This window comes from Ochotona curzoniae, unplaced genomic scaffold (assembly GCF_017591425.1).
Source record: "Ochotona curzoniae isolate NIBS_2020 unplaced genomic scaffold, NIBS_Ocur_1.0 scaffold_1852, whole genome shotgun sequence".
In the NCBI taxonomy this organism is placed as follows: domain Eukaryota; kingdom Metazoa; phylum Chordata; class Mammalia; order Lagomorpha; family Ochotonidae; genus Ochotona; species Ochotona curzoniae.
Genome location: NW_024467087.1, coordinates 36,058,004 through 36,130,092, shown reverse-complemented (window position 1 = coordinate 36,130,092; position 72,089 = coordinate 36,058,004). Strand labels below are relative to the sequence as shown.

The 72,089-nt window shown below is 39.3% G+C and overlaps 2 protein-coding genes across 2 annotated transcripts in view; both read right to left on the bottom strand.

The window, feature by feature from the left end:
• Nucleotides 1-18,484, bottom strand: part of NXF5 (nuclear RNA export factor 5) — an 18,512-nt gene extending 28 nt beyond the window's left edge. Inside the window, exons 1-22 of the mRNA XM_040999550.1 lie at nt 18,450-18,484; nt 16,272-16,366; nt 10,852-11,026; nt 10,481-10,634; nt 9,840-9,923; nt 9,638-9,742; nt 9,455-9,535; nt 9,267-9,336; nt 9,037-9,125; nt 8,820-8,927; nt 8,565-8,674; nt 6,968-7,004; nt 6,536-6,589; nt 6,395-6,450; nt 6,149-6,256; nt 5,982-6,040; nt 5,762-5,877; nt 5,624-5,666; nt 4,978-5,047; nt 4,272-4,451; nt 135-192; nt 1-17 (exon numbers count right to left, since the gene is read on the bottom strand). The exon at nt 1-17 is cut by the window's left edge and continues 28 nt beyond it. Coding sequence (XP_040855484.1) covers nt 1-17; nt 135-192; nt 4,272-4,451; nt 4,978-5,047; nt 5,624-5,666; nt 5,762-5,877; nt 5,982-6,040; nt 6,149-6,256; nt 6,395-6,450; nt 6,536-6,589; nt 6,968-7,004; nt 8,565-8,674; nt 8,820-8,927; nt 9,037-9,125; nt 9,267-9,336; nt 9,455-9,535; nt 9,638-9,742; nt 9,840-9,923; nt 10,481-10,634; nt 10,852-11,026; nt 16,272-16,366; nt 18,450-18,484 — 1,904 coding nt within the window. The remainder of the gene's footprint in view (nt 18-134; nt 193-4,271; nt 4,452-4,977; nt 5,048-5,623; nt 5,667-5,761; nt 5,878-5,981; nt 6,041-6,148; nt 6,257-6,394; nt 6,451-6,535; nt 6,590-6,967; nt 7,005-8,564; nt 8,675-8,819; nt 8,928-9,036; nt 9,126-9,266; nt 9,337-9,454; nt 9,536-9,637; nt 9,743-9,839; nt 9,924-10,480; nt 10,635-10,851; nt 11,027-16,271; nt 16,367-18,449) is intronic.
• Nucleotides 18,485-26,259: 7,775 nt separating this feature from the next.
• Nucleotides 26,260-45,513, bottom strand: ZMAT1 (zinc finger matrin-type 1). The gene is made up of 3 exons (XM_040999965.1): nt 45,489-45,513; nt 29,042-29,141; nt 26,260-27,574 (listed from the first exon to the last, which is right to left on the bottom strand). The coding sequence occupies exons 2-3, from the start codon at nt 29,131-29,133 to the stop codon at nt 26,260-26,262; spliced, it is 1,407 nt and encodes a 468-aa protein (XP_040855899.1). The 5' UTR covers nt 29,134-29,141; nt 45,489-45,513.
• Nucleotides 45,514-72,089: the final 26,576 nt, after the last annotated feature.

Genomic DNA, 72,089 nt, shown 5'->3' with positions numbered 1-72,089 from the left:
GGGTTGTCACTCTGGGCCTGGAGGAAAGGAGTAAGGATGTTAGAAGAGTCAGACGACTTGTGGTCCATCCTGACCTCCACCTTTCTAAACACCAGAGACATCCATCTTTTACCCACATGCTTCCCAGACCTCACCTGGAGGGTAATGGTTTGCCTGGCTCTGGTGTAGTTCCACCCGCTGTCCTCGAGACACCTGGGACGAGAGAATAGATGATCTCTGTCAGCATCAAAGAACACACATGCCAATCACAAGATGCCATCACTTCACCCATGCAATTCTGTTATTGGGACACATGTGCCAGAATAAACACTGCTTAACAACGAGGGAAACCTTGTGAAATACTACATTGTCTGTCACTAACATGCATGCCAGTGAAATTGAGAGAAGAAAAACAGAGGTATTCAGAACAAGAAGTTCAAGTCATTTGGTGCAGTTCTGCTTTGGATGATCCAGCAGCAGAATGCTTGGGATGGAATTCACCTTTTTTTTTTTTTTTTTGTCTGATCCAGCTTTCCATTAATGCACATCCTAGAAGGTAATAGAAGATGGCTCAAGAGATCAAGATCAAGTTCTTGGCTCCCGGTTTCAGTCTGACCCACCAATGGCTATTGTGAACATTCAGAGAATGTACAAACGTGTGGGAACTCTGTGTCTCCACACTTCAAACAAATTTAAAAATTGCTTTGCTTCTTTGCTAACTTAAAACAGTAGCAACAATAATAAAAGAGAGAGAGGCTGAATAGACAAGATCTGAGTCTGCCTCAATCAGAAAACAGTTTCAAGACTATGAAGGAGGAACTACATTTGCAGAAGATTGTCTGAGACAGAACCTCGGAAAAGCAGTGACAGGAACTACCAAGGCCTGCTACTTCTACCCTAGTTCCATGGCTGGTAGTCACACATCTCAGGAAAAAGGGATTTACATATTAAGTATTAGAAGTGAGAAGATTCACTGAGGGAAAAACTTCAGTCATTAAGTGATGAGATCTGAGAATAGCACGGAGTCTCTAACAACCAACACAAAGGAACAAAGAACTCTACCCACTATCCTCTGCCTGCTGCCATTTGCCCATCTTTCTTTCCACTACTGCCTGTGACATAGTGTGCCATCTTGCTGGGACAGTGCAGAAAAGCATACCCCGAGGAAGGTGGGAACGAGTCTACCTGCATGCAACCACTTCAGATCCACATTTGCCAGTCACACTAGGGGACTGGGAAAAGCTCCACTTAACATCATCCAGTGCTGAAACTTGAGCAATTGTTGCTGTAAGTCTAGCAGCAGTCATACTCACAGAAGGGCCTGGGGAAGATTTTATTCACATCACACAGTCCGAAGACTGTAGCTACCACAGCCCCAGCATCACTTAGGCTTGCCTAGGAGGACAAGGGGAAAGCCCTCCCTGTGTCTCACAACAAAAGTGTGGATAAACCTATCCCAAACACTAGAGTGAATAAACAACATACCATTGAATGACCAATGGACCACTGAGGTTAGAAAGGAAAGTAAAATATCTGTAAAACAATTAAAACAAGACATAGCAAAACTCATGCGATATAGCAAAAGCAGTATCCTGAGGCGAATTTATACTAATAACCAAATAGAAAGATCCCAGATAAATACCTAATATTGTATCTCAAAGACTTAGAAAGACTAAATCAAACCAAATCCCAAATTATCAGGAGGCAAGAAAATACTTAAAGTAGAAATAACTGGAACCAAAAAATCAATACAAAAGACCAAGAAATGAACCCCCCACTTTGCTTCTAGCTCCCTGCTTGTGGCCTGGGAAAGCAGTTGAGGTTGGCCCAAACCTTGGGACCCCCTGACCCATCCGGGAGACCTGGAAGAAGCTACTTACTGGATCCTGGCTTCGGATTGGCTTTGGACACTGTGGCCTCTTGGGGAGTGAACCAGTGGATAGATCTTTGCCTCAAAATACATTTTTTAAAGTTATAGTAAATTAAAACAACATGGTGCTGGCATAAAAAAAACTGGCATATAGATCGATTTAGCAGAACAGCAAGAGGAGGAATGAAGCTAACTGGTTTTGGACAAACGTGTGAAGAAGATATATCAGAGAAAAGCTAGTCTTTTCAAGAAATGAAGCTGGTAAAATTGGATGCAATTAGATCCATATATCTCAACATATAGGAAAATGAACTCTTGGTATGTGTACTTGAGAGTGGGGTTTCTGAGTCACATGCTAATTCCATGTTTAGCATTCTGAGGAACTGTCAAACATTTCCACAGTGACTATTCCATTTTAAATTCCCAGTAGTAATACAAGATTCCCCAATTTTCCCACATTTTCACCAACATGTTATCTTTCATTTTATTAATAAATATCATCCTGTGCTAAAGTCCTTGGGTGCTTACACTCACGTCAGAGACCCAGGGAAGTTCCTGGCTCCTCGTACTAGATCAGCTCAGCTTTGGTCATTGTAATCATTTGGGGAGTGAACCAGTGTTTGAACGGTCTCTCTCTCCTCTCTTTCCCTCTGTCTTTCTCTTTGCAACTTCTGTTTTCAAATGAAAATAAAATAAACCTTTTTAAAAAATCCATCCTGAGTATGAGGTGATAACTCATAGCTTTTATTTTCTCTTCCCTAATGACTAATGATGCTAAGATTCTCATGTGTTTGTTGAACATTTGTATAACTCTGAAGAATATTTGAATTCTTCCCCTATTTAAAAAATTAGATTGTTTTTATTGTTGAATCGTAAGGGTTCTTCACGTATTCTTTTCAGATACATAATTTGTAAATATTTTCTCTTATGTTGTCAGATTTTAACTGTATCAATAGTATCCACTGGTGGCACAATATTTCTTAATCTTGGTTAAATCCATTTAACCTATTTTTGCTTTGCTTGTTTGCGCTTTTGCAACCACATATAAGAAATAATTGCCTAGAAGCCAACAGAGTGACTTAACATGCTAATCCTTCACCTGCCAGCATGGGCATCCCATATGAGTAACTGTTAATTGCAAGCGTAGCTTGAATTATGGGATGTAGGGGGACCATTTAACTTAATTACTGCCAGTTTCGAAATGTCTAAGAGTACGAATGGCAAGCAATATGGAAGGCTAGAAGATGGGGCCATATTTATTTGTGTTCCTATGGAAACTATTTGAGTATTTGTTTTATATGGATTTTTATTCACTTTTCAAACATGCTAGTAAAGAGCATCCCTCAGCTGTTGGGCAAGCATTTGTAGCTTGTCCGATGCCACATGGGCCAGAGGCTCAATGTTGGGACCTGTTTGGAAAAAATAAACTATCTTGAAATTAAATATATATATTTAATATAAATATATAAATATATAAATATATATATAATATATATTATTATATATTATATATAATATATAATATAAATATATAAATATATATAAATATATATATTAAGTATATATATATATATGTGTGTATATATATATTTAATTTTATATATATATATATCCCGGCTGCACCACTTTTTGATTCAGATCCCTGCGTGTGGCCTGGGAAAGCAGTGAAGGATAGCCCAAAGCCTTAGGACCCAGCATTCATGTGGGAGACCCAGAGGAAGTTCCTGGCTCCCAACTTTGGTCTGGTTCAGCCCTAGCCATTGCAGTCATCTGGAGTGAACCAGCTGATTCAAGAACTCTTTCTACCTCTCCCTTTCTCTATAAATATGCCTTTCAATAAAAAGGATTTTTAAAAAGAATTGTCCAATTCAAGGTCACAAAGACTTATACCCATATTTTCTTCCAAGAGTTTTGTATTTCTAACTCTTACTTTAAAATCTGGCCCACTTTCAGTCAATTCTTGAATACAGTTAGTTAGGGGTCAAAATGAACATTGTTTTGCAAGATTTGTGCTTCTTTCTTTCATTTACTCTTAACTATTTGATGCTTTCTGATGCTATTATAAAAGGATTCATCTTATCTTCAGTTTGGATTGTTCACTGAAGGTAGAAACAGAAGTAATTTTTGCCTGTTGACCTTGTATCCTGCAACCCTGCTGAAGTTACTTATTCATTCAGAAGCCTGTTGTGGTGAATTATTTCACATTTTCTATACAAAAGGTAATGTCACTTAAGTGACATATTATCTTTAAAAGTTGCTTACTTATACCAGTATGAAAGCATATTATCTTTCATAGGTCTAATATTTTCATATGGAAACAAAATATTCATGTAGCTCTTTTTTCCAAATCACATGCAAGTGTCCATTTTTGCACCGCTGCTGAACCAACTCCCCCCTACTCCCAGGTACACCCAGTACTCACTTTTCAGACCACTCCGCGTGCATGCCAGACTGCAGGGAGAATGTTTTTATCATCTTAAGCTGTAGCTTGGTAAGGTTGGACTTTTTGCCAGAGTTGGAATTGGGACTTGGAATACAGAAGTCACTCAGGATATCAGGGATGGCATCTCTCACAAACAGCTGGTCATTCAGGATGCAAAGACTAGAGGAAAAGTAATTTCTCAAACAATTTCACAGTTAGTCCACTCCACACTCCTAAGAACAGGAACCTGTACAACCACTGCCACTCAGCATCCTGATTCCTCCCATATTCCTACTGTACCTTTCTCCCAGATTCTATGGCTAGTGCCCTACAGGCTTTCCTCAGAGCCTATCATAAGACAGCTTACTACCTTAACTTGATTTGTAGAATTAATTCCAATGCATCTGTCCAGCACAACAGCACAAGATAATGGATACGCTAATTTTCACAAAAAAGGCACGGAATCAAAGAGTCTAAGAATTTTATCAAATTCACATAGAAAATGAGTGTTGGGTTCAGAAAAAGAACAAATAACGTTGTCATTCTCACTCAAGAGCCCACACTATTGTCCCACTAGATCAGATTGTGGCTTTAATCTACTGTTGAAGCTTCCCAATATTGAGAAATACCGTGAAGACCATCACATTCTAACAATACTGACCCAGGCATGAATACTGAGTATTCCCACCAGAAACACAGCACTTACCTAGAACTGTTTTTGGGGGTCATAATGAAGTTCTGGGTAAAGACAAATAGATAATCCTGAGAATTACTTTCTATTTGAAGGGTGGAATAAACAAGAAATATTCCGTTAGATTTGCACACACTTTGCATACTCACACAGCATTCCTGATCATGGTATTACAATAAAATGGTTCAGACTGAGACAATGGCTCACTTGGAGTCGGGAGAGCATAGTAGGGATGGAAAAGGCAAAAATTGTAAGAATCTGCTCCAGGTGATTGGATTCCTGTCACACGCTGGGCTTTGAGCAAGCCACCTCACAACTTCACATAATTCCTGTTTCTCAGATGTCTAAGAATTAGATGGTACATTTTGTAAATGAGGGAACTAAGAAATGGGGTATTTGGCTCAAGGTCACAGAGTAAGGGTCTGAGATGGTGTCATCAAAACTACACACAACATGTTTCCTGTGTGCCTGAGCTTATAGGGTAGACAGACATAGGTCTAGGGTAGCCAAGAATGGTTTGTGGCATAGTGGAGGCAACAGACCATTGAACAAAGAACAGGCAGAAAGGGAACAGATTCTGGAAAGTCTGTAGAGTTATGAGAGGCAGCCTAGTCAGAGGGAGAAGTGGTGACCCGAAAGAGATGATTCTACAGGAACTTACCTCCCTTGAACACCCCGTTGACAGAAAAGCCAACTGTAGTATTCTGAAAAGAAAGAATGCAGGCATTCAGGGTCCTTTTTTACCGTCCACCCAACTCCAGCTTCTTGAGGCCTCCCAAGAGAGGAAACAGGTTCTCACCGTCTGAAACCACAGGTTCAGTGAAAAGGAGTCCAAGTTATGTTGAGTTCTGGGCAACATGCTGAGTGTTTCCACAATATCATGGCTTGTGTGCTGTAGCATCTGAATCCGTAAACCTGCAAAAGAAGAAAGATTTGTGCTAACACAATCTGACTCTTGACCCCTACAACCATCACCTTCAAACTCTTACTCCGTTTAGCCTTCCCCATCATACACTTACCGGGGTCCTGGATGTATTTCATATTCCTGCTGTCCTTAAAATATTCGCATAAGCCAATCCTAGAAGATAATGAGGGTACAGATAGCCCAGGCAGTCAACTTGTTGGCAGGAGCTTACCTGTGTCTCTCTGGAAGATAAACAGTCACAGACTGAGTTACAGTACTCACGGGGCAGGTTCCATGGGTTCAAAAGGAATGGTGAGGGAGAAGTAGGCCTTCCTGTGGTAACTATCAAGGAGACACCGGCGATCTCCATAGTCATAGATAAAATAATACCTGTTGGGGAGCAATGAGGACAGGCTATCTTTGTGGTTCAGGCCCCTATGAGACTTGAAAACTCCTCTGAGCTGACCTGCTTTGGGTGGGCAGCCTGTTCCATGCCAATCCTTTTTAGTAGTTCCAAAGGATACTTACTCCTGCAGGAACTGCAAGATCAGCTTCCTCAACATTTCAGTTCCTTTCGGGAGTTCCTGCAATAAAAGGTAATTTTAGATTGCATGGCTTATAAACCCGTCCTTGCAACATTTAAAATCTTTCTTAGTCTTTTCTCCTCACTTGGAAGGTGAATGGCTCATCAATGACATTTGGCAAAAGTAACTCTTGGCCATCCTGGGAAGAGAAGAGGAAGTTAGCAATGGAAGAGGTGGCATTGGATCACCCAGGAAATGAACAGACCCAGAAGGAAGCATGGGTCAGGGAACAGGTGAGGAACAGCCCCACGAATTGCATGAGAAACATTACTGGGGACATCTACGTTGTGTGGTCCTGAAGATCTCTATTATATATAACTTTTGCATTTGCATTTATATGTTTATGGATATATTTTCCAGAGACAGTACCCATGGCTTTCTTGGGAATCCATTTTCTCTAAAACAGATAACTATTATGCAAAGATGTAATCTGTATAGGACCTAAAGGGCTGGGGGGCAGGTGTGGAGTCAGTTTATATACAAAGAGAAGATGGTGATGACATTAGAAGATACTTACCAGGCGTAATAATGTGGGAAAGCACTCACGAACAGCACTATTCAACAGCACAAAGAGAATAAAGTTATTAATAGGTAAGAGTTGCATAACCTCTCCATGTCTACCTCTTCCTCTTCCCATCCTTCCCTTGGGTATCTCCCACCCACACTGCCCTAAACACCCTCTCCAGGACCACAGTTAGCACCACTGGGAACCCAAGCTTCCTGCTTTCTTACTTTTCTCCAAGTCCCTTCAGAAGGCTCTACAAAAAGTAGGGAATGGGATGGGAACCCCGGATTTGCTACTTTTCTGAATGTTCAGCATTCTGCCTGGCCTGAACATGACCAGCTCCTCCCCCAGGGAAGGCCCAGGAGAATGGGTCAGGGAGTGGAGTGAGGCAGGGCTCTGGTGCAGGGAGAGAGAGGCATGGTGATGATGAGAGACAGGGTGTAAAGACAGACCAGGGAGAAGTAGGGGAGTCAAGGAGAGTAGAGCAAAGAAGGAGAGGAAATAAAAGGAAGGGGAAGAGACTGGGCCATGGTGGTGAGAATCATGGTGGGAGAGCAAGAAGTGATTCCCCTGCTGCAGCCCTTTCCTTCAGGAGTCCTTGGCTGGGTCTGAGGCCCAAGGTAGGCAGGAAACAGCTACTATTGCGCTGGAGCACCTGGAGACAGAATGAGCCTTTGTCACCTGTTTGAGCTCAGTCTTGTTGAGCATGGCCACTGGAGCAGCCTCAGGGGCAGGAGACTTTCCTCACGATAAGGGAGGGGTCAGGCATCAGCTCAACATGAGGTTGAGTGTCTGGGACCCCTTTTAGGATCACCACATTCTCTCTTCAGAATCTCCCTGCAGCTGTGTCTATGAGTCATTAGTGTCTTACCTGAGGAATCAGACACATCACAGGCTCCCAGGGATCCTCTGAGAGATGTGGTGAAGAGGAAAGAACATGTGCTTCCCTTTACAGGACTGCCCCTCAATATCTTCAAGCTCTTCCACCATTGACCTTCCACTCTGCCTGGACAAGCCCTCTCTCACTGCAGGTAGCCAGCCCCTGACCCCTTGCCTCAGGGAACCTGGGTTTCTCCTGAAGGATGGCCTTCTTCCCAGCATTGTGGCTGAACAGACAGCATCATGGCAGCCACCCAGGGCCTCGGCCCTCAGTGTCAGGAAGGAAAGCTCCCATGTTGTCCCGAGACTGGTAGGGGGCTCTTTCAGGTGCAATGGAAAGGGGCCCCTCTCAGAACAGGGACAGGAAAAAACCCTGGGCTGGAAGACCCACTTCAGTCCTATCACCAGGAGCTGGGTCAAGACTGAACATTCTATCCCGGGTCAGAGCAGGGAGCCCTGCTTCCTGAAACACACCTATGGGAGGGTGTGCTGGAAGAGGCCAGTATAGGGAAGGAAAAAGCATATTTTCAAGCAGGTGGAAAAGGGAGAAGGTCAGAAGAAGGAAAAGAGACTTCTAAGTAGAGTTGAGGGGCAGAGAGAGGAGAGGGTGGGGTCATGCTTTTCCCAGAGGGCCAGGGCTGCTTCCTCCTGCAGGTGGCACTGTCAGGGGCAGCTCAGCCTCCCAGGAACAAGGAAGGTCCCTAAAAAGGTGACAGGGATTACCACTGACCTTACATAGGCAGCATGGTTAGGGAAAGTGACACACAAGGGGTTTCCTTGTAGCCACAATTCTTCGAGCATCAGCTCTTTTACCTTGTCCAGTTCCCATACTGACCTCAGCTGAAAAACATACAAAGAAAAATGAACAAGGAGTCCCAGGGAAAGAGATATCCTGTTCCCTTCCTCTCCCATAGGTACTTTTGTCTACACATTGTCACCTGATGTGCACCCTCAACCTCAATTTCTTGTAGCTCCCTCTTCTTACCTCATTTGTGGAAAGGTTCAGGATCTTGACATTAGGGGCCTTATCGACAATTTCACACAGGCCAGTCAGCTGGTACAGTTTGTTGCCACTCAAGTTCAAAGACAGCAGCTTTGGGAAAGGAAGATTTAGAATGGCAGGTGTTATTTAGGACCTGGGTAACAAATATACCCTCTATTCCTTCTCCTCTACCCTTTGAACTATTTGCCTAGGACCTCACCTCAGGGAAATCAGTTTGAATGACCTGTAGAGTAGCAGCCATGCAGTTTCTTCGATTCAGAATCATGTCAATATGATGGCCTACCAAATCTTCAAGAAACCAAGAGAAGGAAATCAGAAGTAGAAGGATCGGTAGTGCCAGCATCCTCCACTTTGTCTTATCCCTAAGACTCCCTCCAAGGCAGATCCTCTGCCTTCACCTGACTTTGGAATTATTGCTGTCAGGCATACCTGGGTCCAAACGGAGTCTCTGCAGGTCAAGAGATTGCTGGTCAGCATTATATCGTTTGTTTAGAGCCAGCTGCAGAGACAGAGAGCACAGAATGAGGCTATGGGATGTTGGAGACTGGGAAATTTGGGAGTACAAGAATAAGTGGAATTTCAGAGTGGACACATAGTGTGCTTTGAGTCTGTATTACCCTTAGTTTCTCTATTTTCTCTGGCTGGAACTGATTCTGCACAGAGTAGGGAACACCAGAGCGAAGGACAAAGACAGGTATCTGTGAAAGAAGGGGAGGAGCAAGCACCAGGACCTTTGATCTCAAGAATCACCACAAGCCCCTGGTCCTGGGAATCAGTATTGCAGTGTCCTCAGCACACACCGTTTGGTTCTCCTCATCATAAATTTTGTGGCTGACTTCTGACAATGCAACAGCAGTGGTAGCATTCAGGATGAAGAACCGGGCCTGATGTTTCACGTAGTGGAACTATGAGGAGTGAAGGTAAAAAGCAGTCTCAGTCCATTGAGTCAAGTCACACTTCCCTCCCTTTGCTCATTCATCTGGCTTCACCATCCTTTCTTACATCAACTGGAGTGAAGGGTACAGTGCACTGGCTCTGGATTGACTTCATCAGCCATATCTTGTTATAATTTCTTCCATATGGAATCTAAGTGTAAAAAGAAGGAATAAGGGTTGAGGCACCAAAGAGTTAAGGGTTAAGAAAGGCCTCAAGAAAGTATTATTTCCCAATCTTTTGCCTAGTTAATCATTTTATTTGAAAGAGAGACAACCGATTCACTTCCCAAATGCCTGCACCTGCTAGGGCTGGGCCAGGACAAAATGAGGAGCTCAAAACATCATCTGGGGCTCCCATGTTGCTGGAACAGACCCAAGCATTTCAATATTTATCTGCTATCATCATCAGAGTCCTCATTAGCATGAAACTAGAATGAAAATATAATACTTGCACCTCAAATTAGGCTCTCTATACTGAAATGTGGGCATTCCAAACAGGGACTTTACTGTGCTAATGGCTCATTCTTCTACTTATTTTTAAGTGACTGTTGACAAGATTTGCTGTGTGCCAAATCTGAGTTTCCCAGATCCTCCTTCTCCATCCAGAATCTCTCCTCCATCAGGTCAACTCAAGGTTTTAATGCAACCTTCCTTCTACAGAAGGTTTCACAATATTCTGTCTAATGCAAACATTGTTAAGACACTCACCAGGACCTTGAACCAGATATCAGTGGTTTCATTCTGTGCTTTCATATTTGTTGGTCCCTCTGGAGAATTTTTTTCTATCCACACAGTAACACAAATTTGATTATTATAGCTCCTTTTCACTGTTCTCTTTTCATGAGGCACACTATAAGGAGTGCTGGAAAAAGAAGAAAGGGGAGGGCTTCATAAGTGCTAAGACATTCTTCCATACCTACTCGTTACATTGATACTAGAGCTGCAGGAGGGATTGCTGAGCTATTATTCCACTTCTTCAGCCTTTCCATGAGAGAAAAAAAAATCAAGGCTACAGATAGTGACATAGTTGCATGGTCTCAGGGCCTGCTTCAGGCAAACCAGGCTGCTTGGTTACTTACCACCACTTTTGGAAATCTCTGAGCAAAGTCCGCATTGCTACATCCTGCTGGAGGTATGAAGGCAGAAGCTGGTATCCACTGTGTTGATAACGAATGCTTTCATTGCTGAAATTATCCTGATAAGTGCTCCCAACATTCCTATCTCCAACAGGAGAGCTAGTGTCTTCACTGTGTTCTGGAATTGGGAATAAAAAGTAAATTAAAGTCCAAAGATGTATCGATATTAATATGTCCAATATCAATATGTCCAATATCAAAAGTCCAAAGACATATCAATATGTCCAAAGACATACATCATGTCATAGGTAACAAATGGTAGATTAAGGAGCATGGAAAGTGGAACCTGCCCTTTGGGACCATTCGCATAAACCCCAGAAAGCAGACTCCTCTGCCTATTCATAAATTTCACAGGTGACATATAAAGAGAGAAATCTTGAAGGAGAAGCACCTGTGTTGAACCTTGTAGCCAATAAAGAAGAATTTATAAAGAACAGAAGTGTGTATACTCATGGATTAGATTGCACTAGCATGTCCTTCTCTGGCTTCTTTAATTTACAAATATACCAACACCTTGAAGGTAAACTTTGTCATACCTCCCCAATCCAACTGACTACGAAACTGATTCTGTGCAAGCTGAACTTTCTTTTCTAGCATAGTGAAAGTTTTAAGGACAGGCCAGACTGATGCAACAGCCTCATAACCTTTTCCTTGCTTATACCATTGCTCTGAGCAATTCTTGGATTGAAACATTCAGAGACAGCTTTCTTTGGGATAACCGTGAACTGCTTTCAGCTCAGGGGCTAACATTTCCTAAGTTTGACTCTTCTATAACAGGGTTTAAATGGCAAACTGGAATTCTATGCATCAACAGCAATTTCCAAATATTTGGAAACATCCCTGCTATCTTTCTATTGTTTAGATCTAGCTTGATCTAGTTCCGATCTATTATGATAAGAGAATACTATATATGATTTCAACGCTTTTAGACTTGTTGAGGTTTGTTTGATGGCTCAGGAGATGCATGTTGAAAGACACTATACTCTAGTAGTTAATTATTCCATGCTCTCTCAGGTCACAATTGGTTCAATGCTGACCACTTTACAATGCATGATTACAACCAGACATCAGATCAACTCCTCAGCAGGATGGGATAATCATTGCTTTCTATGTAACTTTTGGCCAGGACAATATTGCTACTCACAACCTTTAGGACATTCCCTGCGTGTCACTGAGAGTGAAATTGAATGTGAATGGACAATTTGACCAAAAAATTCCACTGGGTAGCTCCCAAAAACTTGGAAGTAGCCTAGAACATTCTTTCCTTCACACTGTACATCTCTTTTTTTCTTATTTTAATCTCTTTTATTTCAGTGCACACATTTCTTTATGTCACAAAAAGTAATTTTTTGTGCAAAAAGTAAAAAAATACTATATTCATTTAACATCTCTGCCAAGCTTCTTATTGTTGGGTCCTTGGAAAAATGGCTTCTATTTATTCCTATCCCAAGTTACACTTCTTTTTTTATTTTATTTTATGTCACAGTTTCATAGGCTCTGGGATTCCCCCAACTCCTCCAAAAAACCCTCCCCCCATATTGAATTCTTCCATATTGTTGCAGTAGTACAGTTCATATCCAGTCCTGATTCCTTCATTGAGGGCATGGACCATGTAGTAAGTCCAGTATCATATTGTCCAGATAAATTCAACAGTTTCATTGGGAGACCATCCCTGGTCTGAAAGTAGAGCTGGCAGAATATCATCCCTTCCAATTAAAAGCCACTACACAACTTCAACAATTTACAACATCATGAAGTTAATTGACTTGGTATTGAGTGACCAATATGGTAGAAAATGCAAGTTCTTAACCACATCCTGTGACTACTTCATTGACATTTCAATTTTAGTTTATACACAACCGGCTGCTACACACCTTAAAATAGTTATAGGGTACTTTTCAGCTGTCTTGTATCTATTTTAATTTTTATATTTAGCAGCATATAGTATTCAAGCATGATTTCTACTGAACTTCACAAATTTTAGGCTAGTCCAAACAGGCTTATAACTCAAACATGCCAAATATTAACAATTGAGGAGCAGAACACACACTGTACACCTATCAATTGAACTTTCATATCATATCTGGAGTCCATACATTTCTCACCCCATCTGTTGTTGCCACACTGACTAGGTCACTAACATCTACATCTTGGATTAACAGTATCTGTTAACTTTACCTCTGCTTTTATACTAACTCCCTAACTACCTACTTGCAACACAGCAGGCCAATAAAATTGTCACTCCCCTGTTGAAAATCCTATAAGAAGGGTTTGAAGCCCATGCAATATGTTAAAAAGCCATGAATTCATAATAAGAAAGAAGGAAAGAAAGAAAGAAGGAAGGAAAGAAAGAAAGAAGGAAGGAAGGAAGGAAGGAAGGAAGGAAGGAAGGAAGGAAAGAAAGAAACAAAGAAACAAAGAAAAAAGAAGTAGGGAGGGAGAGAGGAAAGGAGAGGAGAGGAAAGGAGGGGAAAAGAGAATAAAGGAAAAGAAAAAAGAAGCTTGCTGGTGACAACTGTCTACTTCTAGGAAACTAACTCACTGTTATGAAAATTCACAAAATTGATTGAGGGCACATGGTCAACCAGGGAATGGTGTACAGAAAGTCTTTTTTTTTTAAATATTTTTTTAAATTAGAAAGGCAGATATACAGAGAGAAGAGACAAAGAGGAAGATCTTCCATCCATGGTTCACTCCCCAAATGACCACAACAGCAGGAGCTGTGCCAATCTGATGCCAGGAGCCCAGAGCATCTTCCAGGTCTCCCATACAGGTGCAGGGTCCCAAGGCTTTGGACCATCCTTGACTGCCTTCCCAGGCCACAAGCAGGGAGCTGGATGGGAAGCCAGCCGCTGGGAATAGAATCAGCTGCCATATGGGATCTCAGCGCATTCAAGGTGAGGGCTCTAACCACTAGGCCACTGCACTGGGCCCAAGAATCATTTCTGAGAACTGAAAATTCCTTCAGAAATAATGTCATTGAGGGGAGATGTTAAAGTGAGCTACCGAACAGTTATAGCTACAACCTCAGGTGAGTCCTTGTATTGGAAATCACACAGGACAATACACAGGTGATACCAAACTACACAGGGAGCTAAGAGATGCTACAGAGAAAAGATGTACTTGGAGACTTGATCTAGTAATTCAAAATTCAAGAGCAGAAAAACATGTGTTTTAAAAACAACCGAACTAAACAAGACATTTCTCAATAGAAAAAAAAAAAGAAACAATGACTAACGGGTAAATAATAATAATAATAAAAGCCAAAAAATAATACTAATTCTCAGGGAAATACAAATCAAAATTACAGTGAGATATTACCTCCATAGTAGTATTGGCTATTATCAAAAAGACAAATAAGAAATGTGGAGAAAGGAATACCCCTGAAAATTGTTGCTGGGACTGTTAATTAGTATATTCATTGTGAAAAACAGTGTGGAAGGAGGTTTACACTCCCAGGTTTGCTGCAGCACTATTTACAGCAGGCAAGATAAGGAAACAAACTAATTGTTCCTCCACAGATGAATGTTACATACACACAATGCTGTATTAGTCATAACAAAAGGTAAACCATGCATAGAATGTGGGTTTTTATATTAAGTGAAATAAGTCAAGCACCAAAAGATAAATATTATGTGCATGATCCCATTTGCATGTGCGGTTTGCAAAAGTAATCTCACTGAAGTTAAAAATTCAGTGGCTATCAGATACTGGGGGAGGTAGTGGGGAAGGAAGGGGAAAAGAATGATTGATGAATAGTACATTATAGCTATATAGGAGTGTGTCCTTGAGTTCTATTGCACAGTACAGTGACTATATGTTACTATACCATATATTTCTCTACTAAAACCCAAATGGAAGCATTTTTGGTGCTTTCCCTATTAAAAAAAAAGTTAAATCTTGAAAGAATAAGAATGCTTATCCCTTACTGGATATTATTTATGTATTGTACATATGTAAGAAAACATCACAAAAAGACCATAAATATGTACCATTTTAATATCCAATGAGATTTTTAGAAAGTGTCAGTATAAAACTATATATCAGAATGACATTTGCAAGACAGCAACTTAGAAATTTAGAAGTATTATACTAGGAGCATTATACTACTAATAACACTCTAACAGAATATCTGTGAGAATTTAGAGACTCATTAAGAAGCTACAACATTTATACTGTGAGAAAACTAAGAAAGGATCCCAATAAAAAGAATAAGAAAGTTTGCCTTGAACATGCAAGGAGCCCTATGAGCCCTGGTTCTAATCATGGTGGCCCCGCTTCCCACCCAGCTCCCTGCTTGTGGCCTGGGAAAGCAGTCGAGGATGACCCAAAGCCTTGGGATCCTGCACCCACGTGGGAGACCTGGAAAATGCTCCTGGCTCCTGGCTTCAGATTGGCTCAGCTCCAGCCGTTGTGGCAACTTGGGGAGTGAATTAACAGACGGAAGATCTTCCTCTCTGTCTTTCCTCCTCTATGTATATCTGACTTTCCCCCCCCCCAAAAAAACACACATAAATATAAACTTCCTGAAAATATGTGCTGGGGGGACTTTCTAATAAAAACAAAAAGACTTTACTTGAGACCCCTACATTCACCACCCTATGAAGAATATACATTCCTCACGGCCATGTAGTGGGAATAAGAAATAAGCTACTTAGGTTTTGAGGTTGCCTATAACTCACAACATTTCCCAGCCTCTCCTAACATATCTTATTTGAAATTTAAAACCTCCCCCAGCATCTGATAGTCACTGTATTTTTAATTTATTTGAGGATTTCCTTCAGAGTTATATAACTTTCATGATGAGACAAATGATATTTAATATACAATAAGGTCCATAAAGAGGACAGCTATAATGATTAAATAACAAAATTATTTTGAGAAAGCATGAAAATTTACATAAAACAAGGATTGTATCTAGTTAGCTTGACAGGTAAGTTGTTTTTCATGCTCAAGGGTGAGGTCATATAGTCACTATAGATAACACTCTCAATGACTTCCACTTACAGACTTATTTCTTGCCATTACATTAGAAATATTCTTACACAAAGTGTAAGATTCAAGTAAGACATTAATGAAAGAAGAAAAATGAGTTAAAGAGAATAATAAACTGCTTAAAGACAGTAATGGATTATAATAATTAAAAAGGTAAATTCCATTGTTGTCAGTGAATGACAAAATCTGAAAGTGAGAGATAAAGTTTGAACGGGGCGATCTTAAATATTTTGTGAAAGACAAGTTTCTCAAATGCTCAGTGGAAAAATATTCCACCCTTGTGTAAACTGGAGAAACTATTCCTCGCTCTGGGTCTCAACATTCTATACTAGCAGATCATCTAAAAAAAATCTGCAACAAGGAATTACCTCTGCTTGCATGTGTCTCACATTCTATTGATGGTACAGCATGTTCCTCTTGTGGTTTCTCAGACTCACCGTCTTGCAGAACTAGCCTGGAACCACTGCGATGAGAAAAAAATAAAGTGACTGTTATTTAAACTACATATATGATAATATAATATGTAATTAATATGTAAATGTATACACATTGTTATGTGTGTTATATAATACATTCTAGTATAAAACATGATACATTTAAGGTTATTTCAAACAGTATTTAAATTATCCATAAATGTAAGCAGAATTCTCTGTTGAACTTCACCAGTTTGGACTTTTTACATTAATTTTGATAAATGAATTTGTAAAATTATATCACCTATAATTTTACTTAGAGTTTTCTCAAATAATTCCATTATTAATTTTTCCACACCAAGAAAATGAAGAAATTTTCAAGGAGCTTAACAAATAATACATTGAAATTCATGAGTGAAGGGTTATGGAAACAGTATATGATTAATTAGTTTAAGCTATTTAACCATATCAAACACAAGATTATGGCAATCGATTCCATATGTACTTTTGGAAAACAAATGACCTTCACAATAGATATAAGGGAAAAGTTATTTTTTAAAAGATTTATTTTTATTTTTTTTTATTGGAAAGGTGGATATACAGAGAGGAGAGACAGAGAGGAAGATCTTCCGTCCGATGGTTCACTCCCCAAGTGAGCCGCAACGGCCGATGCTATGCAATGCCGGTCCGAAGCCAGGATCCAGGAGCCTCTTCCGGGTCTCCCACACAGGTGCAGGGTCCCAAAGCTTTGGGCCGTCCTCGACTGCTTTCCCGGGACACAGGCAGTGAGCTGGATGGGAAGAGGGGGCCGCCGGGATTAGAACCGGCGCCCATATGGGATCCTGGGCATGCAAGGCGAGGACTTTAACCACTGCGCCATCGCGCTGGGCCCGGGAAAAGTTATTTTAAAAAAATATTCAGTGAGTGAAACTGCTGACTGCGGCACTAGCATGCCATATGAGCACTGGTTCATGTCCTGCCTGCTGCACTTCCAGTCCAGCTCCTTGCTTGTGACCTAGGAAGGTAGCAAGGGGATGGAAGAAGCTTCTGGTTCCTAGCTTTGGATCAGCTCATCTCTGGCCTTTGTAGTCATTTGGAGAGTGAATCAGTGGATGGAAGATCTCCATATCCCTCTAATTTTTTCAAATAAATATATATTTTTAAACTTATCCGATAGGCAGAGAGAGAAATAGGGGGAGTAGAGAAAGGGAAATAGGGAGAGAGGAAGGGAAGATGGGAGGAGGGGAGAGAGAACTCTTGAGCTGCTGGTTCACCTAGCATCTGGTGATATACTGCCCAAATGGCAATGACTGCAGGAGCTGTTGCCAAGCCAGGAGCCAAGAACTCCATCTGGTTTCCTACGTGAATGGCGGGGGCCTTAAGCACTTGCACCACTTTCTGTAGCTTTCCAGGTGCGTTTACAGCAAGCCGGGTGGGAATCGGAACAGCAGTAATTCAAGCCTTGTATACTCGTGTCAGAATCAGCAGCTTGAACTGTGCCACAACGCCCATGTCCCGAAACAAATTCTTAACTTTAACATTTTTGTAGATACATCAAATTCTTTGGAGCCGAGGAGGCCACCTCAGAGCACAGTGGAGAAGCCAGGTTAGGGCTTGTCTCAGAGGGCAGAGGTGGGCGGGTTCACCGCGCAGCCCTAAGGAATGACAGCCAAGTTCTGGTAATTTTGTGCCGTCCTCCCATGCCGGCTTCCCACTTCAGTCTCTAACCCCACCCACAGTTGCGACCATCCTCTGTCCCCCTCTCCTGCCCCAGTGCTTTGTCTCTTCCACTTCAGTCTCCAACAATGACTCCTGCAAGTCCAGGATCCAATCCAGCATCCCGCTGCCCCTCCCTCTACTGTTTCTTTGCTCCAGAACAAAACTTTGGCTACCTCAGAAAGCGCCTCCCCACTAACTCCACAAATACTTTTGGCGTTCTCCATGCTATTCTGAGGTGACTTGGTTGCCAATAAAGCCATACAATCTGACTAAACGCACCGACCAGTTTGTTTTCTACCAGAATTAAGTTAAAACTCGTCCCCAACTCTTCAGAATTTTAAATACGGCTTCACTACAATGTGTTGAAGCCATATTAATACAAAATCTTGACAACCAGCAGCGTGGGATCCTTACCTGGGTTCCAACTGCTTGTTCACACGCGGCGGCATAATTGCCCGACTACCGCAACAGCAAGGTTTGCGGCCTTTAATCCTCCCAAGATCACGTAATTGAGTCCCGCGAGATCACAGAGCAGCATGTGACCTATAGGAACCACAGCTATAGGATAGCTGTCCTGAAACCCTGCTCAGCTTCTTGTCTAGTCATGGTAGTTACTGCATTGCCATTTGTCAGCTTTTTAGACTTCGAGAATTGAGTCCTTGTGTGACTGAGAGAATTGACCTCCCCCCCCCCCCAGCAAAGCCGCTGGCGTGTAGCAACTACTTTTAACGGCAAATGCTGCACTTAATACGTGGTGGTCGCTACCATTTTACCATCATCTCACACATTTTTAGAGTTCAAGAATTTACAATCTTAACGGGACTGAGACCTGTGAATCTCATATGACCATACGGTTGACATATGACGATAGAAACCACTGATCACAAGATGGTAAAGGCTGGTTGCCATTTCAACACGTTTTTAAATTTTCAGAATTCATAATGTCATGAATAGAAGAGCTGAAGCTCACGAGAACAGTGCACAACACATCATGATAGCAGTCAGTGTTCACACACCCAGCCCTTGCCTTGCGATACTGGTGGCTATTTTGCTACAATTTCAGGCATTTTTCAGAGTTCAAGAATTCAGTCATGCTGGCTTTGTGGCATAGTGCTAATGTGGCCAACTTGTAATGCTGATATCCTATATGGGCACTGAGTTGTGTACTGGCTGTATCGCTTCAAACAGGAGTAAAAGCAGGAGGATAGCTGTGGTGCTTAAATGATAGCACTGTTGAATGATGGTGGTAACTACTTCACTCTGATTACATAGATGTACAGAGTTCAGTAACTCGATTTTTATAATTCATAATTATTTCATAATTCATTATTTTCAAGGAAAAAGTACAAAGAGTGCCTAGCATGATGGCTTAGCTAGCTAATCCTCTGTGCACGAGCACTAGCATCCCTTTCAGGCACTGTTTCATGTCCCAACTGCTGTACTTCCCATCCAGCTTCTGGCTTACCACCCAGGAAAGCAGTGGGGGATGACCCAAACCTTGGTATCCTGCATCCACGTGGGAGACACATAGGAAGCTTCTGGATCCTAGCTTCAGATCATATCAGCTCTGGTCACTGGGTCTATTTGGAGAGTGAACCCTTGGATGGAAGAGCTTCTCTCTCTCTCTCTCTTTCTCTCTGTCTTTCTAATTACAAAAATAATTAAATCTTTAAAGGGGGGAGAGGGAAGGAAAGAAATGAGCAGAGAGGGAGAGGTACAGGGTATCCACAGATCACTGTGGGAGAAGAGAACATTTCCTTTTTTCCCCCTAAGATTTATTTTATTTTTATTGGAAGGGCAGAGTTACAGAGAGAGGAGAGGCAGAGAGAGAGATGTTCCATCTTCTGGTTCACTCTTCAAATTACCACAATGACCAGAGCTGACCTGATTTGAAACCAGGAGCCAGAATCCTCTTTCAGGACTCCTATAAGGGTATAGATACCCAAGGACATCCACGGAAAAAGGAAGGTCTCTTCAATAAATGTTGTTGGGACAACTGGTTAACACTCTGCAGAAATAAGAAGCAAGAGCCACACATTTTACCATACACAAAGATCAAATCTAAATGGATAAAAAATCTAAACCTACACCCAGAAACCATCGAACTTTTGGAAGTACAAGTTGGATCTACTCTGCAAGATATAGGTGTAGGCACTGCCCCCTCCCATGCTCACCCACAAGCCTGGTTCTCACATGTGCTGGTGGGTGCTACAACCCAGCCTTGCCCTACTTGCCCCTAGTCTCAGTTTTCACCAGCAGCCTAGTCTAGACCAGATCACTCCCAGCCTTGGCTCTTATGAGTACTGTCAGATGCAGTGACATTGTTGGGGAAACCCTAAAGCGCCCCTACCTGGCTTGGCCTTTCCCCAGCTTTTCAGGTTTTAGTGGGTACTGTGGATTTGCTCAGGCAGACCTGCCCCTATCCCGAGTTCTTATGTGCATTGGTGGGTGCTGTGGCATGACTGGGACTACCCCAAATTACCTCTACCATGCCCTTCCCCAGGAATGGTTCTCTTACACATGCAGGCTTGTACTCAGCTAGGCTCAGTCTGCCCGTAGTCCCAGATTTTGTCAGTGGTTGTTATATGGCCTGGCCTAGTCTGTCCTGTCCCAGCACCAACATCCACAAGCAGATGCTATGTCCTAACATAGCCCAGTCTGCCTACAGCCTGACTTTTGTATGTGCTGGCAGGTGCTGCAGCCTGGTTTGGGCTACAGTTGCAACTTAGCGTGGCCCATCTGCCCCAGTCCTAGCATTTGTGCTGGGTGCCTTGACTTTACCCAGGTAGGCCCCTTGGATTCCCTCTTCTGATCCATCACATTTCAACTCTCTCTATTACCTTCAGTCGTAATATTCTGGTCCATGGAAGCCCCTAGAAGTCATTTTGCACATGTCCAATAAGCAGTTGTTGGACCCTGCTCTCAAACCCCCTTCTCTAGGCAATTTGCGGCAAAACCCTCATTCCTGTTGGCACATGCCAATGACATATGCTAGTGACAACAGGGGGCTGAGGTGCATACAGGCTCTGGAAGCATAGCACCTGAGCTCCACCCTGTCCCATCCCCTATTTATATCTTTTAGCTAGAATAGGTTGGCATATAAAAACAATTAAGCATAATGACCATATTCATGTATTAAGAGGGGCCACCTTTGTGGTCCAGTGGGTTAAGCTGCTGCCTGAAACACTGGGATCCCATATTGAGGCACTTAAATGAGGAGCAGGAACCTGTAACATAAAGGATGAAAATAGCATTGTGGTGGAAAATTTCAAAGATCTAGGAGTCAGCATTGTGTTGCATCTCATATCAGAGTAATGTCCAGGCTGCTCTACTACTAATTACATTCTCTGTTAATGTGTCTGGAAGTGCAGTGAAAGAAGACCCAATAACTTGAGCCCCTGCCATGCATGTGGAGCCTTGAATGGAGTTCCTGGCCCTGGCTTTTACCTGGCTCAGCTAACATTGCCGTAAGCCATTTGGGGAGTTAACTAATGGATGGAAAAATCTACCCCTCCTCTCTTTGTCATCCTACCTTTCAAATACATAAATAAATAAATCATTTCTAAAATCAAAGCATAATCATGCAGGCAATATAGAAAGAGGTAAAATGGGACATTGCAAATTTAAAATATGGGGAAGAAAGGATTGCAAATATAGCATTCTTTACTGGTATCCTTCATCTCATTCTATTTTGTCTCTCTAAATTTATAATCCATATCAACTTGCAATCTTCTAAAAACAGTTTCTTATAACTCTAATTTGCAGTTTCAATTTTCACATTATCTGCAAAACAAAAATGCAGTCCTACCTAAAATAATAAGAACATAATCAAAACATACTAGTAGCGAAAATATTTTATCCACAAGGCAGACCGCAACAGAGGGAAGGAGAAAAAAATGTGAATTACAATGAAACTAGAAAAGTATCAAAATCACAGTGCTAGTGGAAATGAGTGAGGTAGGTTGTTGTCTTTGTACAAAAACCGTGAGACCAAGAGCAGTGGCAAGCAAGGTAGCAAGGCTTACTTAGGTAGAATGTCTGTTGGAGAATATGGGCACCTCTCCAGACAGAATATAAGAGAGTGACCAGCCATTCAGACTGAGAAAGGCAATGTTACATGTTTGAATGGAGAGAATGCAACTGGCAGGCTAGGTGGCATTTCAGGAAAAGCTGAGAAGTGAGCATACTGTCTATACTCAGTCTGGCAATTGTAACTGGAATGGGGTTCAGTTCTTCCCACTGCTTCTCTTTCCCCTCCTCCCTCTTCTCTGGGGCAGAGGGTCTACTGAGAATAAAACCCTGCCAGGGTTTCAGTAATCAATGCTTCAGACTGGGTAGCCCACATGGCACCAATCAGAAGAGCTTCCCCTATGGAATCTGCCTTGGAAGAAGACTGAAGGTTTTATTGTCCACTGTTGTCAGGTTGGGTAACCCATTTGGTACTGAGTAGAGAAGATTTTCCTGGGGAGCTTTCTTTGGGGAGGGAGTAGAGAAAGGCTGGACCACTTGCAAAGTTATCGGGCTCTGGGCAGGACTCTGTTGTCTAAAATACTGGGTTGCTTCCAAGGCAAGCTTCTGAGCTTCTGCTGATGTTTTGTTTTGTTTTCCTGAGATTCCTCTCACACATGTAGGCTAGTTTCTAACTCGCTACTTAACAGCAGTAGCAAGACCTTAGCTATCAACAGCTATTGTAACTATATATTGATTATTTTCTCTAGTTAAAATGCATTAGTGACCTAATAGGTCAAAGAAAAGCCCAGCTATTTGCTGCTTACTAGAAACTCACTTCACCTGTAAGGGCACACATAGAATGAAAATGATAGGATGGAATAAGTTATTCAATACAAGTTGAAAACAAAGAAAGCAAGAACAGCTATACTTCTATCATACGAAACAATTTTAAAACTAAAGGCAGTAAAAAGGGAAAGTGGAGGAACTAACATTCATGAGGCAGGAATTGAGTTTAGTGGTGTAAGTTGCCACCTGCTTTCTATATCAGATCTTGCTTTCTATTAATGTGCACCATTGTGACGCATCAGATAATGGCTCAAGCACTTGGGTCTCTGTTATTCGTGTGGGAAATCTGAGTTGAACTCTGGACTCCTGGTTTTGGGCTGGTCCAACCCTTATTGCTTTGGGTGTTTTGGAAAATGAGCCGGCAAATGGAAAATATCTTTCTATGTCAGTTTCTGTCTGCCTCTGCCCTTCGGTCTTGCACATGAAATGAAAAATTACTAAATAAAGAAGAAAACACTCATGAAAGCATACGTAATCAATACTAGAACACTTTAGTACATAAAGAAAATAATAATGTACTAAAAACCAGAGAGACCCCAATGTCTAGGTGAGGAATGACTACTAAGGGATATTCATGGAAAAGGCCACTGTAATTGCAAGTAAGCAAGGATACTGAGACTGAACAGTTTGGAAAGGAAAATGGAAAAACCTTTAAAAGTCAGATTGAAACACCAGCACTGGGAGACCTGAGGTGGGGTAGTTACCAGCAACCACCACTGGATACCACTTACTGGAACACATTAAAGCTAGACAGCTGGGGGCTTACCTGGCAGGGCTAGATCATAGTACTTACCAGTGACAGTAGGAACCAAGGTGCATAGTATTAGGCTGGACTGTAACACTAACCAACACATGACAGAATCAGGTCTAGAACAGAATATGTTGGGGAGGAAGTATGTGAGCTCACTGCAGTGCAACTGAAATCCTTGCTGGTATGCACAAAATCTGTGGCTGGGGACAGACCTGGCTGGAGAGCTAAAGGGATATTCCAGCTGGGTTGGGGTTCCCACCAGTGAGCACAAGAATCAGAATGGAGGCAGCGGTCTGGACTAGACATGGCTGCAGTCTCCCTTGGCATGGTTGTGGACTGGATCTGGGGAGCAACAGACTGGGCTGGATTCCAGCAACCACTGTTGTTTTTGGTTTTGTTTTTCCCTGGAGGCAACCTCAGTTTCGTTATTTTTTTAATATTAATTATATTGCATTATGTGACACAGTTTTATAGGCACTGGGATTCCCCCCACCCCCTCCATAACCCTCCCTCCATGGTGGATTCCTCCACCTTGTTGCATAACCACAGTTCAGATTCAGTTGAGATTCTTTCATTGCAAGCATTTACCAAGCATAAAGTCCACCATCTTATTGTCCAGATAAGATCAGTGGCTTGTTGGGGAGACCATTTCTGGTCTGAAGGTAGAGCCAACAGAGTATCATCCTGATCAATTAAAAGCCCCAACATAACATCAGTAACAATTTATAACGTTATGGAATTAACCAATATGTTAAAAAAATGCAAGTTCTTAACCACATCCTGTGACTTCTTCATTGACATTTCAATTTTAGTTTATATATAACTGGGTTCTATACACCTTAAAATGGCTATAGATTACTATTCAGCTGTCTCGTGTCTATTTTAATTTTAGCATTTAGCAGTTTATAGTGCTGAAGCATGATTTTGCTGAACCTGGCTGTTTTTCAGGTAGTCTAGACTGGCTCATAACTCTAACAAGACATTTGTCAACAGTTGAGGTGCAGAACAGTTTTAGGAGGGGTGTGCAGAGAAATCTTCAATACCTTAGTGAGGAGTAACTAAACTTTGTGCCCTACCTAGTAAGGTATAAGTAAATCCACGCTAAATTGTGGGATCTTTAAAAGGTGAAGGTGTGTGGAAGGGGGAATCTCTAGGCCTATAGAGCTGTATCATAAAAATAAAAAGGAAAAAAGGTAGGAATTAGCACCAGATAGTTGAAATACTCAGGGCATTGCCTCTATGAGAAATTAATGTAGTTCTGCTGGGATCCTAGTTAGTACTTGTTAGAAGGTAGTCAAAAAAGCACAAGACTAGGCCCTTCTCACTCTCTGACTTCTTGTCTCAACATACGGTCCCTCTTATAACCAACCTCAGCATGAAGCTTTCAGCAGACAGAAGCTGAGTTGATGGGACAACCTGATTCTGGACATTTAGCCTCCAAAATTGTGAGCTAAGTAAACTTGTTTTATTTATTAAACTCTCAAGGTAAGCATTTTCTTATAGCAATGGAAAATAGACTAATACACAAGAATAAATTTAAATACTTTATTATAAACATTTTGAGAATATAGACTGATTTTTGTATCAGTACTTTTGAGAACTTTTTAAAACTATATATCTTCTAAGTTTATTATAGACTTCTTTCATTTTCCACTTTTAGAACTAGAAAATACAAAAATACACTGCAAATTAGATTTAATAAGGAAAAAAATAAGTAAATTATTCATGTGCTTTCCTTGCAGAAAGCTAAGAATAAAAACAAAGACATAGTAACAACGATAAAGTATCATGAACACCAACACATGAAAACAAGAAATGGATTCTGAAATGCCTCATAATTTCTCATTTAAAATAAATTATCACCCTTGAGTAAAAATTCACTGCCTTATCAATTTTATGAACAAAGTATAGTTTCAATTAACAAAATTCATTATATGTAATAAACATGAAATTTTTAAGAAAACAGAGGAAATGTAATTTGACAAAAAGGTATTGAATACTTTTGATATACTTATTTTTGCTAGAGATTAAACTGTTCATACAGAAAAATTTAAATGAGTCAATTTCAGTACACCAAATTTTTCAACCTTAAGGAAACAAAACTAAAATATTTAAAATCCAAGAGTAGACTCAAAACATCAACAGGGTTTTTTTTTTTTTTTTTCCAGGCTTCTTGGTCTCTGAAGTTTTCATGTTCTTGTTTTTCAGAGACTATGTTTAGTGTTTTTGGTTAATTCTTTCAAACTTCAACTATTCTCTAAAACAAAAGCAAAAAAAAAAAAAAACAGCTTTGCTGGACTGAAACTGACTATACTCAATTCTCCTTTCCTTCATCTCACACTCTTGCTTTTACCAAAGTTTATTTTCATAACTGCTTTCTTTGGCTCGTCCTTGAGAAATGGAACTGAAAAATTCAAAGGTGGTTCATTCTAAAAGATTTAACTTTTGTGGCTTTTCTTAAACAAGTTTCGTCTTCTGTTATTCTCTATGTTCTTATATTCTTTCCCAGAGGATAGTCGTAGGCTTTTTTGTGTATTCTTTCAATTACACTTTAATTTTTACACACACCAAAAAGCAAGTTTTGCTGAAACGACACTACTTTTATCTGATGACCTTATTTTTGCCTAAATCCATTAGAGTAACTGTTTCCTGTCATTCATTCTTTGAACTGAAAGTTCAAAATCCAAGAATTGATTCATCCCAAAGAATCTCTTCTTCTGTCCTTTCTTCAACAGGCTTCTTTCTCTCCTTCTTGTGCTTGCGTCCTTTCTCATCAGTTCCACCATGTCTTTTTCTCTTTTTCTGATGCTTAAGCTTTCCTGAACTGGCCCTGACTTTATATTCCTTTCTATCTCTGTGATGAATGCTCTTGTCTTTGTCTAAATCTGTATCCTCACAGCTCTTTCTCCTCTTATGCTTTGACTGTCCCTTTTCTGGCTTTTCTTTGTCTTCATCCAGATGTCGTCTCCTCTTCCCATGCCTCCGTTTATGATATCCTTTGTGCCCACTGCTGTATTTTGCTGATGAGAGGTGTTTATAAACTTCAGATTCTGCACTGTTTGAACCAGAGTTATTGTCTTGCTGATTGAGGCTCAAGAGCACTGGTTTTTCTGGAAAATAATCTCTAGGGTGCTGATAGCTCATCCAATCTAAGCCCTGTTTGTTGTCATCAACTGGTAAGCAACGAGGTAACTTGTTTTCCACTGCATGTGAAATATGGTATGGCCCTTGGTGGTTCTGGAAAATCTCAAACGGGAGTCTTTGCTCAAAATTTCCATGTCTAGGTTTGGTATCAATGATTTCTCTGTGCCTATGAGTTTCCACAGAGCAATCATCTGTCTCTCTGAAACACAATTTTGGCTCCAGTGCTCTTGATTTATGCTGCTGAGTATAGTCTAACTCATTTTGGAAAGACTCACATTTCCTCTCTGAATGAGCTGGGAACCAGGGAGATAATTGCCTTTTCATTGGTGAAATATTGTATGGATGTTGGTAAGTCTGGGAAGTCTCAAATGAAAATTCTTGCTCACATGTTCTATGTCTTGGTCCATAATCAACCATTTCTCTATACCCATGAGTCTCGGTAGAGCTCTCTCCCATTTTTCTAAAACAAGTATTTGGATCTAGTCCTCTGGACTTCTGAACTTTGATGTATTCTTCAAGTTCATCTTGGAAAGGATCATTTATCTTCTTTGAATGAGCTGTTAAAAAATCAGGTATCTGGTTTTCTACTCTTTGAGAAGTAGTATGTGGTTGTCTGTATGTCCAGAAAGTTTCAGATGGGAGTCTTTGGTCAAACGTTCTATGGCTAGGTCTGTAATCAGCTTCTCTGTACCTATGTGATTTTAATGAATCATCTTCCATAGTTCTAAAATAAGTCATGGGCTTTAGTTCTCTGGATTTCGGCATGTTGATGTAATCTGCATAGTTGTATTGGCAAGCGTTTTGTGTCTGTGTTGAATTCTTCACTAAATTGATAAAAAGAGATTCTCTGAAAAGAATACAACAAGAGTTAAGGTTATTGTATTATTTTATTCTGAAGATTTACTTTTCTCTGCAAAACATTATTAGGATAGGTGTTTGGAGCAGCACTTAAGACATAATTTGGGAAATATATATCCCATATCACTGCGTCTGGGTTCCCATTCCAGCTCCATTTCTGACTTTTGCTTCTTGCTAATGCACACTTTGGGATAGTTCAAGTGGTTGGGTCTCTGCCCATCATATGAGAGACAAGGGTTGAGTTCCAGACTCCTGACTTCATCCTGGTGTGATACTGGCTATTGCAGGCATCTGAGGAGTGAATCAGTGTATCAAAGATCTCTCTACTTTTCTGTCTCTATTTCTCTTTGTATGTCTGTCTGCCTTTCAATTAAAAAATGTTAAACCTGTCTAAATAAAAAAAAAAACAGCAAAAAAACCCCACAAATTTTAAAAGCTTATTGTACCATGAGCACTACAAGTAATACTTTGCTAAGAAAAAAAAAATAGCAGAGATAGTCAGATAACACTTGGAACTCTCACAATTTTCATGCAAAAGAAAAAAATTCTTAGGCCTGAGATGGAACCAAAGATGTGTATAAAGGAGCACACACATCTGATGCTGTTGTAATACTAAAGCTATTAAGACATGAACCCAAATCGATCATTTGATATGGATTTCATATAGTTTTAGGTTAATTAGTTCCTTGCATAGGTCTGTAGCTGAGACAGTTATTCATTCTGGAACCATGAACTTAAAATGTTTAAATATAAGTTTATTTGGTCAATCAGGCAATGTAGCTCCTAAGTATCTTAAGCAAATAATATATTCTGCTAGAATAACATTGATTTTAAAATCAATAAACCAATCATACAATAGTTAAATGTCCCTCTGTCCTGCAACCTGAATTGCCTATTGCCCAAATCTTCATTCAATCCTCATTTCCTTAAAACAACAAAACAAAATTGGGAAGACTTTTATTGAGCTTCTAAGTGCAAGGCCAAGGACCTTACACATCATACTTAATTTTAACAATCTTGTCTCAGAGCAATCCATAGTAACACACTTAATGGGAAGAAAAATCTAGTATTCTGATCCAGATCTGTGTAATAGAAAGATATCTATTTCCAAAAACTCTGTTCTGAACTAAATGCCTATAATTAAGCTAAGTTCTCAATTTTTAAAATTTTTCTTAATTTCCATAATTATATTAAAAATTATCCTTTATCGTCTCTCCAAAAAGGCCAGTGTGGTCTGATTAAGAAAGTTACCAGTCATCAAGTTCTGCCAGTATATTTTAATGATTACAAAACTTGGAGAATACAATGTTCAGTGTGTTACAAATATTGAATACCATGTAAATGTTCAAATCATGGGGAAATGACTGCCTAGTGTATTTGTAAAACACATAAAAGGGCACGAGATTAGAAGTCCTGGTCTTTGGTGTCCTGGGAATATTTGTTGGAAAACACTTACTTAGCTTGGTGTTCACTTCCTTGCATGTGAGACCGGAACATATCTAAAGATTTAAAGCTGATATCACAAATATGGCAAACATAGGCTTTCATACTAAATGCTGAAAAAAAATAGAGGATTCAGGTTAGGGTCAGCATGGATAATTTGAGCTGTCTCAAATTACATAATGTTAGAGCTGGACAAGAATTTATCAGAGATGATCTACTTGAGGTTGCTCAATAGAGTCCAGAGAGATAAAATTATTTTAGCCAATGTCATAAAGTCAGTTAGAAGTAGAGTTAGCCTTTCAGAGTCTTTGTCTCTTAATTTGGTGCTCAATATTCTTCACACTATGTCGTAAAGCTTTGCTAATCTTGATTTCTTCTGGAAAATCACCCATTTGTCTGCTTACTATTGCAAGTGCAACAGACATCTCAAATTTAATATGTCGAAACAATCTTTGATGCTTAGTCCTTTAGCATGCGCATATATATATGTCTGTATATAGACATATGTATATATAGACAAAGATAAGGAACAGAGATAAAGACAGAGAAAAAGATGTTTCATCTACTGGTTCACTCTCCAAATGGCAACAATGGCCAGAGCTTGGCAAGTCCAAAGTGGGGAGCTGCTTCCCGATCTTCCACATGAGGGCAGGGGCCCAAGGCCTTGGTCATCCTCCATGCTTTCCCATGCCATTAGCTGGGAGCTGGATTGGAAGTGGCACATCCGGGACATGAACTGACACCATACGAGATACCGATACCACTGGTGGAGGATTGGCTTGGTAAGCCACCGTGTCCATGGCCTCACAGCCACAATATTTTTGTCTGTGCTAATTCTTTTCCCACCTAACCAAGACATGAAATGTCCCAAAGGATTAAAAACAAAAACGAATTTTGCTCTCTTACCTGAGATCACTATAGTGCATTAGGTATCAAAAGCAATTTCTCCAGTTTTTAAAAAGGAGAGAGGTTCAGTGAGCCCCACTCTCAAGATAAAAGCTGAAACCAAAGTTCTGAAACAACACTGCTGGTTACTACTATACAGAACCATGAGACTGGAACTGCGTAACAGCTACTTTACTGCTCTGTTCCTCAGGTAGAATTAGAAGCAGAAGGTTATTTTTTATTCATTTGTTTTATCTCATGAAACTTCAACATTCTGTTTAGTCAGAAGAAGCAAATTAGTGAACTCCATGAGCCAAACATAAACTCAAAACCACTGTAGGGGAGAAGGCAGTAAATTGGTGGCTGTAAAGATTTTAGGTACAAATAAGGTCATCTTCTAAATCAGAAAGTCATTCTAATTACTTAAAGAAAATTTAATTATTATCATGTAATGATATCATTTACAAAGTTGAGAAAAAATTCTAAAATTTGTAAGCAATTACAATAGACCCAGAATAACCAAAATGATCCTGAGCAAACAAATAGATAAATAAATCAGGCTAGAGGCACCATAATATCTTATGAGTTGTAATCATGGTACTCCCATAAAATCTAACACATGGATCAGCAAAAAGGAGAGAGGCCAGAAATTAATGCATGTACATACAGGAGCCAACTGATCTTTGACAAAAGTACTGACCATACATTGGAGTACAGATTATATTTTCCATAAATGGTGCTGACCAAACTGGATGCATATATGTAGAAAAATTAAATTAAATCCATTCTTCTCAACATATACAAAATCATCTCGATATGGATCAAAGACCTAAAGTTATGTCTTTAGACTATGAAGTTGTTAGAAGAAATTGTAGGAAAAACACCCCAAGACACTGGTGTCAGGAATGAGTTGTTGGAGAAGGTCAGTATACATGACAAAAGCAACACTAAGCAAATGAATCTATATCAAACTTAGAAGTTTCTGCACAACAAAGCAAACTATAAATAGACTGAACAGACATCAAATTGAATGGGAAAACAGTATTTGTGAGCTATCCATCCAACAGAGGATTAATAGCCAGAATATATCAGCAATCTAAAAACCTCAACAACAAAACAATCCAGCCAGTAAGAAATGGACAAAGACAGTTCTCAAAAGGAGAAATACAAAAAGCCAATAAATATGTGAAAACTGCTCAACATCACTAAAAATTAGGGAAATGCAAATCAAAACAATGTTGAGGTATCATCTCACCACTGTCAGAATGGCTAAAATCTAAAAGAAAATGCTGGGAAGGATGTAAAGAAATGAGAACATTTACACACTATTGGTGGGATTATGAATTAGTGCAGCCACCATAGAAAACAACATGGAGATTTCTTAGAAAACTAGAAATAGACTTGCCATATAATCTAGTGGTTCCACTTCTGGGACCAAAAAACAAGAGCATATTCTATCAAGCAGATATCCATGCCACCACATTTATAACAATGATGTTCACAACACCCAAAACATGCATTCAACCAAGGTGTCCATCATCATATTCCTGAATACAGGAAATGGCATATATATATATATATATATATATATGGGATACTAATCCAGTGTAAAACAGAAAGACGTTCTATCATTTGCAACATGGATGCAGATCAAAGACATTATCTTAAACAAGCTGTATGCAGAAAGACAAATACTGCATGTTCTCTTTTATATGTGGAAGGTAAAATTAAAAAAAAAAAAAGAAAGAAAAAAGTCAAAAGAAATAATTGTCTGTGTGCTCACAACTACTCCAAATCTAGTTTTATCGATCTTGGTACTATAACTTTATCAAATCACTGGTTAAGTAAAGTATGCTACTGGACCAGGCACGACCGCTCAGTGGCTAAAATCTTCGCCAGGAAAGCATCAGGATCCCATATGGACACTGATTCATGTCCCAGCTGCTGTACTTCTCTTCCAGCTCCCTGTTTATGGCCTGGGAAAGTAGTAGAGGATAGTCCAAATACTTGGAACCCTGCACTCATGTAAGAGACCCAGAAGAAGTTTCTGTCTTCAGATTGGCTCAGCTTCCGCCTGTTGCAGCCACTTGGGGAGGGAACCAATGGATGGAAGATCTTCCTCTCTGTCTCTCCTTCTCTATGTAAATCTGACTCTCCAATAAAAAATAAACAAATATTAAAAAAGAGAAAATCGGGCCCGGCAGCATAGCCTAGCAGCTAAAGTCCTCGCCTTGAACGTGCCGGGATCCCACATGGGCACTGGTTCTAATCCCGGCAGCTCCACTTCCCATCCAGCTCCTTGCTTGTGGCCTGGGAAAGCAGTCAAGGACAGCCCAAAGCTTTGGGACCTTGCACCCACGTGGGAGACCCAGAAGAGGTTCCTGGTTCCTGGCTTCGGATAGGCATAGCATCGGCCGTTGCACTCACTTGGGGAGTGAATCATTGGACGGAAGATCTTCCTCTCTGTCTACCCTCCTCTCTGTATATCTGACTTTGTAATAAAAATAAAAATAAATCTTAAGAAAAGAGAAAATTACATTACTGTAGTTTAGTGATATGTGATTACTTTAAAATTAGTTGTATATGAACGAAATATCTTTCAATTGTACAACCATTGCTAAACTAGACTCCTTTTGCCTTTACTTGTTAAATCTATTTGGTGTCACATTAAACTCTTGATTATGATGTAAACTTAAAATTATGGAATAGAGGTGCCAGCATGGTGGTATAGCAAGCTAATCTCCACTGGCAGCACTTGCATCCCATATGAGTATTGGTTCAAGCTCTAACGGCTCCACTTCCAATCCAGCTCCCTGTTAATGTGCTTGGCAAAGAAGCAAGGATCAGTCAAGCCCTTAGGTGCCTGTATCAATGTGAGAGCCTGGGAAAAAACTCCTGGATCCTGGCTCTAATCAGCTCAGCTCCAAACATTGTGGGTACTTGGGGAGTGAACCAGCAAATGAAAAATCTTTCTTTGTGTCTCCTCTTCTCTCTGCAGCTCTGATTTTGAAACAATAATAAATGTTTTAGATAAGTTTTGGCTTTAGTAACACCATATGTATGTTGGTTCCTGGTCCAGAAGTTCCACTTGTGATCTAATTCTAGGGGTCCTGGACAATCAGTAAAGAATGGTCAAAATATTTGAACCTCTTCTACCCATGTTGGAAGACACATTTGAAGCTCCTGGCTCCTGGCTTCGGCCTGGCTCAGCCTAGTCCCAGCCCTGCCTTTGCAGCTACCTGGGCAGCAAATTAGCAACTGGAAAATCTTTTTCTCCCTCCTGTCTTTGAGATAAATGCACAAATTTTTAAGAAAATTTTTGCCTCAAAAACTAAAAAGAAAGAAAGAAAGAAGAAGAATAGTAAAAAGGATGAGAAGGTGGAAGGGTGAAAGAAAGAAAGGGAAGAAGAAAGAAAGTGAGATGGGGAATACCATTATACTTTTATATTACTATCTATGGATTGTGTTGAATCTGCTAAAAGCTAAAAGTAAAAGTATGACTTGTAAAACTATTGAAAAAGGCACTCTGAGCCTGGCATGACAGCCTAGGGCCTAAATCCTCTCCTTGTACGCACCAGGATCCCATATGGGTGCCAGTTCCTGTCCCAGCTGCTCCACTTCCCTTCCAGCTCCCTGCTAGTGGCATGGGACGACAGTAGAAGATGGCCCAAATTTTTGGGTCTTTCCACCCATGTGGGAGACCCAGGGGAGGCTCCTGGCTCCTGGCTTCAGATGGACTCAGCTCTGGCTATTATGGCTACTTGGGGAATGAACCAGCAGATGAAAGACCTTTCTCTCTGTCTCTCTTTCTTGTGCAAATCTGATTTTCCAAACAGAAATAAATAAGTAAATGTTTTTAAAAAGTGGTGCCAAGCGCCTGTAGTCTCAGCTACTCAGGAGGCTGAGGCAGGAGGATCGCCTGAGTCCTGGAGTTCTGATTTGTAGCGCGCTATGCCGATCGGTTGTCCGCACTACGTTCGGCATCAATATGGTGATCTCCCGGGAGCGGGGGGCCACCAGGTTGCCTAAGGAGGGGTGAAGAGGCCCATGTTGGAAACGGAGCAGGTCAAAACTCCCATGCTGATCACTTTATAATTTGAATTTCCATATTCTTTGATATCAAGAAAATGATTCTTTGGATGACAGACATCCCTGCCCCCCCCCCCAAAAAAAGCAAGCAGAACTGAACTGAAACTATTTAACTAGTACTACAACAATCTATCACAAAACAATACCGCAACGATAATACATTAGCTTCACTTAAAACTGTAATGTTTCCCAAAGTTTCTTGTTAAGAATCACTTGAGCTGTTATTTAAAATACAGATTCCCAGACCACTCCCCTGAGAACTGTTCCTGAGACAGGAGAGGTAATTTGTATTTTAAGGAATACCGTAAGTGATCATTCTCAGACACTCTGTGAGAAATATACATAGGAAATAACTTTCCATTTCTTAGTTTATCTACCAGACTCTGGGTTGCTAATGAGTTCTTGATTTGAGATCGATGATTTCTGAAGATTCTGGATTTTCTGCAAAGCTAAGGACTAAATCTAGTATTGTGCATCTTCACAGCAATCCTGTGAAGAAAATTATTTTTAAAGTTTTTTTTTTTAATTTTATTTGAAGGGTAGAGTTACAGAGAGAGAAAGAGAAGGAGAGAAAATCTTCCATTTGCTGGTTCACTCTCCAAATGGCCATAACGGCCAGAGCTGAGCCAAGCTGAAGCCAACAGCCAGGAGCCTCCTCTTGGTCTTCCACACAGGTACAGAGTCCTAAGGCTTTGAGCCATCCTCTACTGCTTTCCCAGGCCACAAGCAGGGAGCAGGATTGGAAATGGAACAGCTGGAACTCAAACAAGTGCTCATATGTGATGCTGGTGCTGAAGATGGAGCCTTAGTCTACCATACCAATGTGCTAGCCCACTAAGATGATGATTATTATAGATTTTGAGGGCTCTCCAAGTTACGAAAGATAAGTAATAACCCTGATTTCCTCTAGATAAGTGATTCTCAATGTTGGTAATACATTAAATTAACGTCAAAAACTTTCTTTCCAATTACAGTTCTACAGCAGATTAACTAAACTAGAACCCCTAGGGAGTAGAACTGGACTCATATCCATTGAGCGCTTTCCAGATGAATTTTTCTGTGCAGCTACAATTGAGCATTCACCCTAGATTATTGAGCCAATGATCTTCATACTTGTAGATTCATTGTATTTCAAAGCTTTTGTGTGTTTATTCAGTTTATAAAGTATACCGTATCTAGTATCCACCACAGTTTCTTTCCCATTTCTTCACAAATCATATCAGAAGTAAGGCTGCAATAGAAGCTATACAGAGGTTTAAAGAAGTAGCTTGTCACACAAGAAAGATGAAAAAAGCAGTTAAAGAACAGTGGTCTGATTACTATTCCCTAGGTTTCTGACTTTCTCACTCATTAATTCTCTATTTCTAGAATGTAGACACCTAAAAAAAATTATATATCCTAGTTTTTGAAAAAAAAGTATTTATTTATTTGCAAGGCATAGTAATAAAGAAAACAAAAGAGACAGAGAGATAAAGAGACCTCCAATCTGTTGGTTTATTCCCCAAATGGCCACAGTGGTCTGGACTGGACCAGGCCAAAGCTAGGAGTCAGCAGTTTCATTCAGGTCTGTGATGTGGGTGATAATGACACAAGTACTTGGACCATAATCTACTGATTTCCTAGGCACTTTAGCAGGGAGCTGAACTGGAAGCAAAATAGCAAGGACTAGATGAGACTTTGGTATGAGATGTTGGAATTTCAGGTGGCAGCTTAATGTGCTGCATTACAATGCTGGCTCCAGAAAGTCATCTATCAAATTGGGTAAAAATTCATTTTGTGAATATGTAAATCATTATTTATCACTCCCCAAGACCAGAATTTCTGATCTAACTCTCCTGGACCTTTCCTCCAATATGTTTCTTATCATCTCCATTCTCTTATCTCAGAGACTGCCTATTGGCCTTGTTTAACTTTATGGTTATCAGTCCTGCTGTGATTCCTACTTCCCATATCCAAAGATTGAGTCCTTTTGAATTTTTTACACTTTAGAGTCTTCCATAACTTAACACTTGGGATCCCACTCTTCTAAAGAGATCTCCATCTCTTAGCTCCTTGAACTAAGGTCAATGTATGTCTTCATACTCTAAAACTGTTATTCTCAATAGTTGTTTCATATCAGAATCCCTAAGAAAATAATAATAAAAAATGTAATGTGTAGGTCCCAGGGACAATAATTTAAAATTTGATCATAGAGATTGCTTAAACATTGAAATTTCCTTTTAGTAGATATATAGGTAAACATTCATGCACATATAGCCCATCTAGAGGAACTGTATAATAGAGACAATCATATCGAGATGTGAACACAATGCAATCTGCATCTCTACTTCCAAATCAAAGATGGACTCCCAATGAACCTGTCAATTAAATCTTGACAATAGGATGCTGGACTCTGCCATTCTCCATACCTACAATGTCAGGATACGCTTAAATAACAGAACGATAGACTTGTGACTGTCTTGTGATGGATTATATTATTGTAACAAAATAAGGGAAATCAGTGTCAAGAGGTGGGGAGTGGAAGTCCCAGAGCCTTTAAAATTGTGTCATAAAACGAATTAATTTGAAATACACACACACACACACACACACACACACACACACACACACACACACACAACATATAGTCGGCATTGTGGTTTATCAGGATAATCCTCTGCCTGATGTGCCAATATATCAAATGAGCACCAGTTTGAGTCCCAGATGCTCCACTTCTCCAGGTGCTCCACTTCTACAGATGCTCCAGATGCCCCCTACCTATGGCTTGGGAAGGCAGCAGAAGATGGCTCAAGTCCTTGGGCTCTGCACCACAAGGGAGACATAAAAGAATCTCCTGCCTCCCAATTGGGATTGGCCCTGTTCTTGCTGGTGTAGCAATTCGGGGAATGAACCAGCAGCTGCAAGATATTTCTCTCTCTTTCTAGTAAAATAAATATTTTTTTAAAAGAAAACTAGGGCCTGGCGTGGCGTCCTAGCAGCTAAAGTCCTCGCCTTGAATGCACCAGGATCCCACATGGGTGCTGGTTCTAATACCAACAGCCCCGCTTCCCAGCCAGCTCCCTACTTGTGGCCTGGGAAAGCAGTTGAGGACGGCCCAAAGCCTTGGGACCCTGCACCCGCGTGGGAGACCTAGAAGAAGTTCCTGGCTCCTGGTTTCGTATTGGCGCAGCTCCAGCCATTGTGGCCTCTTGGGGAATGAATCATTGGATGGAACATCTTCCTCTCTGTCTCTCTTCGTCTCTGTATATCTGATTTTGTAATAAAATAATCTTTTTCTTCTTAAAGAAAACTAGCTTTAACAAAGAGAAACAAATGTATTTGTTTGAAAGGTATCATGGAGGGAGAGAAAATTAAGGAGGGAAGTTTACTAGTTGGCTCCTCAAATAGCTACAACAGCAGGAGCTGGGTCAGTTCAAAGCCAGCATTTGCATTAGCAGGAATTTGGAATCAGGACTCCAGTTATTTTAAAATGGGATGTGTGTGTTCCAAGCAGCATCCTTACTGCTACAATAAACACTCACCCTCAACTGTAGAGTGAACTACAACACACTACTACAACAGCCGGGGCTACACAAGGCTGAAGCCTAGAACCCAATCCAGATCTCCCATGTGGGTGGCAGGGACCCAGCCATTCAGGTCATCAGTTCAACATCTGCTGTCTCCCAGGATACACATTAGCTGGAAGCTCAAATCAGGAACAGAGCTGTTATCTTGAACTCGTTCAAGGTAGGGATATGATAGGGAATGCAGGTATTCCAAATGGTGTCTTAAGCACTCTGGCAAATGCCTTCCCTGAACACTGGATTTTCTTTCTGTTTTTTAAAGATTTATTTATTTTTATTTCAAAGTCAGAAATACAGAAAGGAGGAGAGACAGAGAGGAAGATCATGTGCCTGATGATTCACTCCTCAAGTGACCACAACAGCCAGAGCTACGCCAATCCAAAGCCAGGAGCCAGGAACTTCCTCCAGGTCTCCCACGTGGGTGCAGGATCCCAAGGCTTTGGGCCGTCCTCGACTGCTTTCCCTAGCCACAAGCAAGGAGTTGGATGGGAAGCGGGGCTGTCGGGATTAGAAATGGCAACCATATGGCATGCCTGCGCATTCAAGGCGAGGACTTTAGCTGCTAGGCCACCGTGCTGGGATTCATAATGGATTTTCTAAAAACTCCCTGCTATCCTCGGAGCGCACCTCCCGTTGGGGATCTGGGTGGGGCTTTTCCCTTGGTTACTCCCCTAATTCCAGATACAGGGAAAAACGATAATATTAGTGTGGAACCAATGGTATTACCCACTTTCACCCTGTCGCCCTTGACCCTTTGTACCCTAATTAACTAAGTAAGATTATTAAAAAATAATTAAAAAAAAAACAAAACAAAATAAAAACTCCCTACTGATTTTAATGTATTCTCAGTCAACACTGAGAATCATTGGTATAATATCTTAAATGGGTAAAAAGGAATTGATGTTTACATATAAGTATAAATGCAGCTTAATGAAATTTATCTTATATACAAAAGTAGAAAATGTCCAATTTATTTGTTTTGGGATTACAAAGGGTATTTTTTAAATCTAATATTTATTAATAATAAGTTAGGGGCCTGGCAAGATGGCCTAGTGGCTAGAGCCCTCACCTTGAATGCGCTAAGATCCCATATGGCAGCCGGTTCTAATCCCAGTGGCTGGCTTCCCATCCAGCTCCCTGCTTGTGGCCTGGGAAGGCAGCAGAGGACGGCCCAAAGCCTTGAAACCCTGCACCTGTGACGGAGACCCAGAAGAAGCTCCTGGCTCCTGATTTCAGATTAGTGTTGTTCCAGCCCTTGTGGTCACTTGGGGAGTGAATCAACAAATGGAATATCTTCCTCTTTGTCTCTCCTCCTCTCTGAATATCTGACTTCGCAATAAAAATAAATAAATCTTTTTTAAAAAAGAAGAAGATGGTTAGTACACATATGTATATGTATGTATACATGTACACTTCATCTCACTGAATCCTTTGAAGTTACATTTTCACTTTATATCTGAATAACTGGGCAAGTGACTTTAAACATATCCCGAAATCTATGCTTACTCCAGTATGTAACGCTGTCTCTCAATATGCAATTAGTAAAATGAATTGAGAAAGCCTCTGCCCTCATTATCTATGAGTACTGAGAAAGATACCACAGAATAAAATAGGATCTTTTGTCTCAAGGAGGCAAATTCACTTGTGGAGCTATAACCGATGTAACTGTCAACTAATAATGAAGCCTAAGGGAAATCAGAGAAATGGAAAAAAGAATACCAAGGAGCTGTGACGGATCTTGGAGGACAAGAAATATGTGAATTTTAAGGAAAGTAAATGAGGATATTCAAGGGCATGAATACAATATCAAGTGTGGCAGAAACAAGAATGAGAATGATGTATTGAATTCAAATAATCTGTTCCAGAAATGTGGCACCAAGCACCATGCTAGACACTAGGGGTAGAAGAGGAATATAAAAGCTGGGTTGTTCACCAGTTCAGTGTGAGAAAGAGATACAGGAACAAATGATTTTGATTTCATTTGTTAAAAGCAAAAGAAGTACGTTTACGAGGTATAGGAGCATAAAAAAACAGACATTTGTCTTATTATGGGGTGTGTGGAAGGATAGTAGTGGAGATGTTGCCTTAGCTAACTTGAAGAATGAAAAATAGGCAATAAAGAGTTGAGAAGAGCATTGTAACAACAGAAAATAGAATGATAAACAGCACATAAATGTTTATAACACTTTCCTAAAATCTGATATTGGTGCAGGGTAAAATTAAGGAGATGAGATAGGAAAGGCAAAAATGAGTCAAATAAAAGAAAGTGTATGTTATGCTAAGGGTCATTTGTATTCCATGCATTGAGAAACCCTGTAGGAGTTTAAGCGGTGAATGACACGTTTGGTCAGTTGTGGAGAGAGATTGATTTCAAACCCACAACTGACCAAACGTGTCATTCACCGCTTAAACTCCTACAGGGTTTCTCAATGCATGGAATACAAATGACACACTGAAGAACAACTGCAGACAGAAAGGGGAAACAGATGTGAAGTAAGTATACCAGACCGGGCAAATGATGAGGGTATGGACTGGAAAGGTTTTTACAGAGGTAGAGAGACATGAAAATAATGGCAAAATGTTTAGCTTTTTTCTTAAACTGGAAAAACTTAGTGACTGAAGGAGAGGTTTGTGAAAGGAGGAGGAGAAAATTATAGGGATCTGAAGTCATTTCCAGAATCCTAGTTTGGTAACTAAGTAAGTGATTAACTCATTAACTGTAATTGGAACTTCAGAAGGAAATGGTGTTTTAGTGGGTAAAAGAGGAAGCTACAGTAAATATAAGTTTGAACACACAGAGTCTGAGATATCTGTGGGGTTTCCATGTTACAGTGTTCAAGTGGTGGTTACACTTGTATACTGGGGTTTCAAAGGAGATAGGCTAGAGAGATCTTGAAGATGTTAGATTATTGGGGCAGTTCAAATAGTCAAGGTGTATTATAGCTCCCAAGGACAATGTGTAAGCGAGCAAAAGAGTAGCAACACCAAGATCTAAAATCCCGGGAAGTGGCACTTTTAATATGGTATAGAGGGTGAAGACTATAAAAAGTCCTTGAAGTAAAGAACAGGGAATTATAAGAATAAACAGGAAAGAGTGACATCACAAAGCTAAAGTAAAGTGTCTCTTGAATATATTAATTTGGAGGTCACTATGACTTTGGAAGAAGTAACTTTAGTGAGTGGGTAGAGTAGTGTAATGACGGCTGGCGGAATGTGTGTCAACAAACGGCAGTGAATTGAGCAGTGAATAACAAGTGAAGACAGCAAGAGATTACAGAGAAAAAAAAAAAAAGAAAAACTTGCCTGAGAAGGGAAATGGAGAGTATAGTAATTAAATTGGAATCTAAGATTACAGGAGAATTTGTTTCAGGCAAGAAATTTGTCATCTGCATTTGATGGCCAAATGTTTCTTGATAAAGTAAGAAAGAAGCTTGTATGAGAAGTATGAGGAAGGGTAGCATAGAGCAGGGGAAGGAGTCTTGGAAAGCAGTATGGTATTAAAATCAGGATAGTGAAAGTAAAGAAAAAGAAGTGATTAAGTAGAACTAAAGGCCCAAAGAGGTTTGACACAGAGTCTTTGAAGAGATACTCAGTCTCTAAACTCATAAAATTTTTGACAACATATTAAGTAGATTGAATATAGAAGTACAAAAGGTGGGAAGAAGAACCAATCCCAATCTGGAACCTTCCCACTAGAGTGAGAGAATAATGACGAGATGTAGGTAAAGCTTTCCAGAAGGTGGTTACAATATTAAAGTGTGATGTGATGGCAGTGGAAATGCAATGCCTACAGAAAGGAGAAATCGTTTTTTAAGATTTGATGCAATTTGCTAATGAATAAGATATAGAGTGTAGTCATGATGCCCTTGAATATTCAAGTGTAGGTAACAGAAAACAGAAAACGGAGGGAATTCAAATCGGTTTTAGACAAGATTATTAATTCAGTCTTAGATATGTTGAGTTACAGGTGAAGGTGAGGCATCCACATGCTTCACTGGGATAAAGTTAGAAAGATAAACAAACAAAACTGAAAATGCCTTCATACTTTAGTTTCCATATTGTTATAGTAGACATTTCTGTGCTAATAAGAGCTGAGTTAGATGAGGGACATGAAGAAAGCAGCTAAGAATGACAAAGAAGAAGAGAAAGGTTAAATATGCGAGAAATATTAAGCAATAGTGGATGGGAAGGAAGGCAGAGGCAGAACGGATGAACTGTTAAATAATTACATTAAACTATTTTTTTTTTCCTTAGGAATTGCTCACTTGTAATATGAAGCTTTTTCTCTTGCTGTTCTTTCAATCAGATGCTTTAAAATCTCTCTTTTTTTAATGTTCCCATTTTTTATTTTGAGACACTAGTCAAGGTTGGGTTGAAAAATCTGCTCTTTGGGCTCTAACTTCGGAGACTAATGTAAAATCACTGCAATGTGGTTAGATTAAATGATGACGATGATTATTTCTCTCTCCCACCACCAGATTAGAATTATGTCTTGTCAAAAGACATTATAAACTAGTTGCTACTCAGTCAACCCTGAGTTTCACCAAACATTTGAAAGCAACATTACAGTAGTAGAAAGAATAAATAAGCAGTAGGTTTTGTTATGTATTGCATGTGATCAGGTGCAAATAAAATACGTTGCCTGCTTAGGACCTTTTTCTTTTAATGTGAGGAACTCCTTCTAAGAATGGGTAAAAAGAGGAAAAATTACCTCCTGTATGACATTCTGAAATGCAATTTCATTAAAAATAATAACAAAGCCCTTTTTTCCTGCCAATATTTTGAAATTTCTTTCTCTATGATGCTGCCTTTTAAAAATTTTCATATTAAGTCATACTGTACAAAAAACTTCAGATCAAATCTTATTAAAATAACATTTCTATATAAAACAGAAAAAGCAAGACTATGAGAATGTTTTTAGCCATTTAAGCTATTCTTAATAACCAAATACTCTTTAAAACTAAATAAATGTTATTTTTTACTGCAACACCTCAAAATTAATTTCTTCTTTCACTCTAATAACATTGAGCCTTCAGGGTGCTGAAAGAGGGACCCCTCTTCAGAAGTGAAAAAAGTACATGCATTTATCATAACTGAGTCAGATATATTAAACTATTTACACTAAGCCAAAAGTTATCTATTTCAGATACTTCAGGGCCCCAGTAGTTCAACTAAGTTTTCCTGAGATATTCTCAGCAGAAAATACATTCCAACAAGTTTGTAATTTGTCCAATGTCCAATAACCCTATCACTTCTATTTCCACAATTACCTAAATCAACATCCTCAATGATCTGGATAAAAACACATACAACTTCCTGGGAAGTAGGAAACTGACATAGTACAAGGACAGAAGAAATACTCAGTAAATGAAGATCACTAATTTACAGGAACCAATCTCTGATGAGGTAGGCCTACCTTTGTGTCAGTTTCTAGCTTTAGTACTGAAAACATAGATGGGTTCCCTGAAAGACCTTGTGTTATGCAGGCAAAAGAAACACAGAGGAAAAGGCTTTCACGCTGCAGTGAGAATCAGTAAGAATTACACAAAAGAAGAGAGTTACAGGGACATTCTAGGAAAAGCAGCATGAGTAAGGATATAGAAATACGATTGAGAAGTACGGTTAGGGGTTTGTAGAAAGCATAAGTGTTCTGTAGGTATTGACCCACATAAATCATGGTAGGAAATAGCAGGTGGACATGCCTGGAAACTGTGGTCAGGGGCAAGATGGTAAAAAGCTACAGAGTCCAATTTTTATCCTTACCATATGGAGAAACAGGAAGAGCTTTCAAGAAGAGAAATGGCATAGAAACATTTGTGCTTTAAGTAAAACCCTGTAGAGGTTAAATTGAGAGTGGATTTGCGGAAACAAACTGGAAGCATGAAAAGCAGTTAAGGGCCCGGTAGCGTGGTCTAGTGGCTAAAGTCCTCGCCTTGAACACGCCAGGATTCCCTATGAGCGCTGGTTCTAATCCCGGCGGCTCTACATTCCATCCAGCACCCTGCTTATGGCCTGGGAAAGCAGTCAAGGACAGCCCAAAGCTTTGAGACCCTGCACCCACGTGGGAGACCTGAAAGAAGTTTCTGGTACCTGGCTTTGTATCTGCGCAACACCGGCCATTGCGGTCACTTGGGGTCAGAAGATCTTCCTTTCTGTCTCTCCTCCTCTCTGCATATCTGACTTTGCAATAAAAATAAATAAATCTTTTTTAAAAAAGAAAAGAAAAGCAGTTATGAGGTTGTGGCAATATTCTAGGATAATGTTTTTCAAAATTTACTGAGTACAAATCACCCAAGTATCTTGCTAAAATGCACACTCTGATTCAGTGGGTTTGAAGAGGGTCTGAGATTCTTTTTTTCTAGAAAGCTATCAGATGATACTAACCCAAAACCCATGCTTTGGAAAGCAAAACTAGGAAGGATGTCAAGGATCTGAACCAGTGTGGGAAGAGAAGGACTAGAGATACAGAGGGCAGGGATAAGCAGGAGGTAAAATAGACATGGCTTGGTGTTTCATTGAATATAGAAAGTGGAGAAGACTGTTGGTGATTTCAGTGAGCTGCAAGTGTCCACTTTGAAAGACTGAGAGGCTGTGATATAACTACAGTATCCAGGTGAAGTAATAATTGCCATTTGGATGTGTGAGTCTGTAACTTGACAGAAAGGTCATAAACATTCAGATGAACAATGAAACCAGGAAAACAGATTACATTAGGTAAAGTAAGATCAAAGATGGGGCCATAGGAATACCTACCTATAAATGAAGAATTATTAGAAAACTAAAATTCTATAAGAGAACTAGGTAAGAAACCAACACCAAAAACACAGAAGAGCAAGAGGATAATGGGTTACACATAATAAAGAATAAAGCTTCAAGAGAGAATAATGAAAATTTTCACATGAAGCAGTGAGGTCTAATAAAGAAGGAATTGAAAACGAACAGCGAGAAGTGGGAAGGACTTGAGTAGAAGAATATGAAAGGAAAATAAAATACACTGGTCGTGAGAAGGTGCCTATGGCACAGGAAGGGAACAAAAACAAAACCAACAACAACAACAAAAAACCAAAATCTGGTTAGAAGAACAAGTGGATCACTCCAGTCAGGACCAGTCTCTGTATTTTACCTGAATTCTTGCCACTCTTTCTTAGCGTGATGTTCTCTGTTCATCATCTTTCCATCTCATTTGTATCAATTGAAATAAATTAAATGTAGGAAGATTTTCTGGATCGTAATGTTTAATTTCCTAATTCCCAAAACCATAAAAAGTCAATGTCTGTAGCCTCTTGCAATGAAGTGATATTACTAGTCTATGCACTTGCTTCTTCACAGAAAATGGTACATTCTCATTTGCATTCTCAAGAATGTCTGGCTTAGCAATGAAGAGATTCTTAAACAATATTTAATGAATGATTGATGCAATCACATGATACTAAATTAAAATACTTCTTTATGTACCAAAAAACTACACTGAACCATAGGAATATCTAGATTTGATTCTGAAATTAATAGAAGTTTGTCTAAGCCATTCTGGGCTTCATTTTCTAGAAAACAAAAAAGTAGATTGATTCAAAAGTCTTTCATCTAAAATTCTACTGGAAAGCTCTCATTCAATAGGAGTAAAAGGGCATAGTGATGATCTAGTACATTTTATAAAATACAAACTTCCTAGAAAGAGTTCTGGATATCTTTACTGTTTACCATTTGCATCTGATTTTGCTAGAAGAGGTTTCTCTCTGATCTTGTCTGCAAACGTCTTCCTAGCTTCATTTCTTTTGTGTTTTTTCCCAACGTAATGTTGTTGGGCCATTAATGGACTATTAAAAGCAGCAGGGCAGAGCTTGCAATATTTGTTTGGATTATTCAAATCCTTCAAATCCAAAGCACCGCTGGTAGAAGAAGGCATAGTCTTGTCTTTAATCCCACCTGGAGGAGGCCTGCCAGCAAGGGACTTCAGGGAGATTGGCTCTGAAGAAGTAGGAACAGGCATACCTGCTGAAATAGTTGTAATGAGAAGTGATTAACATTGTGTTCATGTATTAGAGCTGCATTCGTTATAAAGTGTAAAGAATTCCGAGATTTTCTAGAAGCTAATTATCTTTGGACTTCTTCAGAAGAGAGCTGAGGAACAGAGGTACTCATGTAAAAAATAATTTCCGTATATAAGAATGAAGATTTTAATATGTCTGTCATAAAAGAATCCATGCTCTGCATTATGTGTTGCCCAATTAGATTAGCAAGAAGCATAAATGATCAATGAAAGCAGGAGAGCTATCCTAATATGATTATTTGAAATTAGTAAAGGTAAATACATAGCACCAACCTTTTAATCGGTGTCTTTCTTGAATAACATAATTAGATATCTATTTAATCTAGATTTCTGACGTTCGCATCAGAATAAAACATAATCACTTAAGTCCATGAAATATTTTATGTTTTCACAGTTCCAGTTATTTCATAGTTCTTTTTACAATATTTATTTTCATTGGAAAATCAAATTTAGAGAGAGACGGAAAGACAGAAAATTTTGTCCAAAGCTTCACTCTCCTGGCTGCAACTGTTGCAGCTGAGCAGATCTGAAGCCAGGAGCCAGAAGCTTTCTCCAGGTCTCCCATATGGGTGCAGGGTCCCAAGGGTAAGCCGTCCTCTACTGCTTACCCAGGCCACAAGCAGGGAGCTGGATGGGAAGTGGAGCGGCTGGAACTTGAACCTGCGGGCATATGGGATCATTGTACGTGCAAGGCCAGCATTTAGCCAATAGGCTATAACAACGGGCCCCATAGCGCTTTCATTTACCCTCTTCTCTGAGGTCAAATCAATGAATTTTGAAGAGTGAAGATAAGATTTTTCACATCCCACTGTTTTTGTTTGTTGTTGTTATTTCTTTATATTGACAAGCAGAAAAGAAACATAAAAAATTATAGAGACCAGGCCAGAGGAAGATACCCACCAGAATACTTTTGGCATAGGTGGGGGGCAGACCAGGCTGAACCCGTTCACGTCACCTGCTGGTGAATCTAAGCACCAGAATAGAGTGTGGGTCAGGCCGGGTTCGGTCACGACGAAAACCAGTGCACATTACGGAATGGCAAGGTGGAGTGAGCCGTATCAGATGTGGTTGCAGCGCCCGAACAGCACATGTGAGAATCGGGGGGGGGGGGGGGGGGGGGAGGGGCAGAGCCGGAAGGGGGAAAGTGGGCTCCCCTGTTGGACAACCACTCCCACTGGAAAGCATGAGTTGGGATGGGGGTAGACCAGATTAGGCAGGGATACAACACCTGTGGGTCTCAGGTGAGCTAGATCAGTGACGGGCCAGGTTGGACTGACTATTGCACTGGTGCAAGCAAAAATTAGAGTGGGTGAGAGTTGGTTGGGCTTAGCCGCAGCATCAGCTGGCAGAGGATGGCACTGGGAGTTTAATCTGCCAAATTGAACTCCAGAACCACCTGGAGAGTGCATAATCCGGAAGTTGGAGTGGCCTAGTAAGGAGATAGTGGGCACCTCCTTCTTGGGTCACCACTCCCACTGGATAGCACAAAAACCAGGACGGGGTGGCTAAACAGAAAGGCACCCACCAGTATGTGTGTGGACTGGATAGTGGGGTTGGTTGGGTTGAACTAGGCTTCAATGCTCATTGACATGTATGAGAACTAATTGGGATATGGGACAGACTGAACAAGTCTGCAGTACATACTGGCATACATGGGAAGGGGCAGGCCTGGTGGGGGTTAGGGGTAGTCACCCCGGCTAGGCTGTAGCTCCCACTGGTTAGCGTGAGGACCGAGTATGAAGTGGGTAGGATCAAGCTGGACTACAACACTCATCGGTTTGCATGGAAGACAGGGCTGGAAAACATAACTGACCCAGCAATTGCAACCACCAGCATGTGCATAAACTCATTGGGGCTACGGATGGTGTCAGACCCTGTACTGGCAAATCAGGTTTGGGATGAAGTTTCTTTGGAAATCCCTTCAACTGAATTGCTAATCTCAGAACCCCAACCATGAAAGGACCATGTCAGCCAGTGGATTCTGAATAGATTTCATTGCGATTGGAATGGCAAGATTGGTAGCAATTCAGAACTGTTGAACTATCAACTGCTTAAGCAGGATCCTCGGAGCGTGCCTCACATCAGGGACCTGGGATGGGAGGGAGGCTGGGTGGGGCTTTTCGCTTTATTTCTCCCCTGACCCCAGATACAGGGAAAAATGTATTAGTGTGGAAACAATGGTATTACTCACTTTCCTGTAGCCCTTGACCCTTTGTTCCCTAAGTAAGTAAAATTATAAAAATAAATAAATAAAGTAAAATGAAAAAAAGATAAAAAGTTATAGAAACTAGATTAAGTTTTAAAATGAATTCTGGTTTCATTTATTAAGAAAAAGCATGTTTTCACAAAGTTTCCTGTTGTGCTGACTTTGTTACATGACACTTACAGGATGAGTTGGAAAGTAATCTTGGCAGATTGTCCATACCAGAAATGCTTTGATCATAAAGTGTTGAAGCTGTTAACAATGTGGTAATTTATTCATTACAGAGGATTAATCATATTTTTATTCTAGCATATACATTTTTCCAAAATACAAATTCAGTTTTCTATGATGTAATGTTGTATGTATGCTGAACCAGCATCATTGAAATGAGGAAACAGGTAACATTTTGTAAATGTATCTTTGGGATATATCCTAATATAAGTACTCAGTACCTTTCTTTTCTGTATTTATAGGAAGAAAGGAATGGGCTACCCTGATAGAAGAAGATTTAGTAGCATTATTTTTGCCAACAGGTATAGTCAGTGAATACTATGTCATGTGGAAAACATTGGTGTGATAGGAGAAAAGTTGTTTAAAAGTACTGAAAAAATGAAAAAGGGAAGAAGAAAGCACTAAGATGTTATGATTTTATGAGAACCTGATAGAGCTCTAGCTGCTTATTGTTGTTTAAAGCAGCAGAACAAATGATTTGCTTTTATTTGGACTTAGCAAACTGAAAATAACATTTCAGAAACAGCTAGTAATTGCAATCTCTATTTTAGATGATGAGGCTAGAAAGATTAATTAAACAGAAAGAATAAGTTTGTTTTTTAGCCACAGTGAAAATTTCCCCAACTTTTAACAAAATGGATGGCAGAGTTGAAGAAAAATAGATAGAACCTGTATTGAAGTTAAAGAAGTAGATGGAATCTTACCCATTCCTGGCTGAAATCCTGATGTAGTTGCATGATTGCTTTCCTCCGTTAACTTTTTCAGTTTTCTAGTATGAACTTTCCCCACATAGTGAGACTGAGCAACAACTGGGGAGCTAAAAATCATGTTGCAGATATCACAAAATCTGTTTCTGTCCATAACTCCATTCCTATCCATCTGAAATAAGCATAATCTTGTTTAAAAGATTCAATGACTCAAAATTTTATAAACTCACATCAACACAGATGACTTACCTGGAAATTCCCATCATCCATCTTTATTTTTTTACCTGGAGTTTCAATTTGTTTCCCATGCACTTGAATAAAATACCTAACATTTTCAGTATGTTCTTCACTCTGAAAAAAAAAAGGTGTGATGTTGTTCACTCAGTAACAGATTCCTCTTAAAATCCACACCTCTCTGACTTTGAGAAGAGTGTTCATGAATTTTAGTATATTTGGTCTCTATTAAGTTTATAAAAAGGTTTCACCTGCTTTGAAATATCTAAATATTGGTTAAAATTAAAACAACACTACAATTTAGAAGCCAAACATTTCTATATTCTTGTTTCAGACACATTTTTAGTTACTATACAGTGTGAAATATCTTCTTCCTTAGTTACAAGTCTTGGCAGTGGAGTTCAACAGTCATCTTTGACCATGAGGGATCTTGCAGATGAAACCCAACTTATCAGAGTGGAAAAATAGGAAATGATTAGTTCCCTGAGTTGTCATGGAGCCGTTTATCATTCCTGAACTGTCTAGCTTTTGAATTCTTTTATGTGAAGAAATATATTCTCTTACATGAAGAAATAGACATTATTTTAAAAATCGATGACCAAATGAATGGCAAAACAAATGTAAATGTCAGCATGTGAAGAAGACAGCATTTCCTGAGCAAATGTAAGGCAACCACTCTCTGTAGAATTTTAAATTTTGAAATATCACAGAGAAAAAGCATATATATCAATGATCTAGTTTTAACAAGTGTTAACACCTTATCACATTATTACTAATTGAAGAGATAAATATTGGCAATATAGTCATATACCTTCACAATATTTTCTTCCTTTGTCCTTCCACATAAGTAGCCATTATTTTTAACTTGGTGTACATACCTTTTTCATACTTTTCTTCTACTAGTACATATGCATAATGTATAAAATAGCACTCTTTTATTTAAAAGAGAAGTTTATGAAAATGTAATCCTTCGGTATATATCTCCTATGATTCATAGATGATTTGTTACGCAAGGGTCCATGTGTTTGATGCTTGGTACCCATATGATGATGTGAGAAGTAGTGGGAACTACTGAAGGAGAGGAGCTAGTACAAGGTAATTAGTTCACTGAGGAACCATTAAAGAGTTAATATAGTTCTCAATGCGACCTTGGTTAGTTCTCACATGAGGATTGCTATAAAAGAGCAAGACTGGATTTCTGTATTGTCATGCAATCTCTCAAAGTATGTTCCCTTCATATGCCATATGCCACACCACACAGTTGTGGGGATCCTCACAAGACCCGAGAAAATGCTGGGGCAAGGCTTTTAATTTCCTACAATTAAAAATCACTGAATCTCTTTTCTTTAGAAATTACCCATCCACCCACAAATGTCTAGTAATAGCTTTAAAAATGGACTTTGATAATTTTTCAAACTGTCTTTTTAAACCAGCATTACGTTTCTTCAAAAATGCTTTAAAAGGTATATGAATTTGAGAAAGATGGAGGAAGGGAGGAAGGATGCAAATGAGAACTAGAGGAAGAGAAGGAGAAGGAAGAGAGAGAGAGAATGACATTCCATGGACTTACCCACTCCCCAAATGCCTGAAATGGTTGGGACTGGGTGGATTCAAGCCAGTAGCCAGAAACCCAAACCAGGTCTCCACAAGGGTTGCAGGAAGATAAGTCACTTGAAGCATCACTGCTGCTGCACTACCATGAAGTTAGTCAGGAGTTGGTCTGAGTATTGCACTCAGGTATTCTGATGTGAGATACTGTCATTCTAACTAGTGTCCTAACTGCTGGGCTAAATGACTGCCATGGATCTAAAGATGCTTAATCTATAAGAGGCAAAATCATCAAATATTTTCTCTCTTGGTTCTAGAAATCTGTGGCTCTGCACCTAAAAACGTATCACTAAGACAAGAGCAAGACTGGTTCATTTTGTATTTATACTCTTCCTTTACTATTAAGAAAGGATCTTGGACTTAAATAATATATCTTGATTCACATTCATAGTTCATTCTGCAACTTCACACCTCCCTTATATTTACTACAAGAATGAATGGCATAGTGGCTTGATGGATAAAAAGGGAGACAGAATGGAATAAAGAAAAGTTTTCAATTTAAAAAATCAAGTTTAAATCTAAGTTATCTTGTTACTGTCTCACACTGAGCCAATTTCTTCATCCATCAAAGTAGAATCATTTATTTCATAGGATTCTTATCAGAATAAAAAAAGATGACTTATAAAGTTTATTTGTTGTATTGAAAAACTTATTTTAGATCCTACTCCCATTATTTGTTCCATCAATTTACCTCATAATGTGAAATCCTTTGTGATCTGAAATGTAGCACAACACCACATATTTCACAAAAGTTATCTTTTAAAAGTTCACTCTTTTCCTGTCCATTCCAGGCAGTATCTACAAATAAAGCGAAGATGATATATCACATTAATGAATATTTAGAGGTAGTAGTTTCATTCCTCTATTAGCACTTCAAATTTGAGTGCTTGTAAGGGTGATTTAATAGCTTTTTCTTGATAATTCAACCTAGCATGCATATATTTAGTGTATCTCTCATTTCTTACATACTAAAGATTACTTATTTGGCAGGAAAAGCCTAGGCAATGCCATTCTGAAAGGGCAGTTCCGGTATCGGGCACAGCAGCAACTTCATGAGCTTCATGGAATGATCTGGGATACAAACAACAAAATCTTGAATTTAAGCCTTATCTTTTTGTGTTTTATAGAAGACAATCCTAAGAAGCGTACTGTTTTGTTTTTAAATGCATTGTTGTAAAATTGTCACTTATCTTGAGCTTTGGCTATTTCATATAATCTAAAAAAATCATACCTTTATCTATGTTACTATCTTTACTTTTGACAGCAAATAATGCTCTATCATTAAGCAAACTCCAGGATCGGCATTTGGCTAAATAACTTTTCAGACAAGCTCTACAAAGCTTCAAAGTAATATTCATATTCTAAGATCCAAAAAAAAAAAAAAGAAAGAAAAATGTGGGGCTGGCACAACAGCCTAGTGGCTGAATCTTCACCTTGAATGCACTGTGATCCCATGTCAGTGGCAATTCACACCCTTGCTACTCCACTTCTCATCCAGTTCCCTGTTTGTGGCCTGGGAAAGCAGTATAGGATGGCTCAGAACCTTAGGACCCTGCATCCACATGGGAGACTTGGAAGAAGCTCCTGGCTCCTGGCTCCTGACTTTGGATTGGCTCAGCGGCAGCCATTGCGGTCACTTGGGGAGTAAACCAGTGGATGAAGGATCTTTCTCTCTGTCTTTCCTTCTCCTGTAAATTAGACTTTTAAATATATATATATATATACATGCTAAACTGTTTTTCCCTGTAATAAGAGGTGCCAAATTACTACGTCCATGTTTGTATCTAAAACTGTTAATAGCTGAAATGTTTTGTGCCAAGGTTTGTTCGTTCATCTGTAAGGCATGATTCACAAAATATCAAAATTTTGTTTGTTATTTGGCCAGTTAAATAAACTGACCCTATGTACACTTTTATGGATAGATTAAGTGAATACAAAGGTATGGAAGAAATATAATACATCCAATCCCAATACTAACAAAAGTTAAATATAAGAAACATATAAACAGACATAAAAATGTGGAGTGATACAAACTAACTTTAACTTTGGAAAGTAAGGTTAGAAAAAAGGGGATTTAATACTTTACCCTCTGTGCAACTGCTTTAATTAGTGCAAAACCTACATAAGGATTTTTAATTAAAAACCATTAGACCAAGTGTCAGCAAGATGGTGGAATAAGATTCTCCAGTTTTGGTTCCCTCCACAGAAACACCAATTTGAACAACTATCCACATGTCAAAACACCATCACGAAAACTAGATAAGAGATACAGCACTCACTGAATGTGGAGGATGAATTTACATTACCTGCATCACTCTTCTTCCAGTCACAGGCAGCTTGGCATGGAGCAAGATATCCTGCGGATCAGGGAAGGAGAGGAATGTCAGCACCACACTTTACCTGAAACACCAACACTGGGCATATCCTTTAAAACTCAGTACCAATCATGTCCCTATAGCCTCAGTCTTTACGCTGGTGCTTGAAAATTGAGCTTTCAGTCCTGTTCTGACACAAAACTGGATCCTGAAGTCCCAGGCACCACACCTGCTTTAGTATCAGGCCAACCTCTGAAATCCTACTCATCAGGCTGGCAAAAGTGTACCTTGTCTCCAGCCCAGCCGCTGTGGATATAGACTTCAGGCCAGTTGGTATCCATGGATTAAGCCTGAAAACCTGCCCAATTACCAGGCAGGATTTTGCAGTACTAGGTTAGATACTGTAATTCTGCCTTCCAGGCTGGTCCCTGAAATATCATGTTCCATCTTATTGGGGACTTGGATCTAGGTCTGTCACAATGGATCCTAGCATTCGACCAGCCCCCATAGGTCTAGGGGGTGTCTAGGGCCACCTGCATGTACTCAAGTACCAGATTAACCCTAAGGTCCAAGGACCCAGGCTACTTATCACAGACTTAGTCTCTCATCCAACCATCTGCTCACCTAGCCTCCATGGAGATCAACATACTGTGGGCTGAAGCTCCATTTTGGTACCAGGATTAACTCAATTCCAGGAACCAGGCTGGTTCCCATTGTTACAAGCTCCAGGGAATCCAGGGTCCAGGCCCAGTTAGTATACTTAAGTGCCAGAACTGATCCCCACCCTAGCAGAAGTTCTATGGCCACTCCTACACGCTTCAGGCTTTTCCCAGTGATCTCAGGTGCCAGTTCTGCCCGAGAGCCATGCCAGGCCTTGAAAAATTAAGCTCAAGACCCACCTCAGCACACAAAGTAGGTCTCTGTGTGCCCAGACTTTAGGACAGCTCGCACAAATATGGGATCTAGGACATTCTTGGTAGATCCAAGCTCTAGGCCCAACTTTGAGGACCCAGTACCAGATTAGCCCATTTGCTGATCCAGGCACTACTCCAAACTTTCAAAAACTTTCAGCGTCAAGCCTGCCTGACAATGTCAGATGCTCTTCTCCAAATCTCTGGATGGGTTGAATGGTAAATATCTTCCCCAGGCAAATCCAGACTATAAAGATTTCAAATAAATCGAACTCATGTGAGAAATCAATGTAGATATACAAGAAACACCAAAAAAAAAAAACACTAGAAGATAAATATCATCAAAAGAACACAATAATATTTCAGTAGCTGACTCTAAAGCAATGTAAACAGACATGCTAACTACCTGACAAAAAAATTAAAATAATTTTTAAAGGAAATCTAGTGACTTTCAAGAAAATACATAGAAATGACTCGGTAAAGGAAACAATAAATTGTCAAAATTAGAAATTTAACAGGTTGAATTTATATAGAAAATAAATTCAATGAAAAAACACATCACAGCAAATTTGATCAAGCACAAGAAAAAATCTGTAAACTTGAAGACAAATTATTTGAATATATTAAAAGGAGAAAAAATATGACTGCAAAATGATGGAGAACAAGTAACATGCTTTAGGGGACAGTATCTGAAGAACAAATATTTGAGTCACAGGATTTCATAAAGGAGGAAAAAAGACAAAAAAAATCCTTTAGAGAAATAACAGCAGAACACTTTTTATTTTGTTTCTATTTTTAGGATTTATTTATTTGAAAGGTTACTGAGAGAGAGAGAAAGAGGGAGAGCAAAAGAGAGAGAATTTTCCATCCAGGCCAACTAGAACCTAGAACACCATCCAGGTTTCCTACATGAGTGACAGCAGCCCATGCACTTAGGCCATCTTCTGCTGCTTTCCCAGATGCACTAGCAGGAAGCTGGATCAGAAGTAGGGCAGATGGTACTCAAAATGGCATTCATATAGGATGCTGGCACTGCAGGAGGAGTTCCAATTAGCTGCACCATTACACCAGTCCTAGAAAACTTTTCAACTTTGGAGAAAGACATTAAATATTCAGGTATGGGAACATCAAAGGGCTCTGTTGTGATTCAAACCAAACAAGAATACGCCAAACGATATTACCATCAAACTGTCAAAAATCAGAGAGGGTGCTGAAAATAACAACAGTAAGGAAGAAAATAACATAGTAAGGCAATTCCAATGAGGCTAGGTACAGATTCCTTATTTAAACAACTTAAAGGCCAGATAAATGTGAGACGATGCATTTGACACATTGGCATTGATAATAGAAATAGACTACCAATGAAGAATACTGAACCCAGTAAAACTGTACTTCAAAAATGCAGGAAAAATAAAAACTGCCTTACAAACAAAACCTGAGGGAGTCCATCACTACCAGACTTGTCTAACATGAAATGCTAAAAGAAATTCTTCAAGCTGAAAGAAGAAGATGCTGATTAGTAACACAAAAACATAAAACTCACTGCTAAATACAAATACACAATCAAATTCACAATGCTCAAATATTGGTCGGTAACTCATTTACATCTTTAATATAAAGACTGAAAGGCAAACTATTGTGAATAATAGTAACCACAATAATTTGTTAAGAAATATACAACATAAAATACTGTGATCAAAAATTGTAAAATGTGAGGGGGGAATAAAAAATTACTTTTTATATGATCAAATCTGAGACCAAAGGGAACAAAAGATCTACAAAAGAACCAGGAAACAATAATTAATAAAAATCCTTATATATCTATATTAACCTTGATTTAGAATTGATTAAATTCTCTATTCAGTGTATGTAGAGTGCTAAATGGATAAAGAAAGAAGACAAGTATATGCTACCTACAAAATCTCACTTTATCTGTAAAGACACAGTAGACTGAAAGGGAATGGAAAAATGACATTCCATGTAAATGGAAAATAAGACAAAGCAGGAATCCACTATACTTTTAACAGACTAAAACTGATTATTTCTTTTTAAAAAGTTATGTAAGATATCTTCAGTTAAGGCTCATTTTCAATAACACTCTGTGGACTAAAAGGGTTTATCTTAAAAACTGGAAGATCAAGATAATAACTATAATGGGAAACATGTCAATAATACCTGAATGCATGGTTACAAATGTCTCTATAATTTATTTTGCATTTCATAATTTGTTGTTAATTTTAAGGTTTTAAAATACTTGATTTATTCAACTAACACCAAGTATATAAAAAGATTAGCTGGAACATACCTCAGAATTGCATTTATTTTGAAATAAACCACTACACTCGATCCGAGAACAGTGATTTCAGCTTGAACTTCTCAGGAGCATCTTTTATGAGTAAATATTATTCTTTGATAGCAATATAAATTATTAACTACAGAAAGAACCTTGGTGTTTCATGTGGAAGCTAAGATGTCTCTGGGGATGCCTATCTCCCATATTGGAGTACCTGGATCCAAATATCAGCTTTACCTCCAATTTCACCTTCCTGCTAATGTATCCTTTGGGAAGCAGTGGGTGGTGGCTTAAGTGACCACTCATGTGAGAAACCCAGATTGAATTTCCTGTCTTGTAGGTTGGCCTGGCCTGGCCCTGGCTGTTGTGGGACTCTGGGAGAGAAAATCAGTTGATGGGAGAAAAGGAAACTGCTAATTTAGAGATTTAAAAATTCCTAAAATTTAACACCCATTTGTTTCCTAGATCAACCCTTAGACTGACATTTCTCCACTATTAGTACCCTTGAGTTTGAAACTGACATTCAAGTTTCTAGGCATCAAGGTGACATTTCTTTTTAACCCAATGTCTCAATACTGGCATTCCATGAAATTCCTATGAAGCCCATCAAATTACTATAAATTTTTCTTTGTAGTAGTACTGCTTGCATCATTGCTTTTGACTCATTTCCTCAAATACATTTTTTTCTATTTTTTCAATTAAGTGGCACTTTTCAAGGTTTAAAACCTCAGTAATTTTCCCTAGTATGACATCACTTCATATCAATTCCAGTTTACAATATTCTTTCTTATCTCTTACTAATTTCACATAACACGCCCAATTGAGCCTATTACTGCATGTAGGCATCATTTAGCTTTCCTGAGATTTACTGAGCTTAATTTCAAAATACTATACATAGATATTTTGGAAAAAGGAAAAAAACAATGAAAACTTTTTGAGAGCCTCTGCATGTCAAATAAGATAACTATCCTTTTAGACCTAAAGACAAGTATGCAAGGCATATGACATTTCCCAGATTTTGAAGATTAGGAAAATGGGGGTCAGTGAAACCAAAATGCCATGTCACCCATCATTTGGTGGAGCTGAACTAGTTTAAGCTGCTTCATCTTGAGTCTTCATTTATAGACAATAACTTCATCATATGCTGGAAACGACCAACTAAGTGAAAAATTACTAATCTCCAAGAATGTTAAAATTTCTAAGATAAGATGTACACAGAAAAAGCTAAAATACAATACCAAAATATTGTATTGTAAGACATGAAGATACAGGGATGTTCCCCATGAGAACGTTGGGGAAAACCTTTATAGAAGAGAATAAACATAGAACTAAACTTTAAAATGACATATAAACCCAGATTTTATTTATTTAAAAAAATATTTTTTTGAAAGTCAGAGTTACAATGACAGAGAAAGAAAGAGAGAGATAAAGAGAGAGATAGAGAGATCGATCTTCCATTAATTGCATCACTCCCCAGAGGGTTGCAGTGCCCAGCCCTGGGTCTGACTGAAGGCAGGAACCAGAAGCCATGAGCTTTATCAGTGTCTCCCATGTGGGTGGCATGGGCACAAGCACTTGGGCCATCTTCTGTTGCTTTTCCCAGCACATAAGCATGTAGCTGCGTCAGAAAAGGAGCAGCTATGATATGAACCAGTGTCCACACAAGATGCTGGAATTGCAAGTGGTGACTTTACTGCTATGCTGCAACACCAGTTTTGATAACCCAAGTTTTAAAGGCTGTAATAAAGCATTACAAGGGAGGAAAGATTATGAAAGATAACAATGGAGAGACTGGAATGGAGTTAAATAATAAAAGGTTTCATTAGAATTCTTGGATTTAATTGTGTAGTCAATAAAAAGGGAAAATGACTTAAAATGCATACACCGAGTCAGCTGTAGACTTGAAATTGGAATATTTTCCTCTATATTTTACATGAATGTGATATTTAAAGAGATTCATCTGATACAAATTTATTTTTTATCACCTTTGGTGGTTTGGTACTACACCAAGTAGAAGCAGACCAATTACCTCTTAAATTCTGTGTCCCAAAATGCAAAAAATGTAACATATGAGTCTTGGAGAAGTCAAAAAAAATTTGTTCAGTATTACACAGCCAATAAGCATCAAAGCCAGGATTCAAATCTAAGTTTGCCCAACATTTCCCTAAGAGCAGGATCTTATAAACACTAAAGTTAAATGAGTGACTGTCTCTCTAGGCTCAGCATATTTAAGAAACATATGCCCGATTCACAAGACTTTCTCAATAAATGTTTCTTTAGACTCCACTCTATTTCCAATCCTCCTACCTAAGACATGACTTCTGGACAACCAAAAATCAATGGCCTATAACGAGTTCTGAAAGTGAGACACCAAACTTGTGCTAGCATAGATGCTTCTCAGCCTGGCTTAGGGCGAAGACAAAGAGGGAAGGCCAATCTCAGAAAGTCAATGTTAAATGAATGTTCATGTGAGTAAATGACATTAGTTTTAAGATGGATGAGATGAGAACTGATGTTACAAGCACTCACACTATATGCCAGAAACTCAAATATGTGTTCTGCAAAGACAAGGAGCCTAGAAGTTGATTCTGGTGGGAATGGGAGGCAAGGCATAGCTGAGGAAACATAAGGGTCTATATATTTCTGTCTTCCTTTTTCTTTTTCTTTTTCCTTTTCTGTTCTTTGCATGTCTTTTATCCTCAACTCATTAGACTGTGAAACATGTGTTTTTACTTATTGGTTGTTAAATATTAGTTTATATATATTTTTTAATTCATAGAACAATAATAAGAGTGATTAAAAGTGTGGAGAATGAGACAAAACTGAATTACGCTATTTATGCTTTTATTAATTAGTGATATGACTAAGAACAAATCATAGACTTGTGGATTACTGTTTCCGAAGATTTTTTGAATTTGACATTTATGAGTTGCTGATGACCATCGGGTGAAAAAGACTGTATTGGGTCTGGTATAGTGGCATAGTACACTAATCCTCTGCCTGTTACACCACCATCCCATATAGGCACTTGTTTGAGTCCAAACTTCTTCACTTCTGATCCAGTTCCCTGTATATCGCCTTGAAAAGCAGTGGAGGACGGCCCAAGTCCTTGAGACCCTGTACCCATGTGGGAGACGCGGAAGAAGCTCCTGGCCCCCAGCTTAGAATTGGCCAAGTTCTGTCATTGCAGCCATTTGGGGAGTGAATCAGAAGACTGAAGATCTCTCTTTCTCTCACACTTTATTCCTAACTTTGACTTTCAAATAAAACAGATAAATTTTTAAAATAACCTCCCTGTATTTTTGATAGGAATATATAGCAAAATTGTAGTGAGACATTACAGAGGACCCAAACATTTAGATGCCTCCAAATGAAGCTTTACAAAAGTCTTACTTCACAAAAAAGATGAGTTAGAGGACATCAAAAGTCAAAGGGTCCCAATATTTTTTCCCTTATTCCCCCATTATCTTCATTTCCTTTACTGATGTCCCAACCCTAAAGCTTGTTCTAACATAGTTCTTTATGGAAAACAAGCATTGCATTTTATTGCTAAGTATAATGTTGTAGTTATGAATAGTGTCAAAATTAATTTTGTGATAATAATATCTTAGTTATAACTTAGGTGTTAGCAAGATACATTTTCTTCCCTGATAAAAAAATTCAGATTCCATCTCTACCCATGACAATATAGCCTTCAGAAAATTATTCAATGTCTCTGAACTGGTTTGTCACCACCCCAAATAAAATAGAGCATATAATTTTTGAGTCTCAAAATTAAGGTAATATTAAATGAAAGTTTTTGAAATGTTCAGCACATATAGACACTTGATAAAGTATGTCTGCCTATTTATCTAGAAGCTTAAATCCTTTTAGCTCAACATTTTATATAATCATTCTATTTTAGATCAAGTTTAGTTTGGAGATAACCTAATCCTGTCAAACCTAATATCTGTTGTCACTTTCTGACACTATAATTCATTGTTGTGAAATGCTGTCCCATGCATCGTAAAATATCTGGCAGACTCCCTGGCCTCTATAATTGAATACCTGTAGCATTGCCTAGTTGTGAAAACCAAAAATAACTACAAATGCGTTTATTTTTAACTGCCAAATGTCAGTTATGGGGCAAAACTGTCTCCAATTGAAAGCCCATTTATAGTCTAATGTCCTCAATTCAGAAATTAGGAAGCTAGGGTCCAAAACAGTTATAGGAAATAAAAGATTGGATAATCTAAAATTCAAGTTATGATTCTAGATTCATAAAAACGCTAGTAGCCTTGGCAGAAATACAATTAATAGCAGAAGAATGTTCCAAACTCAGTAAAATAAAATGGTAAGGGCTAACAGTTCACATTCTATGGACTCAGTCATTACTAAGTACTTTATGCTGATACAAAAATATTTAATTCAGCTTGTACCAGAATATTTCAAAGATATAAAAAGAAGATCTTTTTAGATAAGAACTTTACTTTGTTGTGATCTTTGTTGGACTGGGCCTACAGCAAATAGTAGCAACACAGTTATATGAAAGTAAAATACTCTTAACATTCTGAGTCTAAAATGCAATTATCATATTTGAGATTTTCTCCTAGACTATTGCATTAATATAGAGTGCAGTATTTATTGTTGTATCAAAATGTAATGAATTTGATCTACTTCTGCTTATGGAATTATAGACTACATAGGATGTCTGAAGAAACGAATCAGATTATCATAGTTCCTCATTTATAGGTAAGAAAAATTTCTGCCTTTCTTTTTCCAATTGAATGTTCCATTATTTAAAAATAATGGCTGGGGCCCGGCGCGGTGGCGCAAGTGGTTAAGTCCTCGCCTTGCACGCCCGGGATCCCATATGGGCGCCGGTTCTAATCCCGGCAGCCCCGCTTCCCTTCCAGCTCCCTGCCTGTGGCCTGGGAAAGCAGTTGAGGACGGCCCAAAGCTTTGGGACCCTGCACCCGCGTGGGAGACCCGGAAGAGGCTCCTGGCTTCGGATCGGCATAGTATCGGCCCGTTGCGGCTCACTTGGGGAGTGAATCATCGGATGGAAGATCTTCCTCTCTGTCTCTCCTCTCTGTATATCCGCCTTTCCAATAAAAAATAATAAAAATAAATCTTTAAAAAAAAATAAAAATAATGGCTGTACTTTAGGTTTGTTTAACTGGATATGTTTCATAAAATTCATTTTACTTGTATTTTAAATGACAATTAGATTTAGTTGTGCTACATACCCAACAACCACCTCAGGACAACTCATTATATGCTTGCAGCAAGAAGTTACTTTCAGTTTTGTCAACTCTCTGCTAAAGTGGAAATTTCACAGTCCAGCTGATTATGATGCAAAAAAAAAAACCACTATAAATAATTTTTCGTATATACTATTTTAAAAATATGAAAAATGAACAAAGTTCAGAAAGGTTAGATACAATACTATAAACATAAATCTCATTTTTAGATTTGAAGTCAGACAGTAAGAAACTTGAGAAATTGGGACCAGCATTTTGGCATAGTGGGTAAAGCCACTGCGTGCTGTGCCAGCAGTTCATATGGGCGCTTCTTAGAGTTTCAGCTGCTTCGCTTCCAGTGTAGCTCCCTGCTAACATGCCTGGGAAAACAGCAGATGATGGCCCAAGTTCTCAGGTCCCTGCACTCATATGGGAGACAGAGGAAGATTCTGGTTCCTGAATTCTGACATTGCGGTCATTTGGGGAGTGAGCCAACAGATAGAAGATTGCCTGTGTGTGTCTTTCCCTCTCTGTAAATCTGCCTCTAAAATAAATAAATAAACCTGAAAGGAAAGAAGGAAGGAAGGAAGGAAGGAAGGAAGGAAGGAAGGAAGGAAGGAAGGAAGGAAGGAAGGAAATAAAGGAGGGAGGGGAGGGAGGAAGGAAGGAAGGAAAGAAGGGAGGAAGGAATGAAGCAAGAAAAGAAGAAAGGGAGGGAGGAAGGGAGGAAGGGAGGGAAAAAGGGAGGGATGGAGGGAGAGAAGGAGAAAACGAAGGAAAAGAAATTTAAGAAACCTGGGCTGGGATTGTGTTGTAGGCAGCAAAGCTGCCACCTGCAATGTTAATATCCATTATGAGAATGCCTGTTTGTTTGGGTCCCAGCTGCCCCACTTCCCATTCAGTTCCTGGCAAATGCACTTGGGAAAGCAGGAGAAGATGGTTCAAGTGCTTGAAGGTCCCTACAACCCACTAGGAAGATCCAGGTGCAGTTCTGGGCTACTGGCTTCTGCCCGGCCCAGCCTTGCTTTTTATTCTCTCTCTCTCTCTCTCTCTCCTCTTTCAATGAAATGGATTTAAAAAAGAAAACTTCACATGGCCTTTGTAATATTTTTAAACCTCACAACCTTAGGAAAGAATGAGCAGAGTGCAGCATTAAGTTATAGGAGACTGGGTATTTACAAAAGATTTATGACTCCCATTTTCCCTTTAGAAGTCATTCCATGTTTTTAAAGTTTTCAGAAACAGTACTTGTCCAAGAAATTCAAATATTTACCTGTCACCTTGATGAACACTCAAAGCTATGATGCTTTCTAATTACCTTAGTTTCTCATGTTATGAAATTGGCACATCACTTTGGCAATTTTTAGATATTCAATTTAAAAAATGGATTCCCATAGCAAAGCAATTACACAATACAATAGAATTAGTAAAATAACTGAGAGCATTTGTTTTAATGTACATATATACATAAAATATTCATCGTGTTTTCATTTAAACAATGTCCTTGACCTTCATAATTATAAGATCTCTGTGGCTAAAGCTAAGAGCTCAGGGGTTGTACTTGTTACGTGGGAAACTGAATTGAGGTCCTTCCTAAATCTATTAATTTTCTCGATCCCATGACAGTTATTTTACATCAGAAAACCACTAAATACATGCCATTCATACCAACAGGTTAATAAACATGAACAAATCTGCAGCTCAGATTTATGTCAGATGGCAGAAAATCAGAATTCTACCGTAACAGAGACATGAGGAATAGTGTACTCTTAAATTGGTGTTCATAACAAGCTTAGGGATTTTTTTCTCATGCTGGTATCTTAAAAAGGGAGAGTCTAAAACTAATACTTGGTCATGAATCTCCCTTAAAACATGTCCAGCTTGCCAGATGCAGAGAATGAAAAGAAATTCTGACACCTTACTAATTATCCTTTCCAGATACCTGTGTGAGCTTTATAGTATAATATGCTTTCATGTGTTTATATTATATAATACACTCTGGGCAGATTTATAATAAACAATGGAACGGTCCTGATAGTTTGCTGATCCATTTCCCTACTTATTTATCATTTCAACTCTCAAGCACATAGTCAGATCTTTAATGTAGCTGTATTTATTTCATCTTTTTATCCTCAGCCCTAAGCATAACGTCTAGCACCCACAAATGTGTTCAGCAAATGAATCCTGAATAAATGAAGAAAAGATTATTAGCTGGATTTTCTTATTGGGGCTTACTCATATTTGATTTGAAACTTTACTAAATAATGTATAGACAAAGGAAAACGTTGTATGTAACTATTATGCAAGCTGATTAATAACTAAATGAAAATCCAGAATTTCTTCTAACCTCGGGGTTTATATAACTTCCTTTTCCACAAAAGAAAGAGGTAAATGGACGAAGGATTTTTGTTCATTTGTTTGTTTGTGTTTATTGTAGTTTAATGTGTGTATGGTAACATCATTACTGATTTGTTAGAGGATATCTATCTGTTAAGATTTCTTATGATTTATGAACTACTGTTTTAATGCACATCCTTGGAAAAGCCATCAAAAAATATCAATGCAGAATTGTAATGTTCTGTTTAACAGTTCAGATCCAAAATCAACTTCAGTTTGACTTCTCCAATTCTCCTGTTTCAGAAATGTCAAAACCCAAACCCAAAAAGCTTGGACATATTCAATGTTACAAAGTCATGAAAATTAGATGGCAAGAGATCATTCAACCAGACTCCTATGTCAGGGTTCTTCATTTTACCACATAGTACTAGCATAGATATAGTATTGCTGCTACTTTAAATATTTAAAGATTTAAATGTTTACACATGAGGAAGGTACTTTAAAGTAGACAGGAAAAGACAAAATTAAGATATGTCTATTTTGGTGCAAAAAAAAAAATCAAAGCACTTTTTAAAAAATAAGCACTTCCCATGAACTACTTATGAGCTTTTTAAAATTTATCTATTTACTTATTTATCTATTTCTGGAGGCAGGAAGACACAGAAGGCAACAGAGAAACTTCAACTCCTATCTTTTGGTTTGCACTACAAATGCCTGCAATAGCTGGGGCTGGGTCAGGTAAGAAATGAAGAGCCCAGGATCTAGCAAGAGGCCTCAATGACTTTTTGCAAGTACCATGATCTCACATGAGCACCAGTTCATATTTGGCTGCTCCACTTCCCATTCAGCTCCCTGCTTATGACCTGGGAAAGCAGTAAAGGGTGGCCCAAAGTTTTGGGACCCTACATTCACGCAGGAGACCAAGAAAAAGCTCCTGGCTTCCCATCTGCTCAGCTCTCCCCATTGCAGCCATTTGAGGGGTGAACAAGTGGATGGAAGATCTTTCTGTCTCTCCTTCTCTGTGCAAATATGATATGTTTTCCCAATAAAAATAAGTAAATCTGAGAAAGAAAGAAAGAGAGAGAGAAAGAGAGAGAAAGAAAGAAAGAAAGAAAGAAAGAAAGAAAGAAAGAAAGAAAGAAAGAAAGAAAGAAAAAGAAAAAGAAAAAAGGAAGGAAGGAAAGAAGGAAGGAAAGGGTCCCAAAAGCCAATCCAAGTCTTACAATACAGAGAAGGACCAAGTATTAGAGCTGCCACCTGCTGCCTCTCAGCATACACAACAGCAGGAAGCTGGACCTGTGGGCACAGCCAAACCCTGGAATCCAGACATTCTGACATGAGATACATCATCCAAACCTGTTACTTAACGACTACTCCAAATGTCCATCTCTCCATGGACTTTTTAAAGGCTTCTTGTAAGCATGGATTTCAACTTTTTCCATAAAAATTTTTAATCCAATTTTCCAAAAGCTTTTCTGACGTACTCTTACATATTTAGAAACATTGTGAGCAATTCATTTTCTAGAGGAGATTCAAATTTCAACCCTTACCGTGAACGCACCATTGTGAATCGTGTAAATGTTATATACAGAAAGTTTGGCACAAAATTTCAACACTCAAGAAACTCCATGTTTTCATTCCACACCAATGTTACAAATTCAGGCTTACTGATAATACCAAATGAAATCTTCGTTTCACAGACTGTCTTTACTAACAGGGTTCATAAGTAAAACTCATTACATTGAAGTGTATTTCTACCTTTCAGATTTATTAGCTAGAAACTGTAGAATGTATCTGTTACAAATGTTTTAAAGGTGTATTATGTCACTTAACTACTTCAGCATTCATCAAAAATTAAAAGTGTGAACGGTTATGCAATAGCATACAAAAACATATACCATTTAGGAAAAGGAAATTATTTAGGGGGGGGATAATTTTTGCCAGTTTGTCCTATTCCTACAGAAATCTAGTTAATGTTATTTTTACTGTGTGTCCACATTCACAATCCTTCAACTTGTAGACAAGTCGTAAGAATACAATAACAAGCAAAGACCAACATTATTAAATGTACGATGACAAAATGCTCTGTTGAGATCTGCAGTGGATTCATTCTCCATGATCTAGGAACATTTCAAAACATTTTAAAAAAGCATTTCAATGACAAATTTTACAGTTTGCTGTTAATAGACTGTTTAGTGTACTTACGGTTAAGTACACTCACAGTGAGATAATGAAAAAATATTTTTTGTTAGGAATAATATGTGTTTTGTAGGTACAAGAGCACTTCTTAAAAACAAAACCACCCTGAAATTGGGTCCCTAAACCTAGGTCACAATCTTAAGCAACCAAAGGAAACTCGCCAAAGTGATGGGAGAAGTTGGTGCTTCTGTCAAACTTTGATAATTTTTTCTCCCCAACAGAACCCACTTCACCAGTCTCTACAATCCTAAAATCCAAAGGATCCTACTTTAAAGTTCAAGTATGCGAGCTAACCTTCCCAAATTCCTAACTCAATCGCTCCATAAAGGTACTACTGAGTTTCGATACCGCAGGACAGTTAATTTTCCCATCGAAGGAATTTTCTCCCTCTGGTTTTTTCAGCTTTTCTTTTTCTGCCGTCTTTCTCCAGCACTCCCCCTTTACTGTTCCTAACCCTCGGAGGCCACAGCCCTTGGAACCTCTCATCCTGTTTTCCCCAAATCACACCTCAGAGTCCCAATAACACACGAAGGCGCCTGAAATATGGTGTGGTCTTTTTTTTTTTTTTCCTTCAAACTCCTGTTTGCTCGTTATATTCAGTTTCTTTGCGTGGGGGCCTCTATCCTTTTCTGGGGTCGGGGGTAGCCCCTCACTGCCTCAGATCTCATACACAGGGGGGCTAATATGACGGGGCGGGGCAGGGCAGCATGGCCTTTACTGCGCCACAGTAGGAGGGGATGGGGAGGTGGGATGGGAGCGAAACGCGTCCAGCCCTATTTCGGACTGGCTGGAGAGAGGCAGCGAAGGAGATGGGGCCGTCCCCGCACCCAGGAAGGAAACTCACCTTCTCTGAGGAAAGGGCGGGTGTCTACTTTAAAACTACTGCCCCCCCTCCCCGCCGCCGCCATAGTGGAGCCGCCAAAGCCGCTGCCGCCGTCGCCACAGCCACCAGCAGGCGAGTGGGCAGAGGTGGAGGTGGCGGAGGAGGTAGGCACAATCATAGCCGCCGCCGCGGCCGCTGCCGCGCGGGCACTGCAGGAGGAGGCGGCATAGATGGTGGCTTCCCGAGGGGAAGACTCTCCTGTCAGCGGCGTGACTCTGTTCGGCAGCGTCGCCGCCATCGCAGCGAGCGGCGAGCCGCGAGCCGCGGACGGTCGCACTTGCGCTTCACGCTGGTTTTGCTAGTTTAGCCCCGCCCCCTGTTTGGCCCTCCCCCTTCGCCCCTCTTTTCCTTGCCTCCTCGAGAGCCTCGCTCTCGCCCCGTCAGTTCTATGGAGATCCATAGACCGCCTCCCCCTCTCCCTACTGCTTGGCATCCGCAGCATTCTCTGACAAGGAGACCTTGGCCAAGTGAAAAGAGGAAAAAGCGCGGGAAGTAAAAACACGTGGACATCACACAGTGAGGATTGTTTGGAAGCAGCTAATCTAAAACCAATTTAAGGAGGCAAAAACGAAACGATTCCAATCTCAAACTATCTGCAAATACTCCTACATCTCCGTTCTTAGAACATTTACAGATAACTGAAATAAGCAGACTCTTAGTCATGGCGCAGTGTCTTTATGACCCCCTCAAAGAACTGTATTGCTTCCTCCGTCTAAATTTTGATAAATTCATGAATTTGATATCCAATAGAATAAATGGAATATTAGTGTTAATGTAATCCCTGTTAGCATCTTTCCCCCAATTTTCCTTCCCAAAGAAACCGATTTTCTTTCTGATTCATGTTTATTACGCCCTGTATCTCTTAGCATACATTTGTTTCACATAAGGAGATACTAAACTGGGATTATTTTATTGTCTTCAAACTTGACACTGAAAACTTATGTTATTAGGTGGTGGCTTGAGACTCGATTCTTTCATTCCACACTAATTTTCAAATATTCCCTCATTTTGTTTGCAGCTGTCAGCGTTGTACAATAGCCCGTCCACATCCTTGCAGCTCGGCATACCTCCTGGAGCATCGGGGGCATTTTTTGTCTGAGTGCTGTCCTTTCCCATCTCAGTTCTGTCACTGTCCTCTGAGTTCTCATTATATCTTGTCAGCTGTTGCATCTGCCCCACTGTTGACCTTTCCTCTCATCCTGGTTCCTCCAGTGTATTTCTATAATGTCGTTAATTATCACTGGCCCGCTCAATGCTTATTTTAAGTCAAGGTACACAGTTTGGAATGACTAGTTTCTTCCCTTCACCTCCTTGATTTTATTCCCCACTTCTCTTTTACTTTATGGTTCAGCAATACCAAATTTTATACACTTCTATGAAGACCATCTAATTTTACCATGCAATGTTATAGTAGGAGAATACTTCAAAAAGTTAATGGAAAATGAAGTAGGAAAAGATGTGTTTATTTTGGTGTAAAATTTGGGGGCACATTTTTGTGTTTATAATATTTGGCCAGTGTGCAACAACAACAAAAAACTGTGCAAGGATTTTGAAGTTATTTTTACACCAAAAGAAATTTGTTCTTTTCATTTCATTTTCTGTGGAATTTTAAATGTGCTCTGGGAGATACTCTTCCCTCTTGCTGAAATGCTGTTTTCCATGTTAGGCATCAGCATAAGAGAACACTTGTACCTCTTGAAACTCAGATAATACTCATGTGTTGCTTTTCAGTGTAACCTATTCTGTTCCTGCTTAGAGTTAATTTTATCCTTTTCTGTGCTATACTTGGCTGGTGCATATTTTTATTGTAATAAGATGTACTCCGTGCCTTTCTTCTCAAAAGCCTGGGGCTATTTTGAGACAAATGGCTTTTATTTTTGACTCCACATTCTCTAGCTGAGTAACAGAGGTCCAGAAAGCAATGGCCTCCAGGGCCCAGGCCCCTAAGCTCCTAAGCCTGGGCTTCAGGTAGGTTTTCTTTTACACACAATTGGCTAGTTACATCCTCGCCAACATTAGAAAAGGGCATTTCATGAGGGAAAAAAAAGTCTCTTAAAAAAGAGTTGAAGATTTGGCAGTACTAGCTGTACAACCCTGACTGGCAAGAACTGGCTAAAGCTGAATAACTGAGATTTGGAGCGCTGGATCTTAAGAACGTATCTTCATGATGTATTTGTAATACAACTATTTACAGAAGACTATCTGGGTCAGTAGATAGTTGCTCTAGTCTTCTATCTTGTCCTTTCATAAGTTAATGCACATTTTTCTCATCTAGGAGATTACTGAAGAAATATTCTGCTGAAAGCCATTATACCAAGGCAAATTTAAAAAATGGACATGTTTCAATGCTTGTGATATAAGGGTTGAAGTCTCTCAAAAGCATTGATTGTCAAAATATGAATCATAGTCTATTTGTACAGGAAATACTCAATCAAAATCTTTAGAAGAGTATGCTATTAATCGCCATTCAGCTAAATTTGAAGATAGGGAATTAGGTACTTAAAGAGCCAGAAATGTTAGAAAAATAAAATTTAAGACACCTTTTCAAGATATTGTCAGGTGCCACTTGGAAGCCATATCACCCTCTGCTATGCTCTCCCCTCTACTGTAGAAGCTGGAATTCTGTGAATCATACTGTTCAGACTTAGGATCAGCAGAATTCTGAATATGGTCTAGGTCTCACCAATGATCTGCTTTTGTATAATATTTTTAATATAAGAATGAAGATAGCAGCTATTCTTTATATAGAATCCAGCAGATTAAAACATGAACTTTAGAGGGTTTTTCTGCAAAATCTTACAACCAAAGATTTCAGTTGCTGTGTGGGAGAAGGAATACTATTTCCTGAATTGTGAAATTTGGCTTCTTCCTTCTTAAGTTCTGCGTACAATTATTTGTTTACTCTTCCATTAGACTGTAAGAATAAGAAAGAACTTAACGCATAAATTTCAAAAGAGAGTCGGCATTTGTCCTAGCAATTAAGATACCTGTTAAGATGTGGAATCTCCAGCTCCTGACTCCAACTTCCTGCTAATGCAAATCTTGGCAGGCAGAAGGTGGTATCTCAAGTAACTGGGTTCCTGCAGCTGCATAGGCACTTTAATTTAGTTCCCAGCCTCTGACTTTTCTTGGGCTGGTGCTCATGAAGTAAAGTAACAGATAGGAGCTTTATCTCCATGCCTGTTTCATTCTGTGCCATTTTATCTCTCTCTCAAGAAACAAAGCAAAACAAAACACTATGTAGTTAATTTTCTTCCTCTTTATCAACTCCATTTCATGACATGCCACAACATGAAAATACCACCAAATCTGTCGCATTATGGTAATAAACACGATTCTGTTTCTTCCTCTTACCATGTACTGTTGCTCTTTGCAACAGTAATGCTGTTAAGTGAATGTCAAAGTAGCATTTTCCACAGGAAACAGGAGGTGTAATGTGACAGAGAGTAACAATTGATGAAAGACTGTTGTGGGCCAGAAATTGTCTATAATACCCAAACGCTCCTACAACAATCGTGTTGCACTGGACTCGACAATCCCATTTAGATAATGCAAAGAGTAATTTCACACCTGTAAATAATTCTTCCATGATTATTAACTTGGCTATTGAAATAGTCTGTTCATATCATTGACATTAGTACTAACCACCAAACCTCAAAATATTAGAAAGGAAATAGGGGGTTGGAGTTGGAGAAGGGTAGTTAGGTCTAAGGTGGAATCTAGAGAGCCTAAAAAAGAAATATGAACATATTTTTGCATATCTGAGACATCATTAAAAAGGAAAATCATTCTAGTGGTCCTTTATATTTACAGAGAAATATGTAGATGTCATTCATAGTAAAATGGAGAAATTAAAAGCCATTATCATCAAACCCAATACACTTAAAGACCAGATAGTTGGGGGGGGGGGCTGGGTGATGTGTCCTCACATGACAGTGAAATGAAAGAGAATGAATCCACTCCCCCAAGCTCTTTTTAAATTTAAAAAATTATTTGTTGAGGATGATGCCTTGGTATACTAGGTTAAGTCTCTGCCTGAGACATCAGCATCTCACATGGGTGTTGGTTCATGTCCCAAATGCTCCACTTCCTGTTCAGCTCCCCATTTATAGCCTGGGAAACCAGTGACGACTGGACCAAGTCTTTGGGACTCCTGTACCACATGAGACCCAGAAGAAGCTCCAGGCTCCTAGCTTCAGACCAGCCCAGTTCTGACCATTGCATCCATTTGTGGAGTAAACCAGTACACGGAATATTTCTCTCTCTCTCTCTTTCTCTTTCTGGCCTTCTCTATGTAACTGTGCCTTTCAAATAAAAATAAAATAATTTGTTTAAAAGTGTCAATTAAAACATACTTGAATTCCCTCAACCACTCCCCATGAGCCTATGAGACAGTGTCACATAATGCAATGTAATCAATAAAAAATAATATAACAAAAAAAAGAAAGTACAGAGAAAAAGTGCAATAAAGTATTGTGTGACACCCCCCCCCCAAAAAAAAATACTTGAAAGGCAGAAAAAGAGGCAGGGAGAGAGAAAGCAATGTCTTCCATCTGCTGGTTTACTCCCCAAATGTCCATAGCAGGAACCAGAATCTCCACCCACATCCCTCATGTTTATACTACCAGGCATAGTAGCAGAAAACTGGATCAGACAGACGTGGGACTCAATCTCAGTCTGGGATATGATTGTCCCACATAGTAACTCAACCCAGAATCAGAATGTTAGCCCTCCTCCAGCTGTGTTATAGAGCTCTAACTCTATTCACAAGCCCTCATGATTTACATGACAACTGATGAAACGCTGTTGTGGACAAGTTATCTGTAATTTTCCTATGAGCACCACTTCTTAACACTTTCACAGAATTGAACTATATTGATATGAAAAGTGGTTATAAGTGATAAATATGCATAGAAAATAGAATTAAAAGAAAATTTGGGGCAGGCATCTTGCTTAGCAGATAAGATTCCCACACTTTACAGCAGGGTCCTTCGGTTCAATAATCAATTTTACCTTCTTACTCCAGCTCCCTGCTGATGCAGAACCTGGAAAGTAGTGGCAATGGGTCAAGTGACAAGACTCAGGCCACATGTCTGGGAGACCTGAGTTTTGCTCCTATTGCTCAGCTTTTGAACTAACCCATATCTGACCAATGTAAACATTTTGGTAGTGCATAAATGAATGGGAGCTCTCTGTCTTTCCCTACCACTCACTCCCACCTTGTCCATCTTCCTACCCCTGAAAGAGTTTATATTCTAAAATATGTCTACTTTGGTCGGAAAATTTATGTATAGTTTTTCATATTATATAATTTGAGGACTCCTTACATCTGTG

Excerpts from the sequence above, each read along its gene's own strand:
- ZMAT1 (XM_040999965.1), bottom strand. The coding sequence starts at position 29,133 with ATGAAAGCCTATGTTTGCCATATTTGTGATATCAGCTTTAAATCTTTA. Across the intron at positions 27,575-29,041 it reads GGAAGTGAACACCAAGCTAA|AGAATCTCTTTTTATCAATT; the intron begins GTAAGTGTTTTC and ends TATTCTTTTCAG.